Source organism: Perognathus longimembris, chromosome 17, assembly GCF_023159225.1.
Source record: "Perognathus longimembris pacificus isolate PPM17 chromosome 17, ASM2315922v1, whole genome shotgun sequence".
NCBI classification, from domain to species: Eukaryota; Metazoa; Chordata; class Mammalia; order Rodentia; family Heteromyidae; genus Perognathus; species Perognathus longimembris.
This window is the reverse complement of record NC_063177.1, coordinates 42238442-42309469: the sequence shown is the minus strand read 5'-3', so window position 1 is coordinate 42309469 and position 71028 is coordinate 42238442. Positions and strand designations below refer to the sequence as shown.

General features: G+C 46.9%; 2 protein-coding genes across 2 annotated transcripts in view; both read left to right on the top strand.

The window, feature by feature from the left end:
- Window positions 1-1061, top strand: part of Wnt9b (Wnt family member 9B) — a 19517-nt gene extending 18456 nt beyond the window's left edge. The window contains exon 4 of the mRNA XM_048366875.1: window positions 564-1061. Coding sequence (XP_048222832.1) covers window positions 564-1037 — 474 coding nt within the window. The 3' untranslated portion in view covers window positions 1038-1061. The remainder of the gene's footprint in view (window positions 1-563) is intronic.
- Window positions 1062-29571: 28510 nt separating this feature from the next.
- On the top strand, window positions 29572-50753 carry Gosr2 (golgi SNAP receptor complex member 2). The gene is made up of 6 exons (XM_048367286.1): window positions 29572-29691; window positions 38590-38654; window positions 40206-40314; window positions 41129-41261; window positions 44447-44587; window positions 48252-50753. The coding sequence occupies exons 1-6, from the start codon at window positions 29663-29665 to the stop codon at window positions 48411-48413; spliced, it is 639 nt and encodes a 212-aa protein (XP_048223243.1). The 5' UTR covers window positions 29572-29662; the 3' UTR covers window positions 48414-50753.
- Window positions 50754-71028: the final 20275 nt, after the last annotated feature.

The window sequence follows — 71028 nt, the reverse complement described above, 5'->3', positions numbered from 1 at the left end:
GAGTTTGAACTTGGGGCCTAGGCTCTGTCCCTGAGCTTCCTGTGCCACAGGAGCCACAGCCCCACTTCTGGCTTTTTCTGGCTTAGTTTATTGGGGAGAAGAGTCTCACAGACTTTCCTGCTCAGGCTGGCCTCGAACCATGATCCTCAGATCTCAGCCTCCTGAATAGCTAGGATGACAGGCGTCCAGCATAAGGATCTGAGTCTTTATGAAACCCAATCCTGTGTTCTGGGTCCTCATCATTGAGTTGAGTAAAGCAGGGCAGCTATGCTCCACCACGCAGGTTGTATGCTAAGCGGGGCTGCTGTGTTCTACCATGCAGGTTGTATGTTCTGCAAGAACTCTGGGTCAAGGGAGACGGTGTGACCTATTTGGTTCACGCTGCCTGCACCATGCCACTGGCACTACGTAGAGAAAGCAGAGCTTTTTACTCGTTAGCACAAAGGTGCCTCACAGGAAAACTTGAGTGCAGTCTCCTCATTCTCCCTAACATTTTACCAGGGTTGATCCACGGGGACAGGCTTGGGTTACTGAGCAGGCCTCTACTCCGCCTCTCTTTCCAGGCTGTGAAGAGTGGCCTCAGGACCACCTGCAAGTGCCACGGCGTGTCAGGCTCCTGTGCCGTGCGCACCTGCTGGAAGCAACTCTCCCCATTCCGAGAGACGGGCCAGGTGTTGAAGCTACGCTACGACTCTGCCGTCAAGGTGTCTAGTGCCACCAATGAGGCCTTAGGCCGCCTGGAGGTCTGGGCACCTGCCAAGCTGAGTGGCCCTACCAAGGGCCTGACACCCCGCTCCGGGGACCTGGTCTACATGGAGGACTCCCCCAGCTTCTGTCGGCCCAGCAAGTACTCCCCAGGCACGGCGGGCCGAGTGTGCTCCCGGGAGGCCAGCTGTAGCAGCTTGTGCTGCGGGCGGGGCTACGACACCCAGAGCCGCCTGGCCGTCTTCTCCTGCCACTGCCAGGTGCAGTGGTGCTGCTATGTGGAGTGCCAGCAGTGTGCCCAGCAGGAGCTCGTGTACACCTGTAAGCGCTAGGCTGCTGCCCGTGGCACTGCCAGGACCCCCAGGCAAGCACACACCACCCTGTGCTGCTCGCCACCCCTCCCTTCACAGACCCTTGCCAACCTCTGTTATCCCTCCATATGTGGCAGAGAGGAGCAAAGCCCCTGCCTGGGAGCTGCAGGGTTCCTGGCCCTGTTGAGAATATGGAGTGGGAGGGTATAGACGCAGGAAGGGCTGTGGAAGGAAAATAAGGGAGACAGAGAGGAGAGCAGGGGTGAGGCTGGCTGTGGAGTGGAGGATGTCCTGCTCTCTCCACTTCTAGGATTGTCTGGAGCTGGAAGAAAGCAGAGGAAGGAGGCAGGGCGGCGGAGACAGGCGTCCATCAGGAAGGGCTCCGGCCGGTCCTGGGGCTGCCCAGAGTGTGGTGAGCTCAGAGGGCCATCTGCCTGCACGCCTCTGGTGGCTTTGTTCGGCTGGAGATGGTGGGAGCTGGTGGTTCAGAGCAAGGAAAGTTTTCTGAGCAAGTCAGATGCAGGCCCTGGAGCCCTGTGTCCTGACTTTGACTTTTCCAATTTGCCTTAATTAGGCACCCTTCTTGTCTCCAGGGCCATGCTGCCCTGCTCACTAAGACCCCCCCAAACAGGTGAGATGGGTGAGTGAGCCAGTCCCCAAGGTAGGGCTCAGGTAGTGCATCTGAGGTTAGGCAGGGAGTCACAGGGACCTAGAATGGCAGCCTAGAGGAGGATGGGGACAGTGTCCTGGTACCAGGCAGGGCTATGGCAAGCTTAGCGTTTCTATGTGCCTGGGAATATGTTCTTCCAACTCCTGGTGGCGGAGGTCCTTCTAGCTAAGGTTCCCCATACCTGCTGGTAACAGTGACACCGGAGAGCCTTCAGCTCATGAGCTATGATTCTGGTTACATCTTTGCCTTCACAGTTGCTCATCTAACTCAGGTTTTGCTCAGATTGAGGCTTTGCCATGCCTGGATCCTTAATGGCCTCCTTCATTTACAAATTGAGTATCTACCTGAGGAATAGGAGCAGTTTTGCTAATTTCTTGGATCTTATGGCCATATCCGGTGTCACCCTACCAAGACCCTGTTCAGGAGAGAAAGCTGCATGCATGTCCAGGCACGCACAGACACGCACAGACACGCACACCACCCAGCCAGTCACGGGCTTCCCACAGCGCAGCCCACAACTTTCTTGAACAGGACAAAGACCTCACTGAGGTCACTCTGTGGGAGGCCATGTTCTTCCCCGGAGCAGGGCTTGAGGCCAGCCCGGAGGAAATGACCTCCTTTGGGAAGTCCTTGGCCTCTCAGTGGCCTTGCCACACCCTCCTGCAAGCTTCCTTCCTCCCTGGATGCAAAGTTGCTGTCCCTCTGCTAAATCATGAAACTTTGTAATCAGCCAGGGCTCAGCACCCTGGCGCATGCCATCACCAGCCACAGGAGGGCCCGTGGCTCTGGACAGGCCAAGGATGCCGGAAGGGTCTCTGATGGCAGAGGCTCTGAGGAGAAGCCACCGGTAAACTGAGATGTCTCACTGGAATGACGTCGTGGATCAATGATGTCATGGATCTCAGTAGCTGACCTACAGCTTGGCAAGAGAAGACAAAGAGTTGGGAATTGGTTTTCTAGTGCATTCTTACTTTTCACTTCATGGAGACTTTGGTCCTCTGCCTGTCTGCTGCAGTCTTGTTCCCCTGTGACACCCCACTCTGCTCAGCTCTGTTTCAGCCCTGGGCAGAAGGCAGCAGAGGCCCCATAGGCCAGAAGAGGAGCCTGGGAGCAGTATCACCTATGGCCAACTGGGCAGGGGTACAAGAGGATAAAAGACAGACTTGGAGGACCCAGGTCATGGCTGGCCATTAATCCCTAGCACCCCAGGTCATTGGCCAAGGGCAGACTCTGAGGGCCCTTGAACTTGTGGTTTCTGCTCTGTCCAGCCCTCTTTTACCCTTTTTTCTTTCTCTTCCAGTTACCCCTAAAGATCCACTACAGCCCCACTGGGGCCCCTAGGGATCAGAGTGACTAATTGCTCATTCTGCAGCCTTAGGGAGATGCTCACAGGGTATTTTTTTTCCTACCTCACAGATAATAGCTTTTAAGGCAAAAGAGAATAATTTATATAGCTAAGAATATATGGGAAACTATTTATGTTATTTATATGATTTCTTTAGTCCATGGGCTGCACATGTGGGGCTCCTATGTTTCCAGCCTGGCCTGACTAGGGCTCCATGAGCTGGGTACCAGGAGGCTGGGGAGGCTGTGATAAGCTCCTGCACCCCAGGATGGTCTTGTCTTGCAGCTGGTGAGCATGTGTCCCCCTGCTGGGATTGGATCCTTATGACATCACGGTGATTCTTTGCTCCTATGGGTCCTGGGCCCCTTTCCTCTGCTCTGCAAAAGTGGTTTTGCTCCTAGTCATAATGAGAACAAGGATGACCCTACCTGGAATTTGTAAAGCACTTTCCATTTTCAGAAATACTTTTTTTTTTTTTAATCTCTTTACTATTTAATCTCTGTTGATTTTTCTCGCTGTTCTTGTGTGGGAGATGGGGCCACATTAGGGGGTCCACTTTCCAAACAGGGCCCAGCAATGTAGCCTGTGCTCAAAATCACAAGGAAGAGACCCATTCAGTGAAGAAACAAGCACTGTGGGAGCCACCTTACCCTTAACTTTGGGAGTCAAGGCTTGAATACCCCTGGGACCAAGCACTTGGGGAAGCGGCTGGTTTCCTTACTGTGTGTAATCCTGGCCTTTCAGATCTGGGTGGACTGTCCACATTTCCTACAAGAAGCATCCTATGTCTCCGAGACTGGAATTTCCGGGAAGGCCTGGAAAGACAAGGACCTCTATGGAAGTCATTTCAAGGGGTCCTTTTTCACACATTATCAAAGACGATCAAGCGATCCCACTGGGCCCCTCCCAGTCCACAAATGACTTTGGTTTGCTCTCATTTTTATTTGTCTTTTAAAGATGAATCATTCCTCCACTGATTTTCTGGATTTTTTTTTCTAGAAAAATCAACTATACTTCCAATGTGGACCTGTATGCCCACATGGCTGGCCGGCCAGTATGAGAGAACCCTACCAGATTAGAGGCATGGATGCTCCCCCAAATACCCAGTGCCTCCTGTCTCACTCTCAATTGTAGCTACTCCTGCCTGGCTCCTGTGGGCACATAGAACCTGTCCCCTGGTCTAGATGGGCCCAGCTGCCCTGACGTCCTCCAGGCCCGGCAGACATGGTGATGTCCACCTAGACTGTACCAGACCTAGGAATTCTGTCTTGCTTTCCTAAGATTCTTTCCCCGATATCTGTGAGCTTCCAATGCTTTTGGCTCCAAGATGGTTTAGAATTACAGCAGGCCCACTTTATCTGTAGATATATCACAGGTAGATTTTGACCAAGCTACCTACCATGCAGCTCAGTTGATGTGGGGAAGCAGTCAGTCTGCCCCACATTATTGTCACTTGGGTTTAATCCTGATCGGTTGCAAAACTGGTCTCCTGGGAACCACATACCCTTGGATGTTGAGGGTCCACAGTACAGTAGGTGTTGTCATTCACTGAGGGCCATGTTATCTGCTCAACCACTCAATGATTATTTAGGGTGCCCCTGTTGAAATGCCAGGAACCACCCTGGATTCTAGGATAGAAGCATTTATAAGACCAAGTCCCAATTTCATGGGGCTTGACATTCAGGTGGGGGAAGAAAATAAACCAATGAACTATATGCTGGTGATTTGTACTTATTTGTCTTATTCTTTTGTCTCGATTTACTGCAATTACCCTGCCTGGTGGACACTCCTCACCTGCACTGGTTCGGGAATGGAGGCTGGATCATTCAAAGACTCCTGATTGCCATCAGAAGGCGATGGTATCAGGATTTGAACACACATCTGCTGGCCCCCAAAGCCCCAGCTCTTTCCTCTCCAAATTTCCATGTCTCCTCAGATACAGGGCCAAATCACTCTGTGTCATGGATTCTGGGTAAACTGAGGCCTAGAGGAAGGACATAATCAAACCCAGGTTACATATACTGAGTCAGGCTAGGTTGAAGTCCAGGTCTCTCCAGGAGCTGCTAAGTGTTTCCAGAGCCCCCATCTTTGGCTGGTGGAATAACACAAAGTGGGAACCTTCAAGGCCTTTTGGGTCTGATAGGAAAAACCAGGCCCTTTCTGAGTAAGGACAGCAGAGCAAGCTTATCTCTCAGCCCAGACCTGCCCTGTTCCACATCTTTACCCCTTCTAGGGTCACAATGCCTCATATGGGATCCCCAGGGCAGGAGGCAGTCCTGAGGACCCAATATCTCTCCAGTCCTTACAAGTTTCTGCATCCCAGGGCTTCTGGGTCCAGACTCCAGCCAGTTCCAAGCATTGATAGAGTCAGCTCCACACACAGTGGCAGGCTCTGATTTCTTGCCTGACCCTTGTCTGGTGGGCATTGCTATGAAAACTGAGGCACAGAATAGTTAAGTGATGCACTGAAGACTTTATCACTAGCAAGCAGTCTCCTGTGTTCTTTCTACCTTCTGCTGCCTTCAGTCTCCTCCACCCCTGTCTGAGCCTTCCCTGCTCCTGCCCCCTAAACCGGTTCCAAACAGGCCCTCAGGCCTCTCCACCTTCAGCTGCTTGAAGCTGCCACTCTTCCAAAGGAGCAGGGCTTGTTGAGACAATCACTAGGTGGGCTCCTATCCATTTCCCCCTCCAAAACACATCTAGTCACATTCTGTCTCTTCTCTGTCTCTCTTGCTTTCTCTCTCTCCATACTTATTTTGTTGACCCATTTATGGGATGTTGCAGACATCAAAACACTCCAGTATTTTATTGTGGGTTTCCTCAGAACAAGACTGTTCTATAGCAGAACAAGGCTCTCACCATATGCACGGGAGGGAAGTAGGCCAGGAGCGACGGAGAACAAGTCTGGCTCACGAATTCAAGATGCGGAATTTCATCCCCTTGACACTGACAAGATGTCAGCACTGTCCATGTTCAGACTTCTCCAACTCCTCCCCCACATGTCCTTTAGAACCTCTTCTTCCTGCCCCAGGATCTCCTCGGCACTCAGGTAGAAACCTTATTCCTCACCACACCGCAGACTCCAGCACTGTGCATTCTCAGCTTTGCTTGTTGGAAGAGTTCTGCCATGTGTCTCATGGGGCATCTCTCACCTGAGCTTTCCCTGCTTGCTTCCTCAAAATCAGGTTCAAGTGAACAACATTGTAGCATGACCTGCTTGGGTAGGAGCTCAGGATGAAGCTTTGTCCTGCTGGGTGATGTTAAATCGGATCACTTGCTTCAGGTGACTTCAGCCTCATCTTCCCAATGCAGTCATCTTTTCCTGTTATGCGTCATGACTTATCTGAGTGTGCTTGAGACTGTGCAATCTTTTTACCCAGAACATCATTCATGGGTGATTCTTGTCCAAGTGGATGGTCAAGTGCTGATTTTCTCATTCCATCACCCCTGCTATATGTGAGGCTTTTTTTTTTTAAGAATAGCTTCTTTTTCATCTCTATCCTTATGACATTGGTTTTACTCTTTATGATCACCCAGTGGGGTAAGAATTTCCACTCCCATTGTACAGATGAGGAAACTAAGGTTCAGGAAGCTTAAGAGCATTTGCTGAGTGACAGGGGCAGAATAGGCTGTTCTCCTGCCTGAGTTTTTGCCCAATGCCCTGTTGCATCTTCTCAGACTCTTGAATGACTTGACTCTAATGGGAGGTGGGGAATCTACCCTCTTCTAGTGGGGTTCTTGTAGCAAGAGGGGAAGGCATAGCCCCACTTGCTCTCCATTGCACCTGGCCTTCCCACCTTGGAGACGCAGTGCTGTTGTCCCCTCTTCACTGGCCCCAAGGATTCCCATCCCTGCCAGCTCTGCTGAGCTCAGTGGAGTGCATCTGCAGTGATCTTCAGTCCCAGAGTGACTAAGATGGCCCCAAGGTCAACTCTTCTGCTCCTCAGATTCCTGAAGGCATATGGAGCAATCTCCCCACAGACCTAAATGTTCAGGTGGGAAATAGGGCCACCAGCTCAGTACTCAGCAAGCCCGGTACTAGAAGAAAGGCTTTAAAAGGCCAGAGCAAGGATCTGGGATGGGGAACCCACATTTAGGAAGGAGGTAAGTGGGGTTCTAGACCTTCACCTCCCCTTTCATTTCTCATTCTTTGGTTCCCATCCCTTCCCACTTGTCAGTAACTACTCATGTGGTTACAATCACTGACTAGGCACCTAATGTACACTAGTCAGGGCGCTGAGGTATCCTGGCAATGAGACCTAGGGTCCACCTGTCAGAGAGGTCACAGACAAGGAAAGCGATTGCTAGCATGCAGAGATGCTACTGTGTGTGCCTGACCTCTCGGGCACTCCTGACCTGGCTATGTCCCTATGTCCCCTTGTTTAACTAAGACACCGTGGGGTATCTAGTTTCTCACAGAAACCGAACTGCCATACTCAAGGCCCCATGATGACTAATGAGGCTGGGATATAAGTGACTCTGCCCTGCCTCTGCCCTGGGAGTGCAGGGCTACCTGGGCCAAGGCCTAGGAAAGCAAGGGACACCGGGAGGTGCAAGGATTCAGCACGGCTGGCCAGACCTTCCTTTCCTCTCTCTTGGTCCTCCTCCTGTCTCCCTCCCTCCATACTTGTGGAGCACAGTCCGGCTGCCTTTTGGGTGTCTTCCCCCACCCCCCCGCTCTCATCTCTTCTGAGTCCCCCGGGGCTGTGGGGCCCACATTCCTTCCTGGCTCTCTCAGACCCATTAGTCTGTTTATGCTGGAACTGACTCAGGAGAGTGGAGCTGGACCCCCCACCTGGCCCCCCGCCATAGACAGTGGTCAGAGGAGCGGTGAAGGCTGGTCAGCGCCATGGCAGACCTGACCCGGCTGCCCAAATTCCTGCCCCACTGTCTGAACAAGTCCAGGGCAGCCAAGGGCCTGAGGGGCAACAGTAGTCCCCCGGGTCCTGCCACCCTTTTCCATGCAGCCCCTCCCGCAGCTGACAGCCTCTAATCTCAGCTGTCTTCATGCAGCCAGCCCTCGGAGCCCGGGGTCACCTGACGCCGACACATTTTAATTCACAAGCTGATTTCTGCTTGTTGGCAACATGTCATTTCTGAAATTGCTTTCTCTGCCCAGAGGCAGGAGTTGTCAGAGCCGCACAGGTGTGGCAGTAGTGCCGCCCTCACCCCACCCCCACCCCAAGTTCAGGAAGGATTAAGGGGTGTGTGTGGGGGGGCACACAGGAGATCCTCAGGCTCAGCTTCTCATGTTTCCCCAAGGGCTGGAGAGGCCAGGGATGGGGAATGGCCTTAACTCTCTTTTCTGGCCCAAAGATAGAGAACCAAAGTTTGTCAATGAAGGTGCTGCTACTACTACTTGCTTTGGACAATTAGCAACAGTAAGTTGCTTTGAGAAAGTTCTACATAGGTGCCAGGCATCCTTCTAAAGAGCCTTTCTTACACATTATTACATGTAAATTGCATGACAATCGTCCACATATGTGTCACCCCTACCTTTCTGCTGAGAAAATGGAGACTCAGAAGGGTTAGAACACTTACCTGAGGTCGTACAGAAAGTGCCTGGCAGGTATTGGACTCAACTCAGTGAGGGCAGCAGTTGAACTGGGGCCTAATGGTGTGGGATGAGATGGGCCACAGAACAGAGAAGGACCATAGGGGCCAGCTGCTTCTCTATTTGCTTTCATGTCTTGGCTTAAGGATTGCCAGTGAAATTTGTCTTCTTTCATAACATCCTCACCCCTGCCACTTATCAAATAGTTATTTTTTCCTTTTGTTAAATGTTTCCTTGGCATTTTGCATATACTTCCGTTAGCAATTTTCTCCTGATAATGACATCCTTTGTCTTGTCGGATGAATGAACATGGATGGAAAGACAAATGCATACATGAATCTGTGAATCTTGCTCTCTGCACAGCCCCTATCCACATCCTCTTCCTCGGCAGTGTCCAAACAAGCAGGCTCTTCCTCTTGTGGCTGACGCCTCATCTATCCTTGACTTGCTGGCTCCTCTCTAGCCACACTCCCTTTCCTTCCCCTCATTGGGTCTCACCTCCTTTTTGCAGCTGCCAGGACTCCCTTGGTTGCTTCAATCACCAAGTGCAACACTAGGAAAAAACCTGAGCCTGGGATACACACAGGAGAGAATTAGCTGGCCCTGCTGGAAAGCAGCCCACTGAGCCCCTGGTGGAGATGACACATGGGTGAATATGCCTTGTCCATGGTGGTGCCCACCTCTCCACTCCACCAGCTTCCCCAGGGTGAACTTCTCCCTGCTCCCCAGATCTACAGAGGACTTGTATGTGCACTGACTTGTTCTTTGGCATGTGCCAGAGCTCAAGGGATATGAGAAACACCAGGGGCCTTTGGTGTAGTGATGCTCGATTTCCTGGCATATGGCTCTTTCCTTTGTGGTAACTGACAAGGGTACCATTTCAATCCCCATTTAAAAACCACATTTCAAAATCAAAATTGGAATCTAGTTCAGTGGATGGACAAATGTTTAAGAAGAAAGGACAGGTGGTAGTTTATAGTTAAGTGGAGAGTCTCAGGCAGGATCTAGGGAGTTAGAAGAAACTTACCCTTCTTCTATGAGCCTCATTTATTTTTAAAAAGAAATGGATAGGTTGGTGGATAATGGATGAATAGATGAATGGGTGAGTAGATGGATGGGTGGATGGATGGGTAGATGAGTGGATGGATGGATAGGTGGGTGGATGGGTAGATGAGTAGATAGATGGGTGGGCAGATGAGTAGATGGATAGGTAGGTAAGTAAATGAATGGATGGATACATGGGTAGGTGAGTGGATGGATGGGTGGGTGGGTAGATGAATAGATTGATGGGTGGGTGCATGGGTAGGTGAGTAGACAGATGGGTGGGTGCATGGGTAGATAAGTAGATGGATGAGTGGGTGGGTGCATGGGTAGGTGAGTAGGTGGTTGGGTAGGTGAATGGATGGATGGGTTGGTAGATGGTCTTTGAAAGTTCCTTGGTCAAAAGGACTCCTAACACTACTGAGATATTTACCATTTTCAAGAACTGTGCTTGGGTTCAGAAAGGCAGAGAGAAGGTCAGATCAAGCTATTGCGCCAATCAAGGGACCATGCTTCTTCTAAAAACAATGCCCTGCCAAACAAGAGACCAAACCATCCTCCCTTGATCTGGTGGCTTATTTGTCATAGACCAAGGACCCTCCCAATGCTGAGAAAGGGGCAGAATCCCTGTCTTCCACAGACTTAGGGCAGGGTAGCATTCACAGTAATGAAAACTACAGCTTCTGAGGATAGGAGATGCCTCTGATACTGAGTGAAATGCTTTAGCTGCCTGAACTCCTTATCCTCACAGTCACCAACCAACCAGGAGCAAAGTACTGTAGTCAGTTCCTCCATTTCACAGATAAGGAAAGAGGTACAGCTTAAGTGACCTTCATGGGGTCACATTGTCAGGTTTTGGCCTGGCAGGGGGGCTGCTCAGTCACTTCCTGACCCTTAAGCATGACTCGTGCCTCAAATTGTCTCTGTTCACCTGCTGGGCAATTTTCTGCTGCGGGAAGATCAATATCTCTACTGACTCCTCAGAGACTTTTAAGCACAACTACAAGTAATTGATGACCAAATCCTAGAACCCTCTTTTTTTCAGAATCCCATCAGGAGTTCACAACATCTAGGTACAGAGTTGTCCCCTTTGCATTAAGACCTCTGGACTGGGACCAGCTACCAAAATCCTAGCAGGAAGAGGTGATGTCCATGCCCCCTCTCTACCTTCTAGCTAGAGAGTGGAAGTCAAGTCTTAACCCACAGCTCCATCATAGCCTCGGTGGGCACCAGCCACTGGAAGAGGTTGTGGGCTTCAGAACCTGTTAGCTAAATAAACTTTGACCCTTGAAAGACTGAATGAGATCTCTGATCTCTGGCTCCTAAAAGGCTCAGTAAAACCTATGACCTTGGTCTTGTGTTCTCTGCTCACTTCTCCCTGGCCTTCACCCAGCCCCAGCATCAATAGTGTACGGTGGTGACTCAGGAGAGCTGTATTTTCCTCTCTTAGGTACCGAAGCCAAGTGCTCCCCACAGCCCTTCCTTTTCCTCCCCACAACCCCCAATGCCTTCTTTATCCTAAAAGTGTTCATTGCCTTTTATTGACCCCTGTGACGGCCCCTTGCCTTTGACCTCTAGGCAGCTCAAGAAGGTTTCCATGAGCAGTTAGCCTCCAAGCATTGTCCTATTGAGTGGGTTACTTCCTCCCTCCTTCCCTCCCTCCCTCCCTCCTTTCTCCTTTCCTTCCTTCTTTTAGGCAGCACTGGAGTTTAAAACTTGGGACCTTGAACGTGCTAGGCAGGCATTCTATTACTTGAGTCATGCCTCTAGCTCTTTTTTGTTTTAGAGTTTGCTTTTTCAGACCAGATGGAGTGCTTTTTTCTTGGGACTGATATCAGACTGCAATAGTCCTACCTGTGCCTGTTAGTAGCTAGAATTACAGATGTGTATCACTGTGCTTTGCCTGGGCTGGCCTTGAACCATGATTCTTTCAATCTTCATAGCCCGTGTGTGTGTGTGTGTGTGTGTGTGTGTGTGTGTGTGTATGATCGAGCTACATTCCCAGCCCTGAACTGACATTCTTTGTCAATTTGTCAGGCCTCTAGTGCCTTGATTGCTAGGCCATGTAGAAAAAGGGGATGGTACCTCTATCAGGAGATTATACGTGATGGTGCAAAGGCTTCAGACAGTGCGTGGCACATCATCCACTGTCCACAAGCATGGTTGCTGTTCTTATTGCCACCATTGCTGTGATCATCCTGGCAGCCCCTCTCATGCCACCACTCCAACTCTGCCTCATTCTCAAGTCTTCATCCCATGTTCTTCCTCCACCTCTCTTCTTATCCCTCTCTGCCTATCTCGCGGCTCCTGGGCCCTTTGCTGGCTAATAATGCTGCTGTCAGTTCAGATTAGAGCCCATTACGTTCCTTCATCTCAGCTTAACATTTTTGTGGTTTCCCATCTCTGTCTAAAGTGCTCAACAAGGGGCAGGGGCTGCCCAGCTGGAGGTGCCTCTGGAGGAAGAATGTGGGTCTGTGAGTTTTCTGGTGGGCTTCCCCTAGGTTCCTGCCCATAAGAGTGGGGGGCTGCATTGGGGTACATCCATTGTCAGCCACCAAGAGCCAAATCCTTGAGATGAGAGAGCAAGAGCTCTTGGAATCTCACCATCTCTGCTGCCAGTAGACAGCCTGCCATCCAGAGATAGCACCCATGGGGGACAGGACTAGTGTCCTTCATTCTGAAAGGAAGTGGGGGCGGGGGTGGGTGGGAGATAGAACTCTGCCACTGAGTGACATCTGGCAAAGCCAGTGAGCTTAGTCCTTGAACCGGTCTGTCCTTTGCAGTCACAAGTTCTCTCTCTCATTCTCTCTCTCTCTCTCTCTCTCTCTCTCTCTCTCTGATAGTGTTGTCCATAGAGAAGGGATATTTTCAGACCTTGCCACAGGCTTGCCTTTTTCTTGTCAGTAGTGGGGCTTGAACTCAGGGACTAGGTGCTGTCTCTGGGCTTTTATGCTCAAGGCTAGCACTCTACCACTTCCAGCCACAGCTCCACTTCTGCTTTTCTGGTGGTTAATTGGAGATAAGAGTCTCACAGACTTTCCTGCTTAAGCTGGCTTTGAACCGTGATTATCAGATCTCAGCCTCCTGAGTAGCTGTAGATCTGAGGTCTGAGACTCTCTCCAGCCACGGCCCCCTCAGTGGGGACAGGTGATGGCCTTCATGTCTTGAGTGTCTCTGTGGAGGTGGGGATGTCTTGGAGGACATCCTCATCAAGACAGAAACAATGAAGACCAGCTCTGTTAGATTAGCACAGTGGCCAGTCTTTTTTTTTTTTTTTTTTTTTGCCAGGCCTGGGGCTGGAACTCAGGGCCTGAGTGCTGTCCCTGTGTGGGGCACACCCGCCCAGACGCCTTGCATCATTACGAGGCGGTTCTGAGGGCCCTGATGTAGATATGAGCTGCCCCTTAGGGAGGTCTCTTGGAGCTTCACCCTGACGGGAAGCTCAGGCGTCAAATCACAGCCCCTACGTAGGTGCACATATCCCTCCCCTTCCGCCGCCCTCCAACCTGTGTAAAAGAACAGATCTTTTCCTGAATAAGCGAGTTGGCTCGACCTGCTCCCAGGCTGCCTGTCTGTCCTCTGTGGAAAAGAGGGCTGGGTGGTGGTCTGTCAGCCCCCTATAGCCTCTTCCTGGACCCGTCCATGTGAGGTACGCTTTCCCATCTCTCCTGCAGGACAGGGGAGCGTGGGAGGCTAAAACCCCCCTGCATCCCTGGCTTCTTTTTGCTCAAGGCTAGCACTCTGCCACTAGAGCCACAGTGGCCAGTCTTGATGCTACATTCCTACAGTCTACAGGTGGCACTCGAAATCCCAGTAGCCACTGGTGCTTTTGTTGCCTCGGTAGCCCAAGACCACGACACTCACCTTCATCAATACTCTCATGAGTTCCACCATCTGATCGTCCACCCAAGTAACCTGCACTCAGTGACCACCTAAAGTGAAACCATTCAGACTCAATTGTCCAAGCTCATCAATCACCCCAGTTCCTTGAACTCAGTACATTAGGTATAAAGGTGAGCATAAAGATGTAGCCCAATCTTTGAACAACGTACAGCCTCTTAGAACCAAGCACCTCAGTGTGATTGACCAAGGCCCCTTTCCTTCTCTGGGTCTTGGCCCGCTGTTCTGTAATAACAAAGAGAATCAGATCACCTGACCTCAGGTCCTTTCCAGACCTTGTATAATTCAGATGTAGTCTCTACACATGAGGTCACTGGGTGACAGGTAGGAGTCATTAAGTCCCCCTAAGACAGGTACCAGGAAACCTACCAATTGGGTAATTAGGCTTGCCCCGACCCCACATCCCTGGAGGGAGCAGATGTGGACTTCAGCAGCCTCCCCAGAGCAGCAGCGGAAGCACTGGGCACTGCGGGGGTCCCCCGGTGGAATGGAGTGGAATGTGGCCATGGTGGGCGCTGGGACAGAGGGCTCGGCTGACAGATCTAAGGCTGCCGCAAGCCACCGGGTCTCAGTGGGGGCAGCCTGCAGGCCTCCCTCCTGTGGAATGACAAGCCTTGCTCCCGCTCACCTGGCGTTTAATCTTTAATGCAGTCCCAGCTGCCCTGGGGCAGGACCCATCAACCCACCGCTCTGATAAAAGCGATAATTAGCTCTTTTTCAACTTTTCCCTTCTCTCCCCCTCCCCTCTTACTCTCCTGTGTGAGCACTGGGAGGATTGTGGCTAATGGGCCTGCCCTCAGCCAATTCCTGGCCCTTGCAGGCCGGAATGCTGAGGGGGTCATTAGCCTGGGCTTCCCAGACCCTCCCGAGCAGGAGCCTATACTTAAAATGTGTTTCCCTGCTCACTTTAGGGGGTCCCAGCCACCAGGAGCACCGCGGTGGAGAACAGACCTGCCCAAACCTGCAGAATCCCACCTTTCTCCACTGAAGCCCCTGCTGGGACCTCCATAGAGTCTACTGAAAGGTGGCCTCAGCCTGCCACAAGGCCAGGCCAAGAGCCATTTGTCCTCAGGCATCGCCTTGCTCCCAGGGCAGAGAGCCCAGATTGGGTTCAGCCACCGGTCATTTCAGAGGCTGCTGGCTGGGATCCCCCGCCCCCCTGCCCCATCAATGACTTATAATAGCTAACTTGTGCAGGGAGCCTGTCCCTTGCAAAGTACTTCTAAGTAACTCAGCTGGGAAGTAGCTGTAGTCCAGTGCTTTGCCATGCAGGCCCCAGGCAAATTGTAACCTCCCTATTAGGAGAAAGGGAACCTCCATAGGCCACAGCCTCTTGGTCCATAAGGTAGGGATGGTTGAAGTTGTGCTTACATGGTAGGCTGGCCTGAAGATAGAGAAAGCTGATGGGCAGCGCTCAGAGTAATACTGGGCCTTCCCATGCACCTGGAACCAGCCATTGTACATGCGCTTCATTCTCTTGACAGGCTTCCATTTTGCAGGAATGCAGAAAGGGGGGTGACTTTTGCCTTTCTTTTCCTTGTTTTTCTATCTCCTTTTTCCTCTTCCTTCTTCTCCTCTTCCTCTAATTTTTAAGATTGGGGCTTGAACTCAGAGCCTTACTCTCATTTGACTTTTTCACTCATGGCTAGCACTCAACTACTTGAGCCGTGCCTCAGCCCAGGTTGTATTTTCTAAGTGATAATAGTTGGCTTATCCTATCTTCCCAGTATATTTGTCCATAAACCCTTTTATTCCCACCTTTCAGAGCAGCAACTGACAAGTAGGGGAGGGGGTGCAGGAGCTGCTGTCTGCTACTTCCACACACCTGGCTTGTTTGGAGCCAGCTGCTGCTGGAAAAGCCTCTGTGCAGCAGAAGGTACCTGAGGATCTGGAAGGACAGGATCAGGCCGGGGCCTGATCTGAGCTATAGGGGTAGGAACGTCAGCATCCCGGTCAGTACTGAGCTCTGGTCTTCATCTTTTGGAATGCACAAGGGCCTGGTTGCTGCCCAGGTTATGAACTAGTCATGCTCCATCATCATCTTTGCTGCCATTTCCCCATGTTCAGACGATGTGCTGTTTTCTAGAGACACTCTTCCCACTGTAAGGGAGTCCTTGATACTCACTGTCCCCTATTCATCCTGGATTCCAGTGCGAGTTGAGAGGGAGTGTACATGGAAAGAGAGAAGCCCAGCATTGGCCTGTACTCTTGAGTATCTCTGGGGCTTTGCAGCTTCAAGTAAAATTCACTGACTACATTTCTCCCAGAGGTCCTTCAGAGCACCTATAAGGTAGTGGATACCAAAGGAGGAGGTCACCAGACAAACAGCGCTTCAAAGAGAAAGATCTGCATAGAGTCTGAGTGTACAGGACAGGCTAAGCTGCCATTTAAGAGCATAAAGCTTAGTTTTCTCTTCTTATTTCTACCCAGTGTTGGCCAACACCCACAGGCTTGTGGTTACTCAGAGCCAGAAAGCTGAAATTATAGAGATCCATTACTAATGCCACAGGCTCACCAGCACCCTCATGGCCCACAGAGATAGAAGATAGATTAGTGGCTTTCTAGGGCAAGGGAGTGGAGAATAGAAATAATTGCTAATAGGTATGGTTTTTGTGGGATGATAATGAATTACAGTGAATCACAGCTGTGATGGGTGCATAGCTCTGAGAATATACTGAAAACCACGGAGTTGCATACTTTGAAAGGATGAACTTTATTTTATGTGATATATATATACATATTATATATATATATATATATATATATATATTTTTTTTTTTTTTTGCCAGTCCTGGGCCTGGGACTCAGGGCCTGAGCACTGTCCCTGGCTTCTTTTTGCTCAAGGCTAGCACTCTGCCACTTGAGCCACAGCACCACTTCTGGCCTTTTTGTATATATGTGGTGCTGAGGAATCGAACCCAGGGCTTCATGTATACGAGGCAAGCACTTTTGCCACTAGGCCATATTCACAACCCCTATTTTATGTGTTTTACATCTCAACCGAGCTGCTATTTAGAACATGCTAGGAAGCTGTTAGCTTGTTACTTCATTTAATTCTTACAGTTAGCCCACATTGGAGGCAGAGAGAAGTCTAACACATTGTTTGATAGCACCAACTTTGCAGTCAGAGTACAAGAGCATAACCTCAGTTCATCCCCTACTGGTGCAGGACCTTGAATAAGTCCTCAACCTTCAGGAGACCCAGGATCCTTATCTGTTAAGTGGGCACAGCAATCTGTATGCCATTCAGGCAGCCCAGTGCCTGCTACCCAGGGGAATCATGCGTATTGTTAGTATTAGATGTCCTAATAATCATTTAATAGCATTGTAACTCCACAGATCTCGCACATTCTTTTCTACATCTTGAGCCCCTTGGAAAAACAATTATTCTAGAGGATGATGAAGGGGGAGGAGGAAGAGGAGGAGGGAAGAGGAGGAAAAGGAGCACCTCAAGACCGCCTGTATCTGCATCTCTCTGCTTACTGGAGTGTGTCTAACTTTGCAGGGCACTATAGTAGGGAAGACAATGACTCTAGCTAATCTCCACCAGGCACTTTGGCAAGCACATTTATGTATTTTTTAATTTTTTCATCCCAGAAAAGTGGTCTGGGCTGGAGATACCATTAATTTATTTATAACTGAACCCATTACAGGCCAAGATCTGCGCTGTGAACCCTTAGAGTGAGAATCAAGACAGTCCAAAGTCTCACCCTCAATGGAACTTGCATTCTTGAGGGAGGGAGCAAGATAAGAAAGAACCAGGTACAATGCTTTTCTGATCAAATATAATACGATGGAAAAAAAAAAACAAATAAAGGTGGAAGGATTGCTTTGTATAGGTAATCAAGGAAGATTTGTCCAAAGAGCTGGCTCCTGATTTAAGACAAGAAGGAGACATTGAAGCAAGAGAGGCTGCTGTAATGAGCAGAATAAGCCCTGCCCATTTCAAGCACAGTGAGCAGGCTGGGTGATGGAAGGTAAGGGAAGTTACTAGAAAGAGGCTTGTTACACGGAGCCAGGAGCTCTGCGCAAAGTGCTGGATGTTGGCTGTAGCACAGCAGGCAGAATGGGGAATTCTCTGGACTTCTTATGGAGGAAAGCTGAGCTCAGAATCCAAAGGGACATGTCTAGTAATGATGGCTGTTCATGAGTAACACAAGTGAGTTTTAGTCCTTTGCCATAAATCCTTTGGTTCTGTCCACAGTGAGCTGCCCAGGACTGTTTTGGGGCTGGACAGAGCAGGGCCTTTATCACTGGGATTCCTCCTAGTCACTGCGATGGACTGCACACAGCCTGGCTCCTGAGCACTGCTCACTGAAGCCTCTTCCTTCTGAGCAGGCCATAAGAATTTGGGTGGTGTTGTTCTATTCTGAGGTCAAGCCCCAGCTCTGGCTATAAGTTGTTTATGAAGAAAACAGAGATGCCTGCTAATGCAAACCTTGTGGGAAATGGATCTGGGAGAGTCTCTGGGGCAATGACAGAACTTATTTCCCTTAGAAAATGTGAGGTTCATTGTAACTCTGGAAATCTCAATGCAGGAACAGTGTGTGTGTGTGTGTGTGTGTGTGTGTGTGTGTGTGTGTGTGTGTGTGTGTGTGTGTGTGGTAAGCTTGGGATACAGGGAGAAACAAAAGTGACAGTAGGTCACTTGGTCAAATCTTAATAACAAACAAGGAGAGATTTGTGGCCAAGCAAGACAGTCGTGTGTGTGTGTGTGTGTGTGTGTGTGTGTGTGTGTGTGTGTTGCGGGGGGGGGGATGATGGGGATAAACAGGCATTGCAGCAAGGAGAATGAGCAGGAAGGGGGCTCATTATAATGTTGCTTCTGGGGTTGAGGAACAAGAAACACAAAACATTCAGTAGATGTTCCTCTTTCCTGATAAAGAAAACCCAGGTTTTTTTTTTGTGTGTGTTTTGTTTTGTGTGTGTGTGTGTGTGTGTGTGTGTGTGTGTGTGAGAGAGAGAGAGAGAGAGAGAGACAGAGAGAGAATCCCATTTTTGTGCAAAAAGAGACAACTGTTTCTCTGTGCCAGTACTGGGGCTTGAACTCAGGACTTCACACTCTCACTTGGCCTTCTCTCTCAAGGCTGGCACTCTACCACTTAAGCTGTGGCTCCACTACTGGTTTTTGCTGGTTAATTGGAGATAAGAGTCTCATGGATTTTTCCTGTCCAGACCTTGAACCAATCCTCAGATCTCAGCCGCCTAAATAGCTAGGCTTTGTTGTGAGCCACAACACCTGGCCAGAACCCTGGTGTCGAACAGATACCTAAGATCCCTCGAAAAGGCATCTCCCCCTGCCAAACTCAAGGTAAATGAATCCTGATTCACGTACGTCAGGTATAGTCATCCCACCTGCCTTGGCATTGATTAATTTGAGCATGGGAAGGTAATACAAAGAGCTGAAGGGAGGATCTGCTGGGAACTTGGAGAAAGGCTCTTCTCTTCAGAAGGGGGACTTGTGCTTTATTTACTTACAATGGTGGCTTGAAGTTTCCAGAAATGTAGCAGCCATCTTGACACCATGAGGTATCTTAGAAAATAGGAAGAAAGATGGAAAAATAAATCTGAGTTCTCAATGATATGCATTGAACCCTAGTTGACCAACCTGGATGCCTTCATATTGCCAGCTTTCTTGTGTTATGAGATAATGTGTTTTCCATTTAGTTACACTGTCTCAGGTAGGACTTCCAAGTACATGTGTCCTTAGTTAGGCTGTCTCCTTCCTGAAAACTATTAGAATGTGAGGATCACAATTTCTTCCTCCTTGGATCTCTAGCTCCTACACCAACTTGGCTCACGGTGGATGCTCAACAAATGGATGAATAGATGGATGGATGGATGGTTGCCAGCTTTCAAAGTGACTTTATCCCAGCATCTCTTCGAGACTTCATTTTATCTTAGAAGAGATCAGGACTGGGAATGTGGCTTAGTGGTATAGTGCTTGCCCAGCATGCACGAAGCCCTGGGCTTGATTCCTCGGTATTATGTAAACAGAAAAGGCCAGAAGTGGGGCTGTGGTTCAAGTGGTAGAGTGCTAGCCTGGAGCAAAAAAGAAGCCAGGGACAGTGCTCAGGACTTGCAAAGAAAAAAAAAAAGGAAGGAAGGAAGGAAAGTCAACCCAGGCAACAGTGGCTCACATCTGTAATCCTAGCTGCTCAGAAGGCTGAGATCTGAGGATCATGGTTTGAAGCCAGCCAGAGCCGGACAGTCTGTGAGACTCTTCTTTCCAATAAACTACTCAGAAAAAGCTAGAAGTGGCACTGTGGCTCAAGTGGTAGAGCATTAGCCTTGAGCAAAAAAGAAGCTCAGAGACAGAGCCCAGGCTCAGAGTTCAAGCCCCAAGACTAGCAAAAGAAAAGATCAGAGTGGACTGAAGAGGCATAAAGTTCTGAACTTAGGGGACCATATAGCCTTCACATGAACACAGGCTGCTGCTCTGCTTCTAGGTGACAGGAAAAATCTGGCCTTCCTAAGCAAAGATCTCTGAAACTGTTCCTTTCCCCAGGGTCTCCAGCAGAAGTCTGCTTCAGTCTTGTCCTTCAAGATGGGCACCCTTGGGCTGGGAATATGGCCTAGTGGTAGAGTGCTTGCCTCATATACATGAGGCCCTGGGTTCGATTCCCCAGCACCACATATACAGAAAATGGCCAGAAGTGGCGCTGTGGCTCAAGTGGCAGAGTGCTAGCCTTGAGCAAGAAGAAGCCAGGGACAGTGCTCAGGCCCTGAGTCCAAGCCCCAGGACTGGCCAAAAAAAAAAAAAAAAAAAAAAAAAGATAGGCACCCTTATCTCTTTGGGGCCTTCTCTTTGCGCCTCCCCCTGCCTCCCCCCTCATAGGCCAGCTCTGAGGTCTTATAGCAGATTTCTACTTGTCTCAAGGCCTGTTTCCACATTTGGATAAAGGTGAGACATACACTGGCCTTATTGAAATGAGCTTCTTAGCTAGCCTGTGTCACGAATCCATAGATCCCCTGTGAAGATGGAGCTTGGAATGACCCACTTCAGCGAGAGTGAGCAGTCACTGGAAGAAACAGCACTATCCTGTGGAGCCCCAAGCAGCCCCCTTTTGTACCTGTGACACATAAAGTAGAAAGCCACCCCTGCTGACAAGGTGCAAGGTGGCAGAAGGTAGCATCTGCAGCTATAGAAGAAAGGGAAATCAGTGGTCCATGATCTTGAACTCTTGGGCAATGGACACGGAGAGCCAAGCCTTCATTTCCTATAGCCCACTGTGTAAGCCAGACAGGAGGGCTTTGTAACCTGGAATAGCCCAGAGGCCAAGGCATGAACTGGTTGCTTCATTCTGTAGCGTGTGTGTGTGTGTGTGTGTGTGTGTGTGTGTGTGTGTGTGTATGTGTGTGTGTGTTAGGGAGTGGGAGAAGGAGATTGTGCCTGTGAGTATGTGCCCAGCCCTGGAGACCAAGATCCTCCGAGGGACCTGCCCCAGTGTGAAGGAAAGGCCCCGCCCAGTAGGGATGGAGTGGCCAGGCCATCTTTCCACCACATCTGGGAGGAACAGGCAGGGCCGGATGTGGGCCCCAACCTTCTCCCTTCCTCCTGAAGAGGAAGCTCCTCCTGCGCCACCTTTGTGCTGCCACTGGGCGGTACAGATCCTTCCCTGCGTGTCATTCCCTTCCTGAGCCCTGGTGTGAGCAGCTCGTCAGCCCAGCCCCCACTGCCAGTTGCCAGCCCCAGGAAGGAGCACCAGGCCCTGGCTTTGGACCAGGGCTGAGGGTGTGGTGGGAGGCTAAGCAAGGGCTTCACCCCGGCCCCTTCTGGAGTGTGGCTCTCTCACCTCTCCCATAAGAAAACAGACACAGGGTCAGCTAGGGCTTCCCTGCACCAACAGGGCAGGGGCAGCTGAAGGCTCGTGGCTGGGGACAGTAGATAGGCCATGAGATCTCTAGGGGAGAATCTAGATGCCAGAAGCTGGTGGATAGATTTCATTTAACAAGATATTCCTATAGCACATAGCTGTGTCTTTGATGATTATGAATGTATATAAACCTCCTGCCAAGACTTTGAAAAAGATGTGGTTATTGCTCCCCATTTACAGAGGAGAATGTTAAGGCACAGAGAAAGTTTATAAACAACTTTTGTATCTGTGCACTGGTAGTTCATGCCTGTAATCCTAGCTACTCAGAGGCTGAAATCTAAGAATCACAGTTCAAAGCCAGCCAAAGTAGAAATGTCTGATTCTCTTGTCTCCAATTAACCACCAAAAACCTGGAAGGAGAGTTGTGGCCTAAGTGGTAGAGCACTAGTCTTGAGTGGAGAAGCTAAGGTGCTCTTAGCCGTCCCTTAAGCAGAGTTCAAGCTCCAGTTGTGGTACATACACATACACCAAAACAAATGGACAAACATCCTTCTTGAGATTGTCCATCTAGTAATTAGCAAGGCCCAGGTTTGAAATCAGTCTCTCAATATGCTTTTACACTAATATGCAACTTTATATTCTAAAGATACACAAATAAAAGCAGCGCTTGAATGATGCGTGTGTATATGCCAAGTGCTGTCATGGGCACAATTTGGGAGATTGTCATGCCAGAGTTACACAAGGATGAATTCCACGATTACCAATTCTTGACTATCAGGTACTATCAACACATAATTTGGTTTAGTTCTCAAACACATAAAAAAAACTTGTGAGAGAATCAAAGGCCAGAATACTCATGTAACTTGTTTAAGGATGCACAGCCAGTCACAGTTCCAACTTAGGTCTCTCTGAAGCAAAGATAGTTGGCTTTCCATGACACAGGAGTATAGAAGGAGTATTTGACAATCAAGAAAGGGAGTTGAGGTCCAGCTAATTTTTTTTTTTTTTTTTGGCCAGTCCTGGGGCTTGGACTCAGGGCCTGAGCACTGTCCCTGGCTTCTTTTTGCTCAAGGCTAGCACTCTGCCACTTGAGCCACAGCGCCACTTCTGGCCATTTTCTGTATATGTGGTGCTGGGGAATCGAACCCAGGGCCTCATGTATATGAGGCAGGCACTCTTGCCACTAGGCCATATCCCCAGCCCCGAGGTCCAGCTAATTTAAGCAGTGTACCAAGGTCAACAGACAGCAGAAGGCTGTGCCAGGATTTGAACCCAGGCTTGTCTGGTTGACTCTATGAGCAGGTTGCCAAGGCTGGAAACTCTTCTTGATCCTGCGCATCTTAGGATGTTGGGCTTCTGGTCAGGGCTTTCTTCAGTGGGAGGAAGAGTAGAAAAATCCATGCCCTGATCATATCAGGAAGGAAAGGGCTAATGGTAGCGCATAGTACCCACCATAGAGCCTTGAAACTGGAAAGCACTGAAATCTATATATACCATGTTTCTCTCATACATACATGCACACACACACACATACTTACAATGTTTAACTTATAAGTTAGGTACACTAAAGGAACAAGAACAAAAACTAAAAATAATGCAACTGTAATAGTATACTGTAATTTAAAAGTCATTTAGAACTTGAATTGTTTACTTCTAGACCATTCTCTTGAATATTGTTAGATTGTGATTAACCATGGGTAGCTTGTGGAAAATGGGGCAGCATATAAGAACAATATGAGTGTTCATAGGTACCTCTGGGTCTGGCTGACCTCCGGCTCCAAGTGGGCAGGCCAGGTACAGGTGTTGGGCTGTCTGAGGTGGGCAGCCCAGATGGCTCTCTGTTCTTATCTGAGGGACCCTTCTGTTTTTCCAGCTCCAGCCATTGGCTCAGGTAAGACTTTAGAGACCCTCTGTGTGATACAGCTCCCCTGATTCAAACGAAAACAAAACAAAAACAACCCATAAAGATTGCCTTTCAAATGGTGTGCCTTTTATTTTTTTTCTCAAAACAAGGGCATATAAAATAGTCTCATCTGGTTCTATTTTTCTCTGGTTCCTTATCCACAGCTTCATTTGGGAGTCGGGGAGACAGGCGAGTTTAGTCCCAGCACGGTGGGAGAGAAGGCTGGGGACCAGTCCAGTCTGGGTTGCCAATCTCCCCCCACCCCACCCCACCAGTTGGAATGTGCTTTATTTTAGGAGGTAAAGGTTTTGGGGATGGGAAAGCTACAGAAGGCCCCTTTAGAAAGCTCAATGTTCAGGCAGGCTATGGCTCTGCTGCTTGAAGGTTCCTGGTGGATGAACCCCAGACCCTCCTGTTGAGTCTTAAGTCCCCCTCCTTATACACCCCCTTACTCACTCTGTGAGGTCTGGCTTGTTCAGGGAAGCCTGTCAGTGTCAGGACATGTTGGCCTCATGGCCTGCAGGAGAAAGAGGCCTTTGAGGGATGCCTGCCCCATGCCCTGAGGGTCCTGGGTGCCTCCTTTGAAAGCTGCAAAATTATTGCCATTAGCGTGCACTGGCTCCTGGAGGGAGGCCTGAGAATGAGGGAGGAGGAGGAGGAGGTGGTCCTGATTCCTGGTTGGGAAGAACAGGGACTAGGGATGCCTTATCTGGGGCCCATTGTGGAAAAGGCAAGAACACAGGCCTCCCCATGGGTGTTGAGTGGATTTTTGTCCTAGGGGAGAAGGGCTGTCCCTGGGACTTCCCTGGATTTCACCTGTGACCCTCGAGCCACACACCTTGTGCCAAAGATGCCATGTTGAATCCTAGTGATATAGGCAGCAAAGAGAAGCAAGCAGAACTACTCCTAGGGACAGCACCTACACCTGCTGAGAGTGAGAGTCTCCTGAAATGTTATGCCCTGGGTCCTTCACTCTGGTCCTGGCCCTGAGGCCCCTCTGACCTCCAACAGGAAGCATGCCTTGATTGCCCTTGTGAATCCAGAGTTGGAGATCCCTAAGTCCAAGTTTTACATGTCAGGTCTGGCTACTTGTTCCTACTCGTCAAATAAAGAGGCATGGTGAAGGACAGAAAAAGATTTATTATAGGGGATGGGCAGCCATGAGAAGACTGTACTCTGGTTTATCTCCAGCCACCTTTGAGGTATAGACATGAGCTACAGGTTTAAACAGACAAAGGATTAGGGATAGGGGGTGAAAGATCTGCATCGATAAATAGTCCCCATCTCAGGATGAGTTAGGTGTCCAGAGGTGGAGTCAGAGGCAATCTGACAGTCCATTGTGTCAGGATTGGTCAGGCAGGGGCATGCTACAATAAGAGTTACTAGGGCTGGGAAAGTGGCTTAGAGATAGAATACTTGCCTAGCATGCACGAATGCCTGGGTTCAATTCCTCAGTACCACACAAATAGAAAAAGCTAGAAGTGGTGCTTGATTCAAGGGGTAGAGTGCTATCCTTGAGCAAAAGAAGCTCAGGGAGAGTGCTCAGGTCCTGAGTTCAAACCCCACAATCTACAAAATAAAAAGAAATGCCATTCTGTCATATTACCAGCAATAAACAAAATTTAAAAAAAAATAAGAGTCATGATGTCTGGCAGTGGTTTGTTCTTTTGTCTGCTCCTTTTGGATTTTAAGGTAGCTATAGGAGAGAATGGTTGAGGGTAAATGATGTGGATAAAAAATGGAAGTTAGGATACCTAAGCTTTTATCCTGCTTTTGGTTAATTTTTGGCTCTAAGTAGGGAGTCAGTACTTTTAGGGCAAAGCAATTAAACATCTGACAAAGGAGCCCACAGGGAGGGCCTGCAGGGTCTGGAGACCTGGGGGCTCAATCTGTCCTCATGTGTCCAGGCCCTGGCTGTCAGGCCCGAAGGGGCGGCACTGGGAGAAGAACCAGTGACTTCCCTGGAAGAGCACACAACCTTCCAAGAAGCATCTTCTAGATCACAACTATCCAACAGGACCACTGTGTGAGCGATGAACGTGAGCTGAAAACTCAAATCTAGATTCCTAGAAGTCATATGAGAAAGGAAAAAGCAAAAGCGTGTGGTATAGCCAGAGGTAGAGCACATGCTTAGCTTGCACGAGGCATTGAGTTAGATCCCTAGAGTCAAAAGAAAAAGAGGTGAAATCAATTTTAGTAAGATTATTTTCTTTAACCGAATACATCCTAAATATGACTTTCAACCTGAGTCAAATAAAAAAGTGTTGGAGTTATGTGAAATGCTTTGCATTCCCTTGGAATGCCAGGGGCATTGTGTAGAGACAATATAGACAAAATCTCAATTTGTAGCTGGGCGCTAGTGGCTCACCTTTGTAATCCTAGCTACTCCGGAGGCTGAGATCTGAGGATCATGGCTTGAAGGCAGCCCAGGCAGGAAAGTCCCTGAGACTCTTATCTCCAATACACTATTTATCAAAAGCCAGAAGTGATGCTGTGGCCCAAGTAGCAAAGCAATAGACTGGAGCAAAAGAAGCTCAGGGACAGTGCCCAGGCCTTGAGTTCAAGTACCAAGACTGGCAAAAAAAAGTCTTGATTTTCATAAGTGCTCAGAAGCCGCATGTGGTCATGAGCTGGAGTACTGGGCTGTGTGGCTCAGCAGCTTCGGCCACTCCACTCAGCCCCTCTGACCCTCTGTTTCCTCCTCTATAAATGAAGATACCTGCACACATGGAGTTTGCAAAGAACAAATGATATCTTAACCCCCCCAAAAAGTTTTCTTGTGGTGCTAGGGATCAAATCCAGGGCCTTTGGTATTCGAGGAAAGTGCACTACCACTGAGCTGCATTTCCAGTCCCAAATCATTATGCATTCAGACCATCCCCACCAAGAGACATTTGTTAGCCCCTTATTTCTAAGACAATCACCAGCCTCCTGCAACTGCCCCCAGCCTCTTGCCACCTCTGCCTACCTCAGACCTCCACTCCTTCCAAGAAGTGTTCACCAGGCTGCAGGGGGACTCCAAAAATCACTGGGCTTTGAAGGGACTTCTCCAGTCTAGGGATGGCTTTCCAGAAATGGTGCTGAACTCTGCAAATGCCTAATAACTATGAGAATCATTTAGCACAAGAAAAGGCCAGACCTTTGCCCTTGCCTGGCTCACAGGTGATGGAGTTAATCGGGAATTTTCTTTCCCTGACTCAGGGTGGCTGGTAGGGGTCCAGTTCCCCCAATGACCTGGGGACACATTAGTTAGTGATAAGTGGGGCTTTCCAGCCCCTTGTCTTCTGTTTACAATACATTGGCTTTCCTCAGACAAAACCCTTCTGCGCTGCCTTGCTCCTGGCTGTTATGGCTATGTGAGACAATTTGCTGATGGACTCTCCACAGAAAGCCAGCTCCCTTGAAGCTCCTTTCCACCTCCACAGCACCTGAGGCAACATCCCCTCCACCTGGTGGGTCCCGGAGGAGGGCCAAGATGCTTGTTTCCCTCAGCTCACTGCAGCCCCTGACTTCAGAAATGTCATCCTTGCTGCCTGCTCAGCTTCAATTGAAGGGATCAAGGAACAAACTCAGAGGTGGCTGGATGGTATTTCTCAGGCTTTGTTGGAGGATGACTGAAGCTGTTGTTACCCAAAGCAGAAGCGATCCAGAAGTGTCCTGTTGATCTTGACAAGGCCCACTTTGAGTCATCACAGCAGGATGTGAGCTGAGACTGTAGCTCCACAGTAAAGCACTTGCCTAGCAGGTACAAGGCCTTCTACACAGGGTCCATCCCGATCATTACAGTAAAAATAAAGGGATGATACAGGAGCTGCCTGCAGAGTAGTATATGATCACAGCTTGGCCCTCTTCCCCACCTACCACTAATGAGACTAAGCCAGCAAGTGAATGTCTCTGTAGCCCAGTGCCCCTGTCTAGATAATCAGGCTGCTGCCACAGGTCCTGCTTTCCACCTGGGGCCAAGATCACAGATGAGAAGGAGCTGTAAATGTACTTAAAGAGGTATTTCCTTTAGCCCTATACTGCTTCCCAGTGATCATTCCTTCAGCAAGAATGGCTTGCTGCTGTGGGGCAGGAATTTTTTTGGGGGGTGGGGGTAAAGAGGGCAGAGTTAAGATAGAGTGTTGCTAGATAGCCGGGCTTGTCTCAAAATGTCCAACCTCCTGCCTCAGTAGTGGGATTACAGGCATGCACCACCATGCCCAGCTATGTGGACAGGTTTTAATCATCTAAGAATCAACTTTCAAATAATTCTAGACTCCTGGAATGTCAAGGAGAGAGAATACTTAGGAGATTGAGTTGATTATATGGGGCCCATGTGGTAACATGTAACAAGCACATGACTTTTTACTGGGAAACAAGCTGTGTGGGGACAAAAGACATATCTCCTGCCCCGAGGATGGAGGCAGAGAATTGGGACACTTTCAGTGAGTGCTGAGAAAGAGCACCAGGGATTAGGAGAGACACAGGAAGGGAGGTCCTACACCAGCCTTGGTGTCAAAGGTGCTCCCCAAAGGAGGCAAAGTCAAAATTCACCTTGAAGAATGAATGGGAATTGCTCAGACCTGAGGCACAGAGAACAGCATATGCAAAGACCCAAGGACATAAAAGCCTTGTGAGTGATTAAAAAAGTAACTATAGCAAAAGGGTATAGGGCATGGTTCAAGTAGTAGAAATGCCTTCCCAGCAAGCACAAGGCCCTGGGTTCAAACCTCAGAACTGAAAAAAAGAAAAGGAAGAAATGGGATAGAAGTTAAAATTGTAGCAAGATGGGAAATTAAAGAATTCTACTACAGGAAGGCATAAGAAAAGCCAGGGACCATGAGGCACAAAGGCAATCTTTTAGACTTCAATTCCCTTATCTGCCTTCACCTCACAGGGATGCTGCCGAATCCAAAAGAAAATAATGTATAAGAATAAAAATTATTTGAGAAATAAAATGTTATTCAACCTCTGTTAGCTTCTACTTATCTACAATAAAAATCTATACATAAAAACCTAAGCTTTATATTTAAGAACCTCCCTTCCCACCATAATGTGCTCTAATCTTTTTTCTAATACTATTATTGCTCCAAACCACCTTTGCTCAAGCTATTCCTTCAGTCCCAGTATCCTCCCAGCCTTCATCTCTACCAGGCCAACACAAGAAACATCAAGTGCTTAGTATATGCAAGACATGGTTTAAATTCAATTCATCTTTGAATGTGCTATTCTTGTGCTACTTGGTCCACAATCCCTTTTTATTCCTTTCTAGAGAAAAATGGTACTTGTACCAATGATAGTATATATGATACTTGATAACTCAGCTTGAAGGTATGGTTAATTCTCCCAACTTCTCATAAGAAGTGTGAAGATTTGATGATTTGTTTCGTTGTCTTCCTATACCCACTAGCTGTCCTGGTACATAACAGGTGCTCAATAAAATACAGAGTAACTTGGAAAATTAATATTAGGGAGAGTATATGGGTGGGATGAAAAACTGGGAGGGACACAGGATACAGGAAGACAGAAGAATCAGCTTGTCAAAGGAAGAGGAATATCTCCTCCCTTGGGAGGGGCTGCCGATAAGCCTGGGAGGATGGAAATACGGTGGCACAGGGAACAACATATGCAAAGGATAAAGACCCCAGAGCCCCTGTGAGTTACTTGAAAAATGACTAAAGCAAAAAAAAAAAAAAAAAAAAAAAGGTGGGTGGGGGGAGATTAGGGCATGACTCTCCTACGGCAGGGCAACCCCAGCTCAGCTCATTCTCTTGGGATTTCTTGGGACCTTGTGGCATGTAGAATGTATGTATATCCATCTTGTTTCCCTTTCTAGAATGTGAACATGATCTCTTGGGGGGCGAGGGGCAGGAGAAATCCATCATACAGGAATCCATCATCACCATTCATTGACATGGGTTTATTGGATGGAAAGGGGGGAAGGAAGATGGGCAGGCAGGCGAGCTGACAAACTGAAGACAGTAGAAGCGAGCTCCCAGAGAAGAGCTCTCTCAAGATCCCAAATTACACGGTTCAAAACCAAACCAGTCAAAAAGAACCTGCAGGTGGGCCTGACAATTTGCTCTGAGGACCCAACACCCAACACCAGTTACCCTCGCCCCCCCAGCAGCGACTGTCCTTTCCAATTCCTGATTCGATTCTGAAGCTGGGATTCTGCGAAAATCCTACACCCCTCGTCCTGTGTGGGGTCAAACCTTGAGCTACACCTATCCTTCTTTTCCTGCTCTTGTTTCCCGCTCCTCTCCTCCGGGGTTTCACGACCTCTCCCAGTCAGGCGCGCTTGCGGACGCCCTGGTGGGCAGGCGGAAAGGTCCTGAAACCGGAAGCCGGAAGTCCGAAACCGGAAGCCGGAAGCTAATCTGTGAGGACGTGTTCCGAGGAAGTCGGAGCCGGGATCCGGCGCGGCCGGCGACATGGAGCCGCTGTACCAACAAACGCACAAGTGAGGGAGCGCCGGGGAGCGGGAGGGTCCTAGGCCAGGCGAGGCCAGCCCGCGAGGCTGGGGTCTCGGCTGGCCTCCATGTTAGAGGTCGAGTCCTTCCATCTGGGCCCTCAGAAGCTTTCAACTCTTGACAGGATGCCCAGACTAGTTGCCCACAGACTAGTTGCTTCGGCCTGGGGTCTGAGGACGTGAGGCCGAATGGCTTCTGGCTTCTGGCAGCTGTGATTACCTGCTTCGTAGACTGCATTGAAAGGAAAGTATCACTCACAAGTGTAGTACTTGGTTCAGCACCTGCCAGCTCGGTACTCCAGGTTTGTGAGGAGACACAGCGAGTCCTGGTCCACAGGGGTGCACTGTATTGTTGCATGGTCAGGAGGAGTACGAAAAAGGCATTTTTATTCTGCTTTGTTATATATTAAAGATCATGTCTGATGATACAAAGAAGTTATATAGATAGCACCCACTGTGATTGTTAATCATATACCTTTGGGGAAATTGACATCGATCTTTGGCTTAGCTTTTCTAACTAAAGTTCTTTGGTGTATTCTTTATTCACATTGTCCTTTGTTTGGGGATTTGATAGCTAGTTGGGTATAGTAATAAGTATTCTTACCATCTTATTTTCCTTGTGATTTGCTTTCTTTTTTATTTTGGTGAGATGTAGATTGCACACCACTGACCACTTTAACCATTAAGTACTTCAAAACTCAATGGGCTGGAAACCTGGCTCAAGTGACAGAGCACCTAGCAAGTTCAAGTACCACAAAAAAGAAAACTAAACGAAAGCAAAAGCCACACTCACATAACCACTATCCATTTCCAGAACCTTGTCATCATCCTAAATAGAAACTTTGTACTTTCTGAACAGTAATTGTACATTCTTCCTACCCAGAGCCTGCCTTATCAGTAATGTTCTACTTTCTTGTTCCAATCCTAGATACTTTTGTAAGTGGAATCATACAATATTTGCCCTTTTGTGTCTGGCTTATTTCAGTGAGCATAATGTTTTCAAGGTCATCTATGTACCAGGATTTCACCTCTTTCTGAATGAATATTCTGTTGTATATTATAGGCCATGTTATGAATTATCCATTTATCCATTGATGGACACTTGCATTACTTCCTTTGGCTATTGGGAATAATGGTGTTATAAATGCTGGTTTGTAAGTATCTATTTTAGGCCCAGTTTTCAAAGCTTTCAAAGCTTATATATATATACATACATATATATACACACATAAGGTTGTGTGTGTGTATGTGTGTGTATGTGGTTGCCTGATGCTAGCCTCAGACTTCAATCCTACCTATGGCCTTTCTTGTAGCTTGGATTATATAGTGTGAAAACCATCATATATGGCTATTTGTTGAGATGGAGTTTCACTTTTTGTTCAGGCTGGCTGTAAATCCTGATTCTCCATAGTAGCTGGGACTACAAGCATGAGTTCACCTGTCCTGTTCATAAAACTTTCAGTTGGATGCTGTAGATGTGTGTATGCATGCATACCAGTCTTACAGCTTGAACTCAGTGCCTGGGTGCTGTCCCTGAGTTAGTTTGTTTTGCTCAAGGCTAGCACTCTTAAGTACTTGAGTCACAGCTCCACTTCTGGTTTTCTGGTGGTTAATTGGAAATAAGAATCTGAGAGCCTGTGATCCTTATATGTCAGCCTCCTGATTTGTTAGGATTACTGTTTGATTCAGTGGTGCTTGGTAGTAGGTTTAATCTGATTAGAACAAACACTTTCTAAGACCTGACAATGAAATAAAACAGTGAATTCACAAGAAAAGCAATGCTTTGGAACACTAGGAACAACACTAAGTTAATTAAGTTCTTCTTGCTTTGACAACGAAGTGTTGGAATTGAGTGGGTAAAGAAAAGAGAGAAAAACTACCTTGAAATTGATAATGGAATTTATTTTTATGCCGTGGGTCCTGATAATACAAAAATTATAGGAAGAGGCTTGGACAAAACTAATCTGAGTCATTTGGAAAAGAAAGAACAGATCTTTTATAGTAGCCAGGCATGTGGGTGTAGTAGTGCCTTGAAGTTCATCTGTTAGTTGCTGAATGACAGTAGTGGAACTTATTATCTTATTGGAACCTTGAGCCCATTTTGTTATCTCTTGTCATGTCCATGAAAATGGAGTAGCATTAAATTGTTTTAAAGTTATGGATCTCAGAGACTTCTGAATTCCTTGCACAATAAATGAGAGAAAAAAGGTGGAAACAACTTTTTACTCAAATGGTTTTCATTAAGATGAACTGCACCAAGGAGATAATAGGCAGACTTCTGTTTTTGAGATTACAGTGGTTATGGAGGTGCCCACATTTGCAAATCCCTTTTTCTTTTTATCTTGTGGTGCTGGAGGTCAAATCCAGGCCCTTGCGGTTTCCTTTTTCTGTTTTTCATTCTCATGAAATAAAGGCAGGGTCTGTGTTGAGGCCCAGGCCAGTGAAACTCATAATCCTCTTGCTTCAGTTTCCAAGTAGCCTGGGCTGGTGAGTTTCATTAACCTTCTTCACACTGGTACTGAGCTTGAATTCCATTCGCCATGTCTCTGGCTTCTTTTTGCTCAAGGCTAGCATTCTGCCACTTGAGCCACAGCGCCACTTCTGGCTGTTTTCTGTATATGTCATGCTGGGGAATCGAACCCAGAGCTTCATGTATGCGAGGCAAGCACTCTTGCCACTAGGTCATATCCCCAGCCCTCACTTGGATTTCTTGCTCATAGTTGGTACTCTACTGCCTGAACCATAGCTCTAGCCTAGTATTTTATTGGTTAATTGGAGATGGAATCTCACAAACTTTTCTACCCAGGCTGACTTCAAGCTGTAATCCTTTAGGCCTCAGCCTGAGTATCTAGGATTACAGGTATGAGCCACTGGCACTGACTAGTATCATTCAAATTATTTTCATCTAAATAGTTCTATTTAACATTCTTCCTACATCTTCTGTAGACCTTTTTTTCTTTTCTTTTCCTTTTTTTTTTTTTTAAATAGCAACAGCAAGGCTTGGAGACATGGCTTAGTAATAGAATACCTGGTGAGCTAGTTGTGAGGCCCGGTGTTCAAACCCAGTACTGCAAAAACAGTAACAAACCCCAGCAAAACAGTAACAATGTCCCTTGCTCACATCCTTCAGGCTTTCTGCTTGGTGGAACATTCACCCAAGGCCAAAGTGGACCCCCTTCTAGACAGGGCAAAGGCTTGTTTTTCTCAGGTTCACACTCCCAAGTCCTACTTGGGTGTCACTTGTTCCTTATTGACTGTAAGTGTGTTATCTGAATTCCCAGTTCAATTGGAAATAGATTTTCCACTTGGCATATCAGTAGCCCCTACCATGCCATTCATACTTGCTCTGTTGTTTGCATTTATTTCTTCTCAGCATGAAATGTGATGATTGACTGTATCTTCTCTATTCATTCAGAGCAAATAGAAATTGAATGGGAAAAGTGGGTAATGTTTCCTTTCAATGTCTTAAAAAATTGTGGAATAAATCTGGCAGAAGAATGTTCTTAGATATTATTGTCACCTGTCCTGCTATCCTCACGGAATTTAAGTCTTGAAATGAGATCTTCCACTCCAAGTCTGACTTGAGCAAGAAGATTCAATGAGATGCAAGGCAGTCTACGTACCCTGTGCTTAAATATCCAGGGGCTCATTTTTTTTTCTCTTTTCTTGGAGGAATAGTTTATGATTGTTCTAGGTTCAGGAACTCCACTAAGGGTCAGCAACATCAGCAAGGAACAAAGCCCTTTCTTTTTTTTTTTTTTAATTGAAAACTTTAATATCATCTTAACCCCCATGCATGGTACTCAGAAAAATAACACAGCTTTTGAATTAGAAAGATCACTGACATAAAATGAAGAATTAAGTACGAAAAGGGCTGGGTTTTTTTTTTTGTAATTTTTTAAAGGAATCTTCAAGTACCAATGTATACAGAGAAAGAATACAATTTTGGTTACATTTTCCCCCCTTACTGTTAAATATACAAACTATAATGCCTTTCAAAATGAAATACCCACAGAAGGTGGCTTTAAAATAAGAACCATTCAAATCAGAAATCGAAAAATATTAAGCAAGAAATTTACGGGGCTAATAATGTCTTCAGTAATGATGACTCAAACATGTGACTGTGTGTCTCCTCCGGTAGAGCCCAGGCTCTCTCCCTTTTGGTCCCCACAGTTAGACAACTTTCCACTAGCTGTGCTCTGGAGACCACCTGTAATAATTTCATTTAGAGAAAAAAATATTTTGTAATACAATGAACGACCAAGAAGGAAGAGAAGGTTGGTGCTTTGGGGAAAACCTAGAATGAGAAAACCACAAATGTATCCGCTGCAAAGACCTTGTTTTTTCCACAGGAATGCAAAGCCCTTTCTTGTTTTATTTAGCTTGCCACGAATCCCACACTACATAGTTTCATCAAGGCATATATCTCGTGAGACTCAACCACTGCCTTTCAAGACGAGATCGGGCGCGTTCAGGGTGGTATGGCCGTAGACTACCACTGCCTTTTAAGATGAACGTAGATTTACTGTGGGTTCATTGCCCACTTTCCCTTGGACCATTTTGGTTTTATAATTTGTTGAATGTATGAATTAATGAGTAGATGATAATCCTCATGAATGAATGAATATGTGAGTGATAATCCTCATTCAGCCATTGACTCCATCTAGAGAAACCTATTCATTTAAAAAAAAAGTTTTTCAAATGTAATAATAGAAAATATCCATGTTAAGAACTCATATTCATATACATGCTTTAGGTTATTCATTTAGACACAAAAGCTGAATTAAAAATGTTTCTAAACCTATTATCTCTCAAGCAGCCCCAGAGATGGCTACCCTCCTGATTCTTTTTATTCCTGTATTGAATTCATAAGCTGTATGTCTACTGTTTTATGTGTTTTAAATTTTACCAGAAAAGATACAGGTGTAATTTTTAATTTTAATATTATCCTAAAGATTCTCATTGTCTATGTTGATAAAATATATTTGGCTTTGGGCTGGGAATATGGCCTAGTGGTAGAGTGCTCCCCTCCTATACATGAAGCCCTGGGTTCGATTCCTCAGCACCACATAAACAGACAAAGCTGGAAGTGGCGCTGTGTCTTAAAGGTTAGAGTGCTAGCCTTGAGCAAAAAGAAGCCAGGGACAGTGCTCAGGCCCTGAGTTCAAGTCCCAGGACTGGCAAAAAAACAAAACAAAAAATACATTTGGTTTTTAAAATTTAATCTGAAGTATGTTTTAATTAAACTGTTTACTTACTAATTCCCTTCTTGATGAACACTTGAATTACTGTCCTCTCTTCTCCTCCTCCTCCTCCTCCTCCTCCTCCTCCTCCTCCTCCTCCTCTTCCTCCTCCTCCTCCTCCTCTTCCTCCTCCTCCTCCTCCTCCTCCTCCTCCTCCTCCTCCTCCTCCCCCTCCCCCTCCTCCTCCTCCTCCTCCTCCTCTTCGTTCACTTAGTGTTATCTAAAGCCCTTAAGGACAAAGGGAATTAAGATTTCTGTTAGGATTTAGGAAATCTGTGGCACATGTGTCCAGAGTTATATAACATTCCCTATATAAGATCAGCACAGGATACGCGTAAAATCGCAGTAAGTTCCAGAATGGTGGCTCATGCCTCTGATCCCACATACTTGGGAGGCAGAGATCAAGAGGATCATAGTTTGAGGACAGCCCAGGAAAAAAGTGTTTAATCAGTTTGTAATCCTGCCAGCCATATAAAAGAGTTGTGTTTTACCCTGCCCATCTCAGTGCCTGTGTTTCTCAAGCTTTAAATAAATGGGCAGCCTGCTGGGTGCAATGGTTTTTAACTTGGATTTATTGAGTCACTGGTACAGTAACATACATTTATTGGACATTTGGATTTTCTTTCTTTTTTGGGTGGGGAGGGTTACACTTAGTGCCTTGTGCTTGCAAAGCAGGTTCTCTGTCACCTAAGCCAACCCACTTCACCAACCCCTTTTTATGTTGGTTATTTTCAAGATGGGGTCATGTTCTATGCCTGGATAGGCCTGAATTGGAATCCTCCTGTTGTGTTGGGATGACCGGTATACACTGTCTAGACCAGCCACTCTAGTTCCTTCAGCTTGGGATGACAGGTGTATGCCACCTTGCCCAGCCACTGATTGAGATGGAGTCTCATGAACCTTTTTATTCAACCTGACCTGATCCTCATTCTCTTGATCACCTGTTCTTGTATTTTGTATTTTGTCAGCCAGGCTGGTCTGAAACCTGCTTCATTCTCCTTCCTTAGTCTCTTAGGATTATAGGTGTGCACACTACACCCAACTTTTTTCCTGTCATTTGGCCTTTGGCATTTAAAAAAAAACCTTCACTTTTCTTATTGATTTGTAGCAGTTATGTATATACTCTGGATATCAATCTTGTTTCCTGCTATAGATATTGTCTAGTCTGTACTATCTCTTATTTTCTATGATGCCTTTGAGGTAAAATAGTTTTTGTTTTTTAAATTAATGTAGTCAAACTTATCAGTCATTGATTATGTGATTGGAGAGTATTTTTTCGTTTTTGACTTATGTAAGAAATCCCTTAACCTGAGCCCATTTTGTACTTACTTCATAATGAGGTTTTAAATCACTTTGAGCCTATCCCTTCCTTCCTCCGTCTGTCTCTGTGTGTGTTTTATATGAAGTGTCTTGTTTTCCATATGGACACTAACCTAAGCTGTCAATCCATTCTTTTCCAAATCCCCAAGTCCCCAAACATGTGTGCCTGCTTCTGGGCTTGTGGGGTCAGGGTTATGGTTTGTCTATCATTGCCATTTGTCCCCTCAGTGTTATTGCTTTAATTATTATGTCTTTCTTATAAGTCTTAATAGCAGGTGAGATTGCACATACATCTTCATAGTTGTCTTGGCAATTTTTTGCTCCCTTTCCCCCTTTTCTGGTCCTGTCTTGCTGACAATGCCACTAACTTTCCCGCTTGTTTTATTAAATCACCATTGCAATTTACCTTGCTGCCTATATCTAAGAATGAAAGTTTTATTTTATTTATTTATTTGTTTATTTATTTTTGCCAGTCCTGGCACTTGGACTCAGGGCCTGAGCACTGTCCCTAGCTTCTTTTTGCTCAAAGCTAGCACTCTGCCACTTGAGCCACTGTGCCTCTTTTGGCCTTCTCTATGTATGTGGTGCTGAGTAATCGAACCCAGAGCTTTATGTATACGAGGCGAGCACTCTTGCCACTAGGCCATTTTCCCAGCCCCTGCCTATATCTAGATCTTCAGTAAAGTCCTAATTTCCCTTTCCATCAGTCCTCTCTGTAGCTTATTCCCGTGGTACCCTGACCGAAGTGTTCCACATGTGCTTGTCTGAAACTGACCAACACCAGCCTCCTTCTTATCCCCCTTGCCCCGCCCCCCCATGCCAAATTGTCCTAGACCCACCAAGGCAGCTGTCTGGCTTGGACTCTGGTAGTGATTTCCAGTTGTTTCTAGGAGCCCTAAGTCCTGCCTAGGAGTACTCTGGGAAGCTCTCAGACAGTTGCCCTACCTTCTTAGAAGCCACAGGGAAGCCCTGGAAAAGACTAGAGGCTGGGCTGGGAATATGGCTTAGCAGTAGAGTGCTTGCCTTGCTTGCAGGAAGCCCTGGGTTCGATTCTTCAGCACCACAAAAACAGAAAAAGCCGGAAGTGGTGCTGCGTCTCAAGAAGTAGAGTGCTAGCCCTGAGCAAAAAGAAGCCAGGGGCAGTGCTCAGGCCCTGAGTACAAGCCCCAGGACTGGTTAAAAAAAAAAAAGAGGCAACCTGAAACTAAATGTAGGCTCCTGGCTAGCATTGTTAAATGTAGTGTTCATGATGGAGGAGGATTGCTGACCTGTACCCCCAGAGGTGGAGATGAAACCTACTTTGTACAGACACTAATTTGGAGAGACTATAATCATCAGGAGACATTATTGGGGCCAAGGGTGACCTTGGCCAGGCCCCTGGAAGCCTCCACAGGATGCTCTGGGGCCTGTGATGTTAGAGACCATGCTGCTTTTCCAAATAAGATGGCAGCCCCCTCCTATTGCCAGAAAAGATGTCTACCAAACCAGAGATCCCTGTCTTTCAGGGCCTTCCCCGGGATGGTTGGTTACCTCCACCTGGTTGTCTAATCCAGCCTCTCCTTCAATTAGATCTGCCTGCTAGTTAATCTATATGACATCCCTCATGTCTTTTACATATTGTTTTCCTATCCCTTCATTAAATTCCATCTCCCTTCTTCAAAGTGATGCTCACTATCCCTCTATCCACAACACTTTCCAGTTTACGCTTTCTCGGCCTCTGCCCTTCATTTGCTTCACACCACTGCACACAGCTGCTCAGCTTTCTATTTGTTTATACTTATGTGTGTTGGTTTTTCTCGTAAATCTTCTCAGGGCTTTTTCAGGTCTATCTGGCCTGTCATTCCTAATTACATTGTTTCTCAAGGACAGGGATTATATCTCCTTTGCCCTTTGACACTTGCTAGTACAGACCAGTGCTCAGCACATTGGGTCATAGAACAGAGGGTGGGATTGGCTGGATCCTAGTTGAGGTTTATCACTTGTGTGACCTTGAACAAGTTACATAACCTTTCTGGGTTTCAGTTGTTTTATTTATAAAATGAGAATGATGATAGTACTTTCCTCACGGGGTTATTGACTTAGCAGTGTCTTGAATACAGTAAGCAGTCACTAAATGCTGCCTGTCCAGTAGTATTATTAATGTTAACATTCAGATACTAGAAATCATGCCAAAATGGGTGGCCTAAAGCACCACATACAAATTTCATGGTTCAGAGTGCTGTCAATTTAAATCAGTTATATGTTGGCATCAGAAAAATTATCTTTCCTAACTGAAGTGCTGCTGATTATTTCTGTCTCACTCATTTCCTCCCTCTTCCTTTGATAGGCAGGTCCACGAGATCCAGTCTCACATGGGACGCCTGGAGACGGCTGACAAGCAGTCTGTACACTGTGAGTAATTAACTATGGAGACCAGAGTCCTTTCTCTGATGACACAGTGCTAATGGGCTGGGTTTCCTGCCTGCTTTCTGCCCTGGGGGCTTAATGATTCTGTGTGGAATGAGTTTTGTTGGGGGGGCCAGGCAGACAAAAAAAACCCATGGCAAAGTCACTGATTTCCCTGATTGTGCCTTCTGGAATCCCACAAGTCTTATCCCCCATTACCCCTCCACTCAACCTGACATGGCCCTATGAGAATGGAGGTCCTTTTCTTCATCTGTCTTAATCTAATTACTGAGCCCTTAGAGGAATGCAGTCCATAAAAATTCAGAGATGTTTAACTGGAATTGGCTGCTTCTTCTGAGCTGAGAACTCTGGTTTTTTTAGGAGGATTATTCAGAAATGAATAGCAATATTAATTAGTTTCGTTCCCACACCATCTTTTCTTTTGAGAAGCATGCACATTTTATTCATTTACATACACACATATGTACACACATACATATATATGTGCATATATATAATCTGTTCCAAGGAGAGCCTCTTTTTCTGAGTCAGCTGTATGGACTCCACAGAAGCTTTTGTCACCACTGCCTGGCTCTTGCCAGGGACATTTCTGTTTCTTTATCTCCTTTCACAACTCCAAAAGCATCTCTGCCCTTGGCTCTGTACCCCACAGCCTGCTCATCTTAACTGTGTTGGAGACAGGTGCAAAGGCCTAGAAAGGGGCAGAGCCACTTGCTGTCACTTTTTGGTGGGGCAGAATGCTGCTAGTTACTGTCTTCAGCGCATAGTTCCATTTCTGTCTGTTGGACTTTGTTTTCCTTCCCAACAATCTCATGGTTAACTTGATTAGAAGTGGAAAGAGGTCATTTTGACTATGTTATCAAAAGGGATAAGGAAAATGACTTGCATCTTTTTACCTCTGTGGATTCTTCCCCGTGTCTTTCCTATTGATATTTGGTCTATTTTTAGAACTCCAACTTAGCCCACCCATTCTTATAGAAAGCCTTGAAGAAATTTGTTTCTATCGTTCTATACTAATCTCCTTATTCCTTTTTACTTTTTTTTAAAAACTTCATTATTAGAGGGAATTCAGTTGATTCTTTACGAAGCACATGTAATCTGTACCTGAGACCAATCAATATCAGAAAATTTAGGTTAAAATTTTCATTTGGGCAACATTTAAATGATCATTTTATAAGCAGGAAATTTATTTCTACAGAGTTACTGTCAGCTTATAAAAAAAACTAGTAACATGTAGCTATGTATATGCACACGTGTAATATGTACATGTGTAATACACGTGTATACATACATACCTGAAACATAGTATACTTTATAGTATATATGCATAGTATATGTATATATACATTTATATACATACATATAGTATATATATATATATAGTATACTTTTTCCCATTCATTTGTGTGTATATTCCTCTCCTTTTGAAATACATGGTCTTTAGTTTATTGGATATGAAAAAAGTTTGATTTGTCCTTCTAACTTAAGTTCACCATCTCTTTTCCAGCAATTATTCTTTTTTTCTCTTTTGTGCAGTGGTAGAAAATGAAATTCAAGCAAGCATAGACCAGATATTCAGCCGACTAGAACGTCTGGAGATTTTGTCAAGCAAGGAGCCCCCTAATAAAAGGCAGAATGCCAAACTGTGAGTGCTAACCTCTGACCTGGCTCTGATACCCCAGGCTTTTTGAGGCAGGCCTTTCTCCTAGCAAAATCAATGGATTATTCTAAAATATCTGTGTACAAATTGAAAAACTTAAGACTTTGCAAGGATCCCCCCGCCCCCCCCCCCCCCCCCCCCGCTTTTTCCAAGAAGGCAGTATCCTGAATACCTCCTCAAACCCCAAAAGCCCTGCAAGGTATGTGCCTTAGAAGCCTGCAATTCCTTTCTATCCTCTGTGGTGTCACTTTGCAAATTTGCCTCCAGTTCTGTTTGTCTGACCAGACTCCTGGTCATTTGAAGCCTAATACTGCCAGGGAATTTGGCTCTGCTGTTGGGTTCCCATTTGGTTCTTCTTGGGTGGAGATGAAATTATGCTTTTAATCACTTCAATCAGTCTATTTATAATGAAATACTGATCTAATATTTGATACTCCATAAAATTAAAATGAAACCACCCTCACCACCTCCACCCCCAACTCCTGCCACTGAAAGTTTTATGAAACTTTATTGATGGCTTTACTTCAAAGGTGCCCTTGGGCTTCTTCCAGGAGAGTTGATAGAATCCATCAAAGGTCAGAACAGGTTCATCAGATCTGCTTCCTGTTACCTGCTCACTGGCATGCACCTAGAATTAGACCAGATATTTAAGTACAGCTGCTGGGATTTATCCACTTGAACCATGAGCTACTTTAAACATCATGGATAAACATCTTCTTTCCCGAATTCAAAGCCTGCCTGCCTCTAATTGTGCCACCCTGGATTCCTGGAACTTAATTTCTCTTTCTATTAATTCTAGTCGTGTGGACCAGTTGAAATATGATGTCCAGCACCTTCAGACTGCTCTCAGAAACTTCCAGCACCGGCGCTATGCCAGGGAACAGCAGGAAAGACAGCGAGAGGAGCTTCTGTCTCGCACCTTTACCACTAATGTAAGCAGGCTCCAGCCAGGTCAGCAGGCACTGGCAGGGCTGAGTGCTGGTTGCTGAGCTTCGCCCTTGAGGAGGGTGCCTCAAGCCAGCTGTTGAGGAGGAGACCAACTGGAAATGACAGGGAACTTTGTGCATTGCCACTGAGACTAGACCTAGACAAGGAATTTCTCCTTTCAATGCAAAGTCTGAAGAGGAAGCAGTTAAATTGAGGGAATGGGCAGAGGTGAAAATTACCTGGTTCGACTGGTCTGATGTAGAGGTGGAAGTTCACATGGTCGAAATGTTTTTGTGATCAGATAGAGACAGATGATTAGAATGTAGACCGTTTGTGGAGCCGGCAGCTCCTCAAAGCTGCCTCCAGGCAGTTGCCCTTGCGCTGCCTGTGTGTGGTTCCAGTGGCAGATGCATTAAAATGTTTTTGCTCCTAGTCTGAGCAGCAATTTGGAGGAATTTGTTAACAGATGTTTAGTGTTTGATGGACTGCGAGACTTGAGTTTGTTTGAAAATGGCCTGTTTGCATGTTTGATTCATTAGAAGCCATAGTATCAGTCTAGTCTCAGTAGGACCATTTCCTAATGGGTATAGAATATGCTGGTCTGTATAGTGATGTACCACAAATGAGGTGATTTTTGACAATTATTTCTTGCTGAAGGGTTACTTTTCTAAAGCTGTACTAGCTTTGTAAGCTTGTCATTAGGATTCACATCATGCCCTGCTTTGCAGATGTACAGTTCTTGTTGCTCCATTGATAAGTTGCAGTATGTTTCCCTGAGTGCTTCAGAACAGGCCTGTGTAGTTTTTGTTTCTCCAAGAGCAAGCAGTCAGGTCAGGATTAACAATTCACACAAGTAATGCACCATAAGACATAAAAGATATTGCATGGACTTTTGATAGTTCCCGTGTTGCATTCGGCACTTGTTAGACAGGGATGATCTCTCAGGATTATTTTGCTGCTTACCACCCTGATGTGATGCTGTGCATCTGGTAAACCCTTAAGAAATGCTGATTTGCCAATGAAACTTCTTCCTGGTCATTTTGCCCTTTGGAGTTATACTAAATTTTCAGGTAGGAGGTAAGACAGATTTGAATATAAAAGGCATTTGTAAATATGCCTTTTACATTTAAATTCTCAGATAAATGAAGAGATGGCTTTTATTGATTTTTTTATTGTATTTTTTTGTAATCCTGAAGTACTGAGGTTTGAAGTGGGGGGCCTTGTGCTTGCTAAGCAGGCACTTTATCACCTCAGCCTCACCACCAGTCCATTTTTGCCTTTTTATTTATTTATTTTTGTAGGGTCTCCAGTTTTTACTTAGGGCCAGCCTTGGACCTCTGTCTTCCTACCTATATCTCCTCCCTAGCTCAGATCACAGGTATGCCTTATTTGTTGAGATGAAGTCTTATTAACTTTTTTGTACTGGCTTTCTTTGAATCTCCATCCTACTGATCTCTGCCTCCTGAGTAACTGAGATTACCACTATATACCACTGGGCCTGACAATCTTTTTTATTTTCCTCCTGGTGGGATTGTGGCTTTGAACTTAGGGCTCGCTAGGTAGGTACTCTTTTACTTGATCCACACTCCCAGCACATGACTTTCTTAAACACTAGAATGTTTTGACCCACTGCACTAGCTGTTCTCACAGCATGAGAATATTAACAAACCTGACTCTTCCTTTGAAGCTCTACAGTGTTAGCAGGGACAGTTGAAAATGTTTTCGTGAAAGATAAACTTGAGCAGCAGAGAAAAGGAAAAGGAGTGTTAACCTCTCTGTGCCAGTGAAAGCTGGGTTTTGGTGTCTACAGCACTCTTGTCAGGATTTTGTACTTCAGGAGACAAGAAGAGAGCCATGTTGCAGCTGGCGATGAGTGGCCCCTGTACAGTCCCCTTCCAGTGTGAACGTAGTCACCAGAATTGGACTTGATGTTTCTTCTTGTGGCATGATTAAGAGAGCAGGCTCTGCACTCAGTTCTGGGATTCCTGCCCGCTGGACTTCTTTTTCCTTTTGGTAGTACTGGGTTTGAACTCAGGGCCTTGAACTTGCTAAGCAGGCACTCTGCAATCTGAGCCACACCTCCAACCCCTTTTCACATTGGTTATTTTTAAGGTAAGGTCCTGCTTTAACCGAAGGCTTAGGCTGTGGTCCTCCTACTTGTGCCTCCCTATGTCACTGAGGATGACAGGTGTGTTCCACTATGCTCAGCCACTGTGTTTCCCCTACAGCTGGTTGGCCTTGAACCACAGTGCCGAGATCTCTGCCTTCAAAGTGGCTAGGCTTGAGCCACTGCCCCTGGCTGGACTTCTTATCAGCTATATGTTCTTAGGCCTCATTTCCTTTACATGTAAAATGGCAAGAGGATTAGAGTACTTACCTCATAGAGTCGGGTTTGAATGATTTAGGGTAATGTGCCTATCATGTGTAAGTACAGGTTGGACATCCTTACTCTGAAATTCCCAAATCCAAAATGCTCTAAAGTTCAAAGGAATGTTTTGGATGTTAGGTTTTTAGATTAGGGTTGCTCATCTGGTAAAGTCTGTGTGATGGTCTTCCACCTGAAAAACTGAAATTTGAGACACTTTTGGGTCCAGGTATTTCAAATAAGGACTACTCAACCTGTACTCCCCCTCTCCGATTTGTTTCTTTAGCAAACTTTTCTTGACTGCTCAGGAGTGTTATTTCCATCTTGAACACCCTTAGGCCTTCAGTAGAAAGCATGATTCCTTTGATCCTTAGTCTCAGTCTAATCGGAGGGATAAGCTACAGATAAAATAGCTAAAGAACAAAAGCAAACATTTAATACTGCATTACTGGGAAGCCAAGTAAAGGAACATTTGGAACAGCTGTCTTTATGAGGACTCAGAGAAGCCTTTAGGAAACAAAGAGTGAGATCTTGAAGGAATAGCTTTTCCTTGGTGGGGAAATGATACAGACATAGAACTCAAACAGTGCTTGTGTAGCAGAACTTATTTGGAGAGTGACAGTTCTGAGAAATTTCCTCCTTGTACTTTTCCTTGTACTTTCCTTGTACTTTTGATTTCTCTTCCCCATTGAGTTCTCTGATTCTTGGATCGTTTCCTCTGGCTGTTGTGGCTTGGCCTTGGCTAGAAGGCAGAGCAGTCGATACAGTGGCACTCCAGGACCTGACCAGTAAGCCAAGTTAATCAAGTGCCTGTTTCTTTCATAGGACTCTGACACCACCATACCCATGGATGAATCACTGCAGTTTAACTCCTCCCTTCAGAACATTCACCACGGCATGGATGACCTCATTGGAGGCGGGCACAGTATTCTGGAGGGACTGAGGGCCCAGAGACTGACCTTGAAGGTGGGGTCCCTACTGGGGAGCAGAGAGGAGGTGTCTTATTTTGACATCCTCCAGTAGTTTGAAACCTGCATTTGCATTTCGATTACGTGTTCCCAGATGGTGTTATTATGATGGTGAGGCAGACCTTTTGAGTGTGTAAACTTTTCTGTTGGAGTTGAATTATTGTAAGACTATAGCCATGAAGTGGCAGCTTGGTAGCCAGGTCTTTCCTCATTTGCAACCATACATGCGATTGACTTGCTACGACAGTAGGGAAGCAGTAGCAGACTGAGAAGTTCTATTATAGAATCCACTCCCATGAGAATAAAGACATGGCAGTGCTCTAAGGGAGCCCCCCCTTAGGATCCCAGCTGTGGACTGCAGTCATCTGGGGTCTTCTTGTATGCAGTCCTGACTCCCCATGGGTGGAGTTTGCTTGAAGTTGACAAGTCTACAAGTCTAAGCTCTACCAGATAGCTTGTGGAGCATGTGGCAGTGACCCCTGTGACTCTCCACTCTTTTTTTATTTGCCAGTACTGGGGCTTGAACCTAGGGCCTAGACACTGTTCCTGAGCTTTATTGTACTTAGGGCTAGCATTCTACTGCTTGAGCCAGGCGCCACTTCCAGCTTTTCCTGAGTAGTTTATTGGAGATAAGACTCTCACGGACTTTCCTGCTTGGGCTGACTTTAAATCTGATCCTCAGCTCTCAGTTTCCTGAGTAGCTAGGATTACAGGTGTGAGCCATCAGCAGCCAGTGGACTCTTCATTCTTTAGCCACAGGTATTCTGAAAAGCCCCATCCCATCGGGACTGCTCAGGACTGGCCCCCTGGGAGTGGTTTATAGGAACATTGTGTAGATTCTGATGTCAGTCACAATGTTTCAGCCTCAGCCCTTTTCCTGTGTCAGCCTTGATGGGGTGTAGGTTTTGCCTGTTATCAGGGTGTGGTCCTCAGGAATGAAGCACTCCAGCTATTGAGCTGTGAGAAATAGTCACTGGGAAGCACGAGTTTATCTTAGTTTTTATTGGACCACATTTTGCCTGTCAGCTCCACAGGGCTCCAGTGCGTTTCTGAATAGCCCCTTGTGTTTTCCCCCAGGAGAGTGTCAGGCAGACTTCAGGGACACTTGCCTTCTGCTGACAGTTGCAGCATGTCAGATGGCCTGAAAGGGTGCTCCCCTTTTGTAACAGCCACTGCAATACTCTAAATGGATATGTGTTGACTGGCCTGGACTTTCTCTAGAAAACTCCTCTCCTTTCCATAGCTCAGAAAAAGAGTCAAGCCATTAGGACAGGATTCCTTGTGATACTAATGCACAGCTGCTGGGGTATAGCAGGTGTTAGCTTCTGGCATTCCTGGGAAGTTTGTGCACCTTCTACAACCAACGTGACATGCTGGAAGCTTGTCTGGGTAGTTAGGGTTGAACCTGGAGAATTTTACCTTACTTAACCTCTGCTCACCCACTACTGCCTGTCTTTTGCTTCTTGATGCCCTCTACCTGCCAGGGAATTTTCTGCCTAAATTATTTGAAAGTAGCACAGTAAAAGGCATGAAGGAACTGAACTGAACAAAGTGCCCTGATTTCGACCCATTAATGGCTGAAAGTAGTTATAGTCTTTAAAATGTACGCTCCCTTTCATACTTGATGTGTGAACCTCATACAGTGATGAAATCTGCACTTTAAGCATAAGTCAGAATTTTTTCCCAAGATTTTGTTATTCACCATCACCGTCATGAAAAAAGCACTTCTGGTGTCCTCTGACAGACAAGTTTGATGAGATCTCTCCTTATAATTTTTTTTTTTTTTTTTTTTGTGGTACTAGGGATTGTATCCAGGGTCAGGGCCTTGCACAGGCCAAGCAAGTGCTGTCCCGCTGAGCCACACCCCCAGCCCTTGAGGTCTCTCTTGTTAATCCTTGTCTGGGCAGAATATTGTCCATGATGCCTCCTGTTCTCCCTCCTCAGCTTCTTTTCTCAGTAGCTTGGTAATGTGTGTTCACTTAAGAAAGGGAGCTTGGGGGCTTAAGCTAGATCCATCCATCCCAGTACACTGGGTAATGTGTGTCTAAAGTGACGTGGGATCTCCTCTGCACTCCCTGACATTTGTTACATGATAAGAAATGGAACATGCTTTCACAATGAAGGCCAGGTTGGAGGTTTGGGCTATTGGCTTTGTTTTGATAATAGGTAATGACATTTATGGAAGGGGCTTAGGTCATTGTGTTGCTGTCTGTTATATTTCTCTTTCCTTCTTTTCCCACTTGTAAATAAGGACTTTGGCCTACACATTGCACTAAGTAGAATCCCCAAAGATAAATTCTGCAAAGCAAATAAGTTAGTGTCAAGATTATTGGAACTAGGAAACTGAGGAGAACTTTTTTTTTATGTGACCTTTTAAAAATATAAAGCACGTTAATGTTAAATTTGTTGATTGAGTGTCATTTATATCCAGTGAGGTATATAGATCTTATATGTATAGTGCAGTGAATTTAAACAAAAGCACTGAGCTTTCATAAGCCCTGAAGATATCTTTGCCCCTTGTAGTTAAACTACCTGCCTCTCCCAGGCAACCACTTCTTATTTGTTTTACCACAAATTAGCTTTGCCTGTAATTGAACTGTATTTCCTACCTCTGTTTTGTATGTAGCTTCTCCTTCTATGTTTTAAAGGTTATTCTTGTTATCACATGTGGATAACTTACAATAATGAGGTCATATGTATTATGTATGTTTTGGGATTTTTGGTGGTTAAATGGAGGTAAGAGTCACAGACTTTCCTGCCCTGGCTGGCTTCAAACCATAATCCTCAGATCTTAGCCTCTTGAATAGCTAGGATTACAGGTGTAAGCCACCAGTGCCCAACTGAGATCCTTTTTATGGACAAACAGTATTCTGTTAAGCCCACATGGCATAATTGATTTTCTATTTTTTCTGGGCTGGGTTTGATCTTAGGGCTTCTTGCTTACTAGGGCAAGTGCTGTACCACGTGAACCGTGCTTCTAGCTCTTTTTGCTTTGTTGCTTTTTTTAAAAAATAGAATCTCACTTTTTTTTGCTCAGGCTGGCCTGAACCATAATCTTCCTATTTACACTTGCTATTAGCTGGGTGCATACCACTGTGCTCAGATTTTTTTTTTTATTGGTTAAGAAGGAGTCTCATGAAATTTTTATGGGGCATGTCTCAAACTACATCACTCCAGATCTCAACCTCATAGTAGCAAGGATAAGAGGCATGAGCCATTGTGCCCAACTCCTTAACTGGTTAGCTCATCTCCTGGTTAAAGGATACCTGAACTATTTCCAACTTTTAGATGCCCCCCCCCCAGAAGCTTTATTGTAATTTTAGCTTTTATGTTTAATTCTGTGATCCATCTTGAATTTTTATATATAATATGAACCAAGTTTCATTTTTACACACATAAGCCATATGAAGCATATATGTACGTATATGATGTATCTGTGTGGTAACTTACTTTGTAGTTAGTTGTTCCAGCATCGCTGTGGAGCAGGCTTTTCTTTCCCCATTCCATTGCCCTGGTACCTAGATCAAAACCAATTGATCTGGCTTGGGTGTTGCTTTCTCTGTGCTCTGGACATGACCTTGACAATGTCATTGGTAAAGCCCCACATTTACTCTTGGCAATGTGGGTTGATGGATTTTTTTTCTTCTTCTTTCTTGCTCCAGGGGACTCAGAAGAAGATCCTTGACATTGCCAACATGCTGGGCTTGTCTAACACGGTGATGCGGCTCATTGAGAAGAGGGCCTTCCAGGACAAGTACTTGATGATCGGAGGGATGCTGCTCACCTGCGCCATCATGTTCCTTGTGGTGCAGTACCTGACATGAGGCAGCCTCGCCCAGTGCTGAACAATGCTCCCACTGTGTGAGAGAGTGCAAGAGTGTGTGTGTGTGTGTGTGTGTGTGTGCGTGCGTGTGAGGGAGAGGAAGGGCCTTTTCAATGTATGCCTGCCTTAACTGTGAAGACCACTTGGGTATAATTGTGACCCAGTTTCAAACCTGCTCTGTTTGCTGTGACCTCCTGGAAGAGGAGCTAGTGCCACCAAGATGCACGGTGCTCAGGAAACAGAAGGAGTCTCTGTTGTCCAGCTCTCTCTCCATGGGGGAGGGGAGGATGGCTGTGGGGGCTTTGTCACACCATTGCAGCCCACCGTGGAAGGCTTCCACTGTGAAGCATACATGCTGAACTGCTCATCTCATCATCCCCCAGCATCAGAGTCCTCATGGATGGGCTGGAGCACAGGCAGGAAGAAAGGGAAAAAGACCTTTTTTTCCCTGCATCTGCTGGGGTTGATCAGTTTCTATACTTGCTTCTAGCCACTACCCCAGTCTCCCCCTACCTCCACTCCCACCCTTGCTTAAAGCAATGAGCTGTAGATGACTAACTACTAACACTCATCATCCTTCCCTGGAAGCTGCTACTCAGCTGGGGGAAGCAGACATTGGAGCTGATGCCGATGGTGTATGAGCCTTTCCACGCTATGCTTGTTGGATACGTGTCCTTCCTGAGGTAAGGCCAGTGTTGATGTCTGGGAGTATTCAGTGTCTGGAGAAAGGCCCAAGTCACTGCTTGTTTCTAGTCATCACTAGAATGAATGGTCAGCTCTTAGGATCCAGAGACTTGAGGTTGGTGCCCAGGCTTCAGTAGATCTTTCCTTGCCACTTAAGAAGAGCAGTGAGTGAAGGCTTAGGGACCAACCAGTTGCATCTGTAGTTTTTCAGCTTCTCCTTGGACTACATTGGCACCCATCAGTTCCCCCAGTCTGCTTCGCTGGCATAGGCCATTCTGGAGCTCTCCCTATGGTGGATGCCATGGAACTGGGACCTTTTTCTTTCTCTGTCAGGCTTTGATTAAGGTCACACCCATGTAATAGTGTGTTGGGGGATTTATTGGAAAGCCAGTCTATCTTGAAGTCCATCTAATGTGACTAATTGCTGAAAGTATCAGAAAGACAGTATTGTCCTGCCTGCCCTACCATCCCCTAAGCTCAGTAGACTTGTGGTAGGACAAAATAGCACTCCTTTTTCTAGAACTGGAAAACTGATCAGTATTAACGCTGCCTTTCAGTATCTTGCCCCATGTACTCCTGTCTTTGTCCCTCATTGCTTGAACTGTCTTCTGTTTTGTCCCTCCTCCCCCTGCTATGCATTTCATTCCACCTCCCTTGTGTGCTGTAGCAATATCAGTCTCTTCTTACACATCTGTGGCATAGGTCCTCTGGTGAATTTTCTTAACTGCCACAGATTTTTAACCTAAGTACTAATTTCTTATTTCTGATGTGATATCCATCACTTCTATCCCTTTGGGCCAAATGGGCCCTAGATGTCCAGGAAGGAAGAATCTCTGTCTCCTAAAAAGGGATTCACAGCCCTGCAGAGTGGAGATCATGGCCCTGGGCAACATCTTTAGACTAATCTGACTTTGGGGAGGAATACTTGGAAGATTTTATCATGCCCAGCACAGAGTTCTTGATGGGCCATAAATGGAGTTTTTAGACTGTACAGACATGGTCCTCCTGTTACCTGGGCACCTGAAGATCTTTCCAGGACAGCACACTTTGGATTGCAGTGGAGCCATTTGGATTTGAACTCTAAGGCAGACCACCCTCCTAGCCCCTTTAATAGTGATCTTTGGCTGATGAACCTTTGTGCTATACCCTCAGAACCCGAGATCTCCCTGCTTTGGAGAAAAATGTGTGGAGTTAGGGGCTAGGAAGCAGCAGACAGTCTTTCTGGAGACACTAAGGCTGCTATTGTCACATGCCTACCTTCCCGTTGTGCCCTTTGCCCTGTGAATGTGCCCTGTCCTGTGTGCAACTGGGGAGGGAGTGCCCTCTAGTGGACATGGATGAGTTCTAACCTGGAAACCCAAGCAGGCAGCCTCTGTTGTTGGGAGCAAGAGTTAGGTGTGGCTTTTATGGTTTTGAAACAGGTGGGTTGCCAAGAGGAACTCGAACTTTCTCTCTTAAGTGGACATGTACTCCAGGTCCGGCCACTTTAAGAAAAGTGAAATTCAAAAGACCAAGTGAACAGTCTCAATTTTTTAGATTTTCCCCCTAAGTTCTTGCCTTGTTAGAATTTAGATGGGTTTAATTTGCAAATTGGGTGAACACTTAATGTTTTCAAAACACCAACTAAATAAAGTCAAGATTTATTTTATTTAGAAAATTACTTTGTGAAAGCATTTGATAGTCACTGTTATGACCAATTCCTCCTCTCTTGTGTCCAAGCAAGAGGCTCTCTCTGAGGCCAGGGCAGGGTGGCTGCTTCAAAAGTAGCCGAGAAACCTGAAATTATAGATTCCTGGGCCTACCCAGACCTAAGTTGGAACATTTTTTTTTAAGACTCTAAAGTAATTTGTAATGTGCATATTTTGGAGCCACTGTCTTTTAGACAGAAGGCTTTTGTCTTAATCATAGATGCTAGCTTTAGGAAATATATCCAGAAGTAGCTCAGCATGTATTTGTGGGGAATAACTAGGGGCTGTAGCTGTAGCTCAGTGGTAGGGTTCTTGCCTGATACTCACAGGCTCTGTATTCCATACCCAGCCCCACAGGGAAACTTTTCAGTAAAGATAAGGAAATAACTAAAATAGTGAAATACAAAATGAGGACTACAAGTCAAATCACAGCAGGATGTCAGCATGGAAAAGAAACTCAAATGCAAGTCTTAAAGCCCAGCACACACCCTAGGAAATCCTTCCTGTAGCCTTGGGTCCAGAAGCTACAGCAGAAGTGTGAGATGTTATTGCCAAGTGTGTGTGTGTGTGTGTGTGTGTGTGTGTGTGTGTATGTATGTATGTTTCACCTGTGTTTAAAGACCAGGTTGGCTTCTGCATAGTTGTCAGGCAGTTTTTCCTCCCTGCTCCCTCATTAACTTTCCCAAACCCTCTGAGTTAGGTCCTGTATGACTCCTTTTATGCAGACAAGGGAATTGAGCTTTAGTGACTCTGAAGGCCTCATAGGGAAGCCAGCCCTTCCTTATCTGGCTAGACCATAGCCCATGCTCTGTGCCAGTCAGCCTCTCACCACCACCCCATCACACTGCCCCACCCCCCTCAGCCCTGGAGATGCTGTGCTGGTGGAGGCCAGCCAGAGATATAGGACCATGGAGGCCTACCAGCATCTATTGCAGAACCCTTAGACATTTATTGCAGGCCATTCCACAGGTTATGGATTCTCAAACTAATTGAAAGGCAAGGGGAAAGCATTTGGAGCACCTTCAAGTGGAGGGTGGGAATATACTCATATCTTGTCACCAGGGGGAGACACAGCACCACCTATGGCTGGTCTGTCCATAGTCCCCACTCTTGATTTTGCAGGGTTCCCTTTAGATCAAAGTTTTCTTGCAGAACAATGGCTCTGGGCTAGTCCTGGAGTTCTAAGTGTGGTCAGAATGACTTTAGAATCCCCAGCTAGATCTAGGATTTGCCTTCCCTCTGCAGGAAGACACACTACAAACAAACCTGGAAAATATTTCTCAATGTGGTGGTTATTCTTCCCATGTCTGGTGTTCTTTCCTTTCCTGTGGCACATGGGAAAGGAGGGACTTAGACTAGGACAGTGTGTGTGTGTGTGTGTGTGTGTGTGTGTGTGTGTGTGTGTGTGTGTAAATCTGTCCAGTGCTTAGCCCACCAAGTGCAGTTATCACAGAACCTCTGTGACAGCCCCTATCCACCTCATTCCTGTCCCTCTACATCAGGCTACCTCAGGACCCCCTTGGGAACTTCTAGAAATACTCACATGAGAGTATTTTATCTTGATCTATTAACTTTCAAGGTTGCGGCCTGAGCATCATGCGTCGGCTGGATGATTATAATGTGTATGGCCTAGAGCAGACAAGACCATCCCAAGGGCAGGGCCATGGCCAGTCACTTCCCTCCAGCTGCATTGGAAAGCCCTTGCTCAGTGCCTTCTGGGGTGGGGTGGAAATTAATTCTCCATCTGGCATGGAGAGAAGTCAGGTCTTGGCCCAGTGGTTGCCCCTCACTGTTTGATGCGGCCCTGTCTGCTATTGAAACTCTGTGGTGTGACAAGCCAGCCCTTCCCTGCCCACCCAGCGCACCTCCCAGTCCTCTCTGCCCTGCCCTACCCAAGGCTTCATGCATCCTGACTGCCACACTTGCGTAGCTGCACTTGGTACATGATGTTTTCTTTGGCCTGTGTCTCACTCAGTCCCCACAATCCCATGTCACCATCATGAACCCTGCCCGCACCCTGGGCCCCTAGGACAGTCCTTCCTGAGGAGTGGTGATCATTCCTCAGGAAAGTGTAGCGCCCCTGCCTCTTGCACCGGGTGGGAACTGTTGGCTCAGTGGCCACTGGGAAGGCGCTTGGGCACAGCCCAAGCAGGTTAACAGACTTAGAAGTGGTGTCATGGTCCAGCAAAGATACTTGGACCAGGCTTGAAGGAAGCCAGAAAATTCAAGGCAGCTGCTGCTGTGGGCCATAGACTCATAGGCCTTTGGTAACGGTAATGGGTAAAGTCAAAGGGAAGAGATGCAGCCAGATCGGAGGGAGTTTAAGACAGTGAATGTCTTTTCTGGGTTTTAAACCTGAAGTCTTACAGCCCTCTCAGTTTGGAGTAGACAGGATGTTGGCCACCCTAAATAAGCTAAAGTCATGACTGATGCAGGGCACTGAGGGGAGGGGACTTAGCCTCTGAAGCCAACTCCCATTAGTGCACTAGTGCAATCTCATGGCCCCTCTTTTGGGGTGTGCAGGACATGGAGGCTCCCCCTGGAGGGCTGGTAGAGGCCTGATTGGGCTCAGGATAGGAAAGAGAGTAAGTCACAGCCCTGGACAGTCCTTCAGTGCTCAATTCCAGAACACAGCAGGTACCCAGCCCCCCAGAAGGGATGCAGGGGTTTTTGCAGGGATTATGGAATGGCCCTAAGAGCCTAGACACACATTAGAGCCCGGCTTCCAGCCCCAGCTTGCTGGCAGCAGCCACCTGTAACATACTCTCCGCCTCAGCTTTCCTCTTACAGCAGGGCACCTGTCCCATGGCCCTTTCCAAGTGAGCACGAAGCCCAGACCATCTTGTATTTGTGGCAGCCTCCAGAGATCTGAAGCAGTGATTCTCAGCCTTGGCTACTTCCTGGAATCCTAGAAGAATTAAGAAAAAAGTCTTGATTTGGGTTCTCCCCAAAGGTTCTGAGCTATTTACTCTGGGGCAGAGCCTGGCCTTTGAGATTTTGATAGAGTTTCCAGGTGTCAAGTGTTGATCCCATTTAACTGGCCCAGTTCATGTCAGACAGCCAGATGACAAGTAATGAGGATTCAGGGATGATGGCTGGATGTGGCTGTCATGAGCAGTGACTAGGAGGGGCTTTCCAGAGAGGCGATGGATGTCTACTGAGTTTGGAGGAGAGGAAGAGTGGGAAAGGCCGAGAGGAAGGGCACGGCGCATGACCTGTGGGAGTTAGGAAGCTTTAATCAGCCATTAGTTGCTGAAGACAGTGGGGGCAGTCACAGGGATGCTGACCCATCACTGGGGTGGCTCACAGCTTCCTTGAGTCAGATCAGAGACCACGGAAGAACTGGCTCAGAAGGCCAAGAAGTCTGACACAGAGCTGAGTCTTTGGTGAGTGGTTAATTCAGACGAGCAGACCTGGCCTGTGCAGAAGGGAAGCAGTTCCATTCTCCTACCCTTGGCAATTTGGTGCTACTTGGATAGAAGTCATCGTCCAACTCCACTCACCTCCCTCCATCCCCTGGTGCTTTTCTGCACCCCTGCTAAGGGCTTCCTGAGTCCAGGGCCCGGGCATGGGCCCAGGGAGTGGATACCTCTGTAGGAGGGCAGAATAAATCACACTGCCCAGGATCTCAACAGGTTGTTGTAGAAATGGAAAGATAAAGCCATGGAGATAACGCCCTGTTCTCCCGGGTGCCTGTTAAATTCTCGTTGCTATATGCAGGGAGGAGGTGACTCATTTGTGATCCATGGTGACTAGGTTGTAGAAGCCATTTCTTTTTCTGCCTCTTTCCTCAGTGAGGGGTTCCAGAGTTGGCAGGCAGCCCCAAGCGCTGAATGCCGGAAGGGGAGCTGAAGCCACCTCCTTAAATTAAAAATGAAAGAAAAAACACCTTGGAATAAATGTTTTAAGATCGCTCATTTGGAAATCTCCCATTTGCATGTAATTAAAGATGTGGGAGGTCTGGGGATATTTTCTGAAGGAAAAAAAATCATTCAAGCTTAGTTTTGCCTCTTTTTAACATAAAAGGTCAACTCGATAATTACAAGAGATGCGGGGGGCAGCAACAAGATGCCAGACCTGTGGAGCAGATAGAGAGATTCACATTTGGGGAGCAGATAGAGAGATTCCCATTTGGGGAGCAGAGCTGGGGGGGGGAGGCTTCCTGGAGGCAGGGGTGGGGTTGGATGTGGGAGGGGAAAGGGTAGTGGCAGGGGAGGGGAGAGCTGGGCTAAGGGAAGAGTGGGAGCTCAGTTCTTGGCTGCCTGGGTTGGACAGTAAGGAGTAATGGAGGCAAGGGTCAAGATCAGGAAGGGTCAGGGTTGGGAGGTGGAGGAAGGCAAGGAGGCCTGGAGTGAATGCACCTAGAGGAATCCTTAGGCATCATCCTGAAACCAGAAAGGTTGGGGAGGGATGCAGCCAGTGCCTGGGAAGGGCAACATGTGTGTAAGTCACTGAGGACATTCTAGGCTGCAATTAACCATACAAGGAGTGTATCAGCAAGAACCTTTGTGTGGGGGATAGCTTTTCAGGGCTGACTGATTCAGCCCTAGTGATGTCAACAGGCTTGGATCTTACCTGGATTTCCGGTGTGCTGTAGAACCTTGGGGACAAAACAGGAGAGATGACGACAATGATTGAAAAGCCAGACTCAAATTGTTGCCTACTAAAGCTCATCTATTCATTCAGTACATACTAACTGGGCACCACTAGGTACCAATCATGGGGTTGGGCTTTGGATTTCAAACATGCTTCTGTGTCAGTGATCAATTGCTATGTGACACCAAACTATGCTATGATCACCCAAACATATGACCTTTCAATAGCATTTGCTTGTTACATCTCACAGTTCTTAAGGATCAGGATCAGGGCATGGCTAGGACAGTGAGTCTCTGCTCTGTGACTTCCGGGACCTCGCTGGAAGATTCCAAGGCTATGGAGGAGAATCATCTAAATGTTCACAGACACGCATCATGCTTGATGGCTGGCCTGGATTGTCTGCCCAAGCCCCTGCAAACAGCTGGTCCATGTGGCCAGGGCTTCCTTGTAGCATGGTGACTGGGGTCCAAGGGTGTGTGTCGGGTGGGATCTGAATCCTGCTTATGATCCAGCCTCAGAAAGTGTGGGCATGGTTTTGCCTTGGACTATGACAGCTACAGTTCCCAAGACACCTCTTTCTCAATAGAAATACAAGAGTAATGGGACGAGATGCGAGCAGGGGTACGAGCCACACTCCCCTGAATAAGAAGGTACCTAAGGAGCTTACAGCAATCACACACACACTTAGGGGTGTGGCAGAAGTGGCATCCGCTCACCCAAGACACCAGTGGAAGTTGTGAGTGAAGAGCTGTGGAAAGCTTAGGAGCATTCTGTGGCTCGAGCACAGGTCAGGGGTTGAGTGTGCACTGATGGGCAGGACTTATGTGAAGTTCAGGAGAGCAGGCTCATTTACTATCTTGGCTGCCTCCCTGCCATGCCCTGTCTGCACACAGCAGGCGCTTAATAAATATTGATTGAAAATGGAATGAGCAAGGAGCCTTGGAGGTAGGAAACCGTACTGCAGAAAGGGATGCGCTTAAGCTTCTTGAAAGCATCCCGAAATGAAGACAATAGGACCACCTTACTAAAGGAACTTGAAGACATTTTTTTCTTTTCCCTCCTATATGTTTTTTGTTTTGTTTTGTTTTGTTTTTTTGGAGGAGGGCAGGGTGTAGTACGGGAAGTTGATCTCAGATCCTCAAGCTCTTGCTCAGTTTTTGTTGTTGTTATTGTTTACAAGTGGCACTCTACCATCTGAGCTACACCTCCACTTGTGGCTTTTTGCTGGAAATGAGTCTAACAGATTTGTCTATCCAGGCTGGCTCTTGAGTAGCTAGGATTGTTAGAGCTTGTGAGTTACCAGTGCCCAGCTTTTCAGCCCCTTTTTAGGTTGGTGATCTTTGAAGTAAGATCTCACTTTAGGCCTGGGCAGTCCTGGGCGGTGGTCCTATTTGTGCTTCCCCGTGTCACTGGGTGACAAGCACCAGCTATTGTGCTAATCCTATAGTTTGGATAGTAAGTATGCACTTGGCCATTGTTTGAGATAAAGTCTTCATGAATTTTTATTCCTGGGCTGGCCTTGAACTATGATCCCTGAATCTCTGCCTCCTAAGTGCCTAGGATTACAGGTTTGAGTCATCACTCCTGGTTTCTTCCTTTCTCTTTTATTTATTTATTTATTTCCCCTTTTTCTTTCAGTTCCTTTGTTTCTTTCTTTTGTACTTGGATTTGAATTCAGTGCCTCAAGCTTGTTAGGCAGGCGCTCTATTTTTCAGATAGGGTTTCATGCTGTTTTGCTTTAGGCCTGGTCTTGGATTTCAGTCTTTCTACCTACACCTCTTGTGTAGTTGGGATTACCAGCATGCACCATCACACTGTGTGCTTTTTCTTAATGTTGGTCTTTCCACCGTTTTCAGTGTGTCTGAGAGGCCACAGGAACTGGTAGCTGCTCTCTTTTCTATCCCTGACCCCTAGCCAGAGGCTTAGGCCCGCTTCCTTCCCTCCGGGACTGCAGCCCATGCTCTCAGCTGCTTCTTGTAGGATTGGGAAGAGGCCACTGGGCTGCAGAGGCAGCAGAAAGATAGTGACAGGGCCAAGAGGGAGGGGAAGAGAGAGGAGAAACAGGAAGAAAGGGAGAGCCAAGAAAATGAAATTGTTAAGGGCATGTTCAGTGCTGGAGCCAAAAGCCCATCCTGCAAATTGCTTTTGCCTTCATGCTTGTCCCAGGGAAAGGCCCAATTAAAACTACCTATTGCGAATGGAAGCAAAATTGCAACAGACAGCTTATTAGGCCCCTTTCTGGGAGCAACTGGGGGATGGGTAGCTGTGAGCCTGGGAAGCTTCCTGTGTGAGCACAGACACCTTGAGCTCAGCAAAGGCCAGCAGGAGGGGGTGGCCCCAGCATCCTACCTGCCGTGATCCTGTTCGGTGGCCTGATCTTTCTGGGGGAGCCTCTATGCGCCAGGGTGGGGTCTTTCAATGAGCAGAAACATGGAACCTGTTGTAAAATTTGCCTGGTTCCAAGTCCCAGAACAGAGGAGAGGAGAAATGGAGCTGGAAGGACTCTTGGGGCCCACCAAGCCTGATAACCTGGGGAGAGCAACTTGCCAAGGGCCTCCCAGCCAGTTAGTGCTGACAGCTCTGGAATCAGTGTGGTCACCGACTCCCAACCCAGTGCTCCCACCACTTTACCCTGCCGTCAGGGACATTCTTACCCTGGGTGGGATCTGCCATCCTGTCCTAGCCCTAGTCTGTGGCTCTGGCCCCAGCTACAGCCCTGCATCACATCCCGCGTCGTATTCCCGACAGGCTATCCAGAGTGGCATTTGCCATGCCAAAGGCTCTTTTGGTTGGAAGGCTGATCCCCAGATACGGCCAGCTTGTGAAGGCTTACAAGGAGGCAGCTAGAGGTGGACAGAGCCCACAAACGGGCTGGAACAGCAGGTCCCAAAAGTGCCTATTGGCCACCCACAGTGAAGCCTGGTGGTGGGTGGCATTCTCCCCACACATACACATTTGGTGATGTCTCATCTACCCAGAGTCAGTTTCCATGACAACAGCAAGATCCTTCCCCATCGTGTTCATCCTTAAAGATTCCTACCCCAGCTGTCTGGGTTCAGGCTCCTTGTCTAGCTGCCTTACCAGCCCACAGCTCTGAATCTCAGGTTTAGCAGTGAACCATCAAGCCACAAGACAGAGCTTCCTGAGAGCTGCCAGGTAACCGGCTAACGCTCCCAAATGTCCACATGGTCACCTTTTTATTTTTCCTGAGCCTGCCCTGGTGCTTGAACTCAGGCCCTGGGTGCTGTCCCTGGGCCTCCCCCCCTCCCCCAAGGCTAGTAGTACCCTACCACTTAAGCCATAATTTCTGGCTTTGGTGGTTCATTGGAGATAAGGGTCTCATCAACTTTCCTGCCCAGGCTGGCTTCGAACCATGATTCTCAGCCTTCTGAGACTATAGTTATGAGCCACCAGTGCTCAGCATGATCATTTCTTAATTGAGTTAGGAGTCCACTTCCAGACGTTCCCTGCCCTTCTGTCCTCTAGAATTCAGCATTAGCAATCTCCACTGCTTCCCTGTCAATTCTTTCAGGTCCAGAGAATGCTGCCCCCAGGGCCAGTTACAGTCACAACAGGAAAAAAGAAGCTTCCAGTTGGGGTGGGGGTGTGGGGGGTGGGGAGGGGCTCATATGCCCACCCACAGGAAAGAAACAAAACAGCCTCAGATGGAAATACTCAGAGCTGTTCCTGGCCCCTGTGTGTTGCCTTTCCCCAGGTTTCTGCCTCTCTGCTGTCCTTGCTAGACATCACCTTCACAATCCTGCTCCAAAATCACTCCCACCAGGAAGTCTTCATTTTTAAACTATTTTCTGTGTCCTCTTAGAGTGGCTATATTGGTACCCACAACATAACTTGTTATGTGTTGCGTCAGGGAAAGTAGGGGGAGAGAGATTCCTGAAGCTATTTTTTTGGTCTGTTTTGTTTCTGTGCTGGAAAACTCTTGTAAAGTGAGCATATGTTGTTTATCTGTCCAGCACCCCCTCTTTAGACTACAAGTTCTTATCCTCTTCTTCTGGTAACAATATGTCTCCTACTTGTGGAAATCCTATTCCATGAGACTCAGCTGAGGCTGCCTCCGCCCACAGTACCTGAAACAGTTCTGGCCAATCAGAGGACTGGCCAGATTCAGAGCGCATAACCTCACGGAACCAATCAGAATCTGTCCTGCTATATTCCATTGCTGATCCCCTGACTAGTACTGATTCTATCCACTGTTTTCTTCATTAACAAAGGCAGATGGAGATACTTGCCTCTCCCGACTTCCATGTCATTCAGTCCTGGTCAATAAATTGTGGGTAGAAATTGCTAAAAGAACCATCTGGGAAAATCATTCTAATCCTATGTCATTCAGTCCTGGTCAATAAATTGTGGGTAGAAGTTGCTAAAAGAACCATCTGGGAAAATCATTCCAATCCTAACTGGTCATTACTTCTGAGATCATAACACCCTAACCTGGAGGTTTTTATTCCAGCTGTGTGGAAGGCCTTTCTGGGAGTGAAACCCACCAAGAAGTTAGAATGAGAGAGAGAAAGGGGTGGGGGGAAGAGGAGGAAGAAGACACAATATCAATTAACCCTGCACCGAGCTATGCCTAGAGCTTTACAATATCCCAGTTTGGGAAGAGGATAAATCCTTTTCCTACTTAAGCAGTAGATTTCTATCACATGAGGGAAAGATGTTTGAAGGAAAACCTCAATAAGAGCAAAGCCATGGGCTGGGAATATGGCCTAGTGGCAAGAGTGCTTGCCTCGCATACATGAGGCCCTGGGTTCTATTCCTCAACACCACATATACAGAAAATGGCCAGAAGGGGCGCTGTGGCTCAAGTGGCAGAGTGCTAGCCTTGAGCAAAAAAGAAGCCAGGGACAGTGCTCAGGCCCTGAGTTCACAGCCTAGGACTGGCCAAAAAAAAAAAAAAAAGAGCAAAGCCATGTCTTTGCCTATCTGTTCTCTGCCCACTAAACTACCCCACATACTAAGATGCTAGATGCAAAGCTGGTGCATCATACACATTTTTTTCCAAATGCATCTGAGCTCCTGAAATGCTTAACAACAATCAAACAAGAGCTTGAAAAGACTTGCTAGCTGAACTAGACTCAGTGAGAAAGCCAACTCATTAATTCCCAGCACAGAGGGCAGCATAAGAGCACATGTGGAGGAGCGTCTGCCTGGAATCCCTTCTCCAAGCCCTTCCTCTAGCCAGCTCTCCACTCACCCCGCTGCACGAGCCTTCTAAACCAGCCTACTGGAGAATTCTCTAGAATATGGGCTATATGTCCACCGTCAGATGAAGAGCACCTTCATGGTGGGGGTTCTAACTCCCCCCATTAGATTGGGGCTCTAGTTGCTGCTCTCCTCACATCAGAATAGGAACTAACTAGAGTTAGAAGCATCTCCCCATGCCTCATAGAATCTCGGTGGCAAGATAAGGAAAGATGGAGCCTAAACTAGAATCCTGTAGAAGGGAGTGGGAAGAAGTGGGTAATGTTTAGCAAGAGGGGCCATGTTAACATCGGCGGTGGTAGGGGGACTGATCAAGAGCCCAAGATTAGTCCTGGATCAGGATATGTCATTCAACAACTCCTGTGATACTTCAGCTCAGGCCCTCGCCGGTTCCAGCAGTAAAACATTCTACCCCAACATGTGGCCAGGGTTCTATCTTACAGGATTTTTTCTTATTTCTCCCATTCTTTTACTGTTATGTAACAGTGACTCCCTTTATTGGCAAGCTTGTCAAACCAAGTAGAGGCACACTTGAGGGGGCGGGCATGTGTCTGCCTCTCATGGCTCCTGTTGGATAGGAAGTAGCTCGACTAGCTGACAGGCCAGCAGAAGAGAAGCCCACCATCTGTTTGTCTTCAACACACTGCCTTGTCTTTGTAGCCCCAGCCCGATTCTAAACACAGTCCTTTTAAACAGTGAGCTAGTGTGGAGGGAAGATGCTAAGGCAAGGCCTCAAGGAAGGCTATGCATTCCTAAAAGAGTCAAGGAAAGCACCACAGGAAAGAAAAAGGAGCTATCGTGAAGGCCATAGGCACGAGGAAGGTCAGGCTGCCCACCAGAGGTCAGCTGAACTTTCTAGAACCTTCAAGAGCAGGAAGCAAAGATAAAGTGGGCTGAGACACAGAGGACGTGAAGATGGTTTGGGAATGGGCGGGAATTGAGAGAAGCCTTTGAATGCAAGGTGAATCTCTATCCTTAATAGAAAAAAGCCATGGGGAAATGGGCCAGAGCCTGGGCAGGAGATACACATGATAAAAATAGGGTTAATGGCTGGGCACTGTTGGCTCACACATGTAATCCTAGCTACTCAGGAGGTTGAGATCTGAGGATCTCGGGTTCAAAACCAGTCCAGGCAGGAAAGTCCTTGAGACTCTTATCTCCAATAAACTACTCAGAAAAAGCCAGAAGTGGAGCTGTGGCTCAAAGTAGTAGAGCACTAGCCTTGAGCAGACAATCTCAGGGACAGTCCTTTTAGAGAAAGGTAACAAGAGCACTGGCTTAGTCTCCCCAGAGGGTTGATAGCCCCAGGAGTTAGCTGCTGCTATGGGGGGTATATTGCTGCTGCGTATCACTGACAAGCAGGGCAGGGACCTCAACCATCCAGGGCTTTCTTTCCATTGGCAGTGACTGGCCAGGTGTCCAGGAGGAAATGGGGGACTGTGAGCAGGGTGCTCAGAGGCTTTGACTAGATAAGCCAAGTTAGAGGGCAGAGGAGAAACACAAAGAAATCATCAGCCTCTACAATTTCTGGGAATCCATATCCCACACCAAATAAGGGAAAAGATGGGACACATTTGCACAATAACCCAAGACAGGATCTCCATAGCAACAATTACCCAAAAATCTACTCCTGACAGCCGCAACAGCAGGAGCTAGCAAAGAAGACTCCGGGGGTGGGAGACGAGCTAGCAAAGAAGACTCCGGGGGTGGGAGACGAGCTAGCAAAGAAGACTCCGGGGGTGGGAGACATGCGTGGGGGCTCAGAGAATGGCTTCCTTTTATTCTTAAACTGAGGGAAGTACTAATGGCAGGAACCCAGGCATCCCAGAGCTTGCCTAAGCGAAGCCAAGAGCCACTGGCAGCAGGGTCTGCTAGGAGCCTTAAAGAAGAGGCCTCCAAGAAGGCTCCAGGAGCAGGTGCTACTCAGAAACACAAGTGGGGCCATTAGGGCACTGTATTCCCAAGACCCACCTGGTGGATGAGAGTTTCTCCCTGACATGCAGAGGCTCTAGGGAATGAGCACCGAGGATGGCCCCATCTTCCGGGGACTCCAAAGGCTATGAGAAGTGCAAGTGCTTCAAGACTTCAGTGCAACCATAAAAGGCTCACTTGTGACATGCATTGGGAGGAGTGAGTTCTAGCCTGCTCCACCGCCATTGCCCAAGCTTGCCCTATGTTCTTTTTGAAATGAATATAGGCTAACCTTCAGGAACAAGTACAAGACTCTGTGTGTGTGTGTGGGGGGGGGATGTGCGCACATGTGTTGGTTCTGGGGCTTGAACTCAGGGCCAGGGCACTGTCCCTGAGCTTTTTCACACAAGGCTGGTGATCTTCCCCTTGAGCCACAGCTCTATTTCTAGCTTTTTGGTGGTTAATTAGTGATAAGCGTCTCCCAGACTTTTCTGCCTGGGTTACCTTCAGACCATAATCCTCAGATCTCAGCCTCCTGAGTAGCAAGGATTATAAGCATGAGCAACCAGCGCCCGGCTTAGGAAATACTTTTTGCTGAAGAATTCTTCAACCCAGAGACAAGGCATATTTGAGAAACCATGGAGAACAGCCTGGCAAAACTAGCCACACCCAAGGGTCACCTCAGCTGGTGGAGATGGTTCAGAGGCTGAGGAGAATCAACATGAGGAATGGGATGGGAAACTACAGTGTAACCAGAGAGGTAGCAGGAGAAAGAGGCAGGTGGAGGGGGCTGGTTTAGCAGCTGAAGTGTCATCTGCTTCTACCCGCAAGCAGATGGTTAGACTGGCAGCAGTGTAAGCTCAAAGGCAGGCAGCAAAGTGTGTAGCCTCCAAGTTCTATTTTATATATTTTTTGAAAGAAGTTTGGCTCAAAGAAGGAAAAGCTTCTGCTTTCCTTTTTGGAAAAATCCAAATTCAACCCTCTTTCCCCCCTCCCCATGGTTTTCTTGTTTTTCTCTGTGTTTGGTAGTTAGTGCTCGGGAGCTACTGGTATTTTTTCAGATCCTAGAGCTCAGCTTGCATTAATGTGTCTGGGTGAAAGAAGAGGTTGTACATCTTGGTTTGGGGGATGAAGTAAAGAAGATAGCTTGATAGTCTCTCTATGTCCCTGTCTCTCTTTGCGTCTCTGTCTGTCTGTCTCTGTCTCTCTTTCTGTCTCTGTCTCTGTCTCTGTCTCTGTCTCTCTCTCTCTCTCTCTCCCACTACTGGAGCTTGTACTCTCATGGGCTATTTTTGCTCAAGGCTGGCATTCTAACACTTGTGTAATTCTAGAGCAAAGGAAAAGGCCCTACCTGTACTCAAAAGTCCAGTAGTTGTTGTTCTTCTCCTCCTCACCCCCCTCCTCCTCCTCCTCCTCCTCCTCCTCCTCCTCCTCCTCTTCCTCCTCCTCCTCCTCCTCCTCCTCCTTCTTTTTTAGAAACCACTCTCAGGAGTGGTTTCTATGAATATTTAAAGCATCTTAGCTATGTGATTGCCCCTGAATCTACAAGGTTGAGGGTACCCAGAAATTTCCACACCAACTCTAGCCAGCAATATCTCATACGAACTTAGCATGGGAATGGTTTATGCTAGATCGTTTCTTGAGCATGTTTTCTATTCCAGGATCTCTGCACATTTCTCTTTCCATCTCCAAAACATGTCCCATCCATTTGTACCTCTAAAGATGGAAAGTCCTCCCATCCCTGGAGGTTCTTAGGGCCCCCTCTCCTCCACCCACCCCCGCCACCCCAGAGCAGATTTTCTTCCCTCTCCATCTGGACTGAGCAGGAAGAGAGAGATGCAAAAGAAAAAGGCTGACTGGGCCCTCTGGAGTGGCTTTGCAGTGACTATGTCTGTTCTCAGTAGGGTGTAGACACTCCTTTGAAACATGGTACCTCCAAAGTGATCAGGTTCTCAGCATTGACTACTCCTAATGACCAAATTCAGAGTGCTGCTACCAGCATGTGACTTCCTAAAGTATCTACCCAAAAGAACTGATCCAAAGAGATCTCAAAGCTCAACAAAAAAACCCAAAAGCAACCAAACTTTAAAAAAATGAGCAAAAGATAGCAAAGAAGCACATAACAAGACAAGCAACATCATTCATTAGGAAAATGACACCGCCAGCTCATGATGAGAGAGCCCACTCCACACACACTAGAGAGGCACACTTAAAAGGCAAAGACAGACACAAAATGCCAAGAATCTGGCCAGGCACTGATGGTTCATGCCTGTAATCTTAGCTACTCAGAAGGCTGAGACCTGAGGATCATGGTTTGAAGCCAACCCTAGCAAAGGAGAGTCATGAGATTCTTATCTCCAATTACCTGGCATACAGCTACAAGGAAAGCTATGTATGGCTCAAAGACAGAGTGCTGGCCTGGAGCAAAAGAATGCAAGTGGGAGTGTGAGGCCCTGAGTTCAAGCCCCAGTGCTGGCACAAAGAAATTAAATAAAATAAAACAAGACAAGAACCCTCCATCAATAATACCAAGGGCTGATGAGGATGCAAACCAGCCAGAACACTTGTACATCACTGGTGAAATTGCAAAATGGAGCAGCCACTGAAGAAGACAGTCTGGCAGTTTCTCACAGAGTGAAGCACATACTTTCTATATGATCCAGTAATCTCACTTTGCCCAGAGAAATGAAAACTTGTTCACACATACATACATACATACATACATACATACATACATACATACATACATGAATATTTATGTCTGCTTTATTCATAGTTACCAAAGCCTAGCTACAACCCAAAAACTCTTCCACAAGAGAGATAAAAATAAAAGTTTATATTTAAAAAGCTGTGACACGGCCAGGTACAGGGGTATGTACCTGCGATAGCAGCACTCAGGAGGCTGAGGCAGAAAATCACGTGAGCCCAGGAGTTCAAAGCCAGCCTGGGCAGAATAGCAAAACCTTATCTCAGAAAAACACAATGAGGCACAATGATTAAGAGCATGTTAGAGTTCTGGTGCCAGTAGAAACACACACACACACACACACACACACACACACACACACACACACAGAGCAGTTGGGTGCTGGTGGCTCATTCCTTTAATCTAGCTACTCAGGTGACCGAGATCTGAGAATCAAGGTTCAAAGCCAGCCCAGGCAAGAAAGTTCACAAGCCTCTTACCTCCAATTAACCAGTAAAATGTCAGAAGTGGAGTTGTGGCTCAAGTGGTAGAACACCAGCCTTGAGCAACAAAGCTAAGTGAGAGGGAGAGATCCTGAAGTCAAGCTCCAGTAGCAGAACAAATCAAAAGAAAGGAAGGAAGGAAGGAAGGAAGGAACAAAAAGAACACAAATAAAATCTGTGAGTGATACATCCACCCAATGAACCATTACTACAACTGAAACGCATTAAGGTAAGTTGCAAGAAGCCAGATTGAAAAGGTGACTTGTTGAATGATTTCATTTATTTGGCATTCAGGAAAAGAAAAACCACAAAGGCAGAGAATTGAGAGGTCAAGGGAAGGAAGGGAGGATTAGCTACAAGATGGCAACAGGAAAGGAGTCTTTCCAGAAGAACTGTTTTGAATCTTGATTGTGCTAGTGACCTCACATCTGTAAGCATTTAAAAAATGTACAATACTGGCCAAATTCTAGTGACTTGCAGCTATAATCCTAGCTACTCTCGAGCTGATATCTGAGGATTGCAGGTACACTCAATAAAAATAATAGTGGTTATTCTGAGCCACTAAGTCTGAGGAGAGGTTGTTATATACCTGAAGGTAATCAAAACAATCACCTTAAAAAATGTGCTAGATATTGCCTGCTAGTCACTTCTTTAAGTAATACTATTTAATCCTTTCAACCATACTTAAAAGTATGTGTGTAACTAACTCCCATTTTACAAATGCAGGCTAATCTTGGAAAGAATGTCACATTGCTGCTAAGGAACAAAAGTAGGGCTTGAGTAAAAGTCATCTTTATTTTGTGACACTGACGTTTGAATGTAGGGATTTGGGTTTGACAAGCAGGTGCTTTTCTCCAAGAGCTATACCTCTAGCCCCTTTTTGCTTTTGTTATTTTTCAAATAGGGTCTTGCATTTGTGCCCATCTGGTATGGACTGCAGTCTTCCTATTTATGCTTCTCATTTAGCTGGGGGCTGGGGTGATCGCCATACACTATGATGTCATTATTTATTGAATGAGAACTTTTTTTGCCCAGACTAGCCTTGAATCATGCTCTTCTTGTTCTCCACCTTGAGAGGTGATAAGATTACAAACATGAGCCATTGAGCCTAGCTAGTCAAGAGTTTTGATTTTGAACGCCACTCCATGCTTCCAGCTATTGCATTAACTGGCCAAGTAGGGGCTTTGAAGGGCAAAATACACAGACATGTCAAAGCAAATCACCATGTCTGTGTCCCTTCTAGTTTGAGGTCCCTTTAAGTTTTCCCCCTTTTCTCTTTTCATCCTGAGGGGGGAAGTGTATTCTGGAAAAGATGATCAGATAAGTAGGTGGATGACATAGTTGGGAATTTGATTATAATATTGTCTCATTTCACAAGTTCTAATCATCCTTGGTGTTCGATTCTCATTTGAGAACATGTAAGTGCTACATCTGTTCCTGCTACTCCTTTCTTCTAGAAAGCATGAACACATGCTCCTAACAAGAAAGTGTCCCTTGTTATCCCCCTGTAGTCACCGCAGAAGAAGCTGAGCTTCAGGAGGGGTAAGGGAAGAGCTGAGTCTTTATGGCCCGTCCTCTCCCTAGCCAGCTTCTGGATCCATCAGGCGTCCAGTGATTATCTAGACCCTGCTTCACAAGTGAGGGCAAAAAGGTCCACAGTAGAGGAATGGTTTCACCAGAAGCTTGACACATCATCCAACTCCTCCTCTAGAGCTTGGAACATCAAGTTCTGGAGTCTTTCTCTCCAGCTTCAAATAGGTTCCAGGGCTTCTTGCCGTACTGGGAATTGAACCATGGCTTTACATGCTTTAGGCAAGCACAGGACTTCTGAGTACTGTACTTGAGCACAGTACATTCCCCAGGAACCCCCAAGGTTTCTGGGATTCTCATGGAAACATTCTGAGTCAGGGAGGCTCTGAGGAATGCCAAGAACTGCCAAGATCTGTTGAGAACGGAACATGATGCAGTAGCACCGCATGCAGGCATTCAGCACCATGGACAGCTCACTGTCCTCCTGCCGGGGAGACCAGAGGTGGAAGGCTGGCTCAACGAGGGGAAAAAAACAAAACAAGAAAAGAATAATAACGGAGAACACCTAGTTCAGTCTTTGTTTGCACGAGAAGAACTCAGGGAAGAGAAATGACATATCTAGGGTCACAGATACCTGGTCTCATGACATCTTATTGTTTGAGATCTCCAAAATCAAAATCTCATGCTCTTAGAATGAGGAGATGACACAAAAAGGGACAGCCCAGTGTTGGTAAATCCTAGCCACGCTGGAAATTGAGATCTGAGGATTACATTTTGTTTTGTTTTGTTTTGTTTTTGTTTTGTTTTGGCCAGTCCTGGGGCTTGGACTGAGGGCCTGAGCACTGTCCCTGGGCTTCTTTTTGCTCAAGGCTAGCACTCTGCCTCTTGAGCCACAGCGCCACTTCTGGCCATTTTCTGTATATGTGGTGCTGGGGAATCGAACCCAGGGCCTCATGTATATGAGGCAGGCACTCTTGCCACTAGGCCATATCCCCAGCCCCCTGAGGATTACATTTCGAAGCCAGCCCCGGCAGGAAAAATCCAGGAGACTCTTCTCAGTTAATCAGCAATGCATTGGAAGTGGAGGTGTGGCTCAAGGGGTAGTGCCCAGTTATGAGTGCAAAAGCTAAGGGACAGCTTCCAGCCCTGAATTCAAGCCCCAGAACAGTCAAGCAAAACAAAACAACACAATGCCCAAGGAATGGAAAGAGCATCCAAGTCCGATGGGAAGTTCTTTGATTTGGCCTCTTACTGCAAACACTTGACTAGAGCTTCCTACTTCTCCAAGGTGATGTGGCCTCTCAGAGATACTCTCGTTGCCATAGTAACCTCATCCTCATTTTTATCTCCATAGCAATTCATTAGAGTTTTTCACCCTCTGGTATGTACATATGTGAGTGCCCATATATACATCCCAGGGAAGAAAAGTTTATGTGAAATCACATCCTTGAAGTAGCATATCCCATCCATGTCTGCAGCCAGACTAAGATAAACAGGACCCAGGCCCTAGAGAAAGGATGCATGTGGTCTTTGGGGCAGCCTTGCCTTCTTGTTGCTATGGAAAACTTCTAGTCTTTGCAGCTCGATACACTTTAAATGAGCCAGGGCATAAATAACTCCACCTTTCTGGTTACAACTTCTCCCCCACCCCTAGGAACTTGGCACATAACAAAGGCTCAGGGTTGTCTGTGCTGGGAGCAGTGCTGGGCAAGGAAAGAGAAGGTTAGTCCTTCTGAATGGACTCTACCAGTACCCCAGGGGTGCTGGGTAGGGGTATGGGGTGGAGGGAGGCAGAGAGAGAGAGAGAGATAGTGCCAGAGGAGAATGTGCAGGAGGCTGAGGAAAGTTGTTGCCTGATGCCATTGGTCCATGGTATCCCCGCTACTCAGAAAGCAGAGCAGGGAGACTGTGAATATGAAGTTAGCTAAGATAAAGTTAGTGAGACTCTGCCTCAAACATAAAATAGAAGCCAGGCATGGGTGGCTCATGCCTGTAATCCTAGCTACTCAGAAGGCTGAGATCTGAGGATCGCCGTTCAAAGTTATCCCAGGCAGGAGAGTCTGTGAGGTTCTTATCTCCAATTAATCACAGAAAAAGCCAGAAGTGGTGCTGTGGCTCAAGTGGTAGAATGCTAGCCTTGAGCAAAAGGAGCTTAGCACTCAGGCCTAGAGCTCAAGCCCTAGAACTGGCTGAATACATAAGTAAATAAAATAATAGAGACATAAAGACTGGGGAATGTGGCTTATGTGGTGAAGTACTTGCCTGGCATGTGTGAGGTCCTGCATTCAATCCCCAGTATTGTAATGTAAATAAGACACTCACTGCATTGCCAGACATTTTTTCACTTAACTTTTCAACTGCCCAGAGTTTAGTGAACTTACCTCATTTTATAGATGAGGAAACTGAGGATTTGAGTGGGTGGGTGACTTACCCTGGCAGCCAGGAAGCTAGGAGTGAGGTCCTGAGCCAGGCTCTACTTCCCTGCACACATCCACCTGTCACTTGTCTGCTCATCCAGCCTTTGCTGAGCTCACTTACTCTAAGGCTGGGCACATCACCCTGGGGTGCCTTCCCTTCTCCCCCAAGGGGGAAGCTTTAGGAAGAAGCAGGAATAGAGGGCCAGGACCTAGGGCGTTGAAGAAGAATTGCTTTTACGGTGAGGTGGCCTGGGATTGGTGGGATAGGAAGGAGACACAGTCCCCATGAGGGAGGGCAGGGTAGGACCACCCCTAGGCAGGCTTATTGATCATCCCAGGCTGTGTGTTGACAGAACCCAGGGCCTAAGGCAGGAGGGGAGACCACAGGCTCCTCTGGACCTTCTGCTTTGCTTCACCATCATCTTCTTCCTCCTCCTCTTTTGCCTTCTTTTCCATCCTGTCTCCTCTCTGCTCGTCCTCCACGTTCTTCCTGTCTCCTTCCCTCCCCCTAAAAGATGCAGATGTAAAGATGTTCTTGCACACAGAGCCTGGCTCTTGACCGAGACTGGAGATGCTAGGCTAGGAGAGGACTGCAGTAAGAGGGTGAGGGTTGCATGCACGACCCCTGGAGCCCTGGCTGAGCTTTATCTTTGGAGCGAAAGATGGAGTTCATGGCTGCCAGTCCCACTGTGCAGAGGACCAGAAGCCTGTGCAGTTTGGAACATGGTGACAGCTGTTTGGCCTCTGCCCATCTGGCTGTGTTGTGTCACTGTCATCCTCCAGCATCTATGTCCCAGGCTTTCTGCAGGCATCCCCCTGCAAAGCAAGCCCCAGGAGAGGCCCAGGATTTCAGCTGGCCTGCAGGCTCCCATCAAACTCCACACCCCAATTGGCTGGTGCTGGTTATAGCCCACCCCTCCAACAGTGGAGGCACAGAAGGGGACCTGGCTAGGTCTCTGTGTCATCTCTAGTCATGTCAGTAGCACCCAAGGATAGAGACTATGCTACCCTCCATCTTACCAACCTCCTGGGCACCAGTTCCAGGAGCATCCTGTAGACATGCCTAGAAATGACTGGCACTGGCTGGAGCATTAGTAAGACCCAGGGTTATATGTCAGCTCCTGCCACCTGTTAGCTCTGTGAGTGACTTGCATGACAATCTTAGGAGAGCTGAGCGCTGACTCTGTTCCCCATGGACTGGACCATCCCGCCCCATAGACTGGGGTGTATTATCACAGGATGTCAAGTGGAGGCAGCAGACCTATTTCCGCAAGGAGAAGCAGGTTCTGCTCCCATAGGAGAAGCCTGCCCTGCCTGAGCTGGGATTTGGCCATTGTGGCCTCTATGTTGTAGTTGGTATGATCTTGATTGACAGGAG

Coding starts and splice junctions, on each gene's coding strand:
- Gosr2 (XM_048367286.1), top strand. CDS start 29,663: ATGGAGCCGCTGTACCAACAAACGCACAA. Junction 40,315..41,128: donor AAAAGGCAGAATGCCAAACT/GTGAGTGCTAAC, acceptor TATTAATTCTAG/TCGTGTGGACCAGTTGAAAT. Junction 44,588..48,251: donor CCCAGAGACTGACCTTGAAG/GTGGGGTCCCTA, acceptor TTCTTGCTCCAG/GGGACTCAGAAGAAGATCCT.